This window comes from Papaver somniferum, chromosome 9 (assembly GCF_003573695.1).
Source record: "Papaver somniferum cultivar HN1 chromosome 9, ASM357369v1, whole genome shotgun sequence".
In the NCBI taxonomy this organism is placed as follows: domain Eukaryota; kingdom Viridiplantae; phylum Streptophyta; class Magnoliopsida; order Ranunculales; family Papaveraceae; genus Papaver; species Papaver somniferum.
This window is the reverse complement of record NC_039366.1, coordinates 179,978,855-180,050,943: the sequence shown is the minus strand read 5'-3', so window position 1 is coordinate 180,050,943 and position 72,089 is coordinate 179,978,855. Positions and strand designations below refer to the sequence as shown.

General features: G+C 38.7%; 4 protein-coding genes across 7 annotated transcripts; all 4 read left to right on the top strand.

The window, feature by feature from the left end:
• The first annotated feature begins 41,440 nt into the window (after positions 1–41,440).
• On the top strand, positions 41,441–45,034 carry LOC113311075 (pentatricopeptide repeat-containing protein At2g15630, mitochondrial-like). Of its 3 annotated transcripts, none has more exons than XM_026559923.1 (2): positions 41,441–43,679; positions 44,676–45,034. In XM_026559923.1, exon 1 carries the CDS (start codon positions 41,522–41,524, stop codon positions 43,433–43,435), a length of 1,914 nt encoding a protein of 637 aa, XP_026415708.1. In that variant the 5' UTR covers positions 41,441–41,521; the 3' UTR covers positions 43,436–43,679; positions 44,676–45,034. The 3 variants fall into 3 exon arrangements, with proteins under 3 accessions (XP_026415708.1, XP_026415709.1, XP_026415707.1); XM_026559924.1 differs by lacking the exon at positions 44,676–45,034 and adding an exon at positions 43,977–44,600; XM_026559922.1 differs by lacking the exon at positions 44,676–45,034 and adding an exon at positions 43,974–44,596.
• Positions 45,035–45,253: 219 nt separating this feature from the next.
• On the top strand, positions 45,254–46,659 carry LOC113311076 (transmembrane protein 45B-like). Its single transcript, XM_026559925.1, has one exon. It carries the CDS (start codon positions 45,381–45,383, stop codon positions 46,320–46,322), a length of 942 nt encoding a protein of 313 aa, XP_026415710.1. The 5' UTR covers positions 45,254–45,380; the 3' UTR covers positions 46,323–46,659.
• Positions 46,660–48,174: 1,515 nt separating this feature from the next.
• On the top strand, positions 48,175–55,506 carry LOC113310359 (E3 ubiquitin-protein ligase BRE1-like 2). The gene is made up of 19 exons (XM_026559008.1): positions 48,175–48,551; positions 49,160–49,321; positions 49,410–49,497; positions 49,604–49,834; positions 49,999–50,166; positions 50,780–50,973; positions 51,218–51,301; positions 51,429–51,548; positions 51,635–51,821; positions 51,952–52,112; positions 52,485–52,556; positions 52,707–52,783; positions 52,949–53,143; positions 53,467–53,539; positions 53,648–53,734; positions 53,828–53,965; positions 54,042–54,244; positions 54,738–54,900; positions 55,115–55,506. The coding sequence occupies exons 1-19, from the start codon at positions 48,447–48,449 to the stop codon at positions 55,244–55,246; spliced, it is 2,640 nt and encodes an 879-aa protein (XP_026414793.1). The 5' UTR covers positions 48,175–48,446; the 3' UTR covers positions 55,247–55,506.
• A 322-nt stretch (positions 55,507–55,828) lies between these two features.
• LOC113313903 lies at positions 55,829–57,841 on the top strand. 2 transcript variants are annotated; one of them, XM_026562673.1, is made up of 4 exons: positions 55,829–56,290; positions 56,381–56,446; positions 56,838–57,016; positions 57,372–57,841. In XM_026562673.1, the coding sequence occupies exons 1-4, from the start codon at positions 55,984–55,986 to the stop codon at positions 57,564–57,566; spliced, it is 747 nt and encodes a 248-aa protein (XP_026418458.1). In that variant the 5' UTR covers positions 55,829–55,983; the 3' UTR covers positions 57,567–57,841. The 2 variants fall into 2 exon arrangements, with proteins under 2 accessions (XP_026418458.1, XP_026418459.1); XM_026562674.1 differs by having other exon boundaries at positions 55,830–56,290; positions 56,841–57,016.
• Positions 57,842–72,089: the final 14,248 nt, after the last annotated feature.

The window sequence follows — 72,089 nt, the reverse complement described above, 5'->3', positions numbered from 1 at the left end:
GCTTCAATGCAACTTTCAAGTGATCAAATGATCAATACGAAACATTCCGAGTCTACACCAAATGACTGTCTCACACAAATCATATAAGATGTTACCAGACAATTTTCACATGATCATCTTTTGACTTTCGTCAAGAATATAAGATGAACTTGGTTAAAGCGAAAGCTTACCAATACATATTTCAAGAAATATGTAAGCGAGTTAAACTCAGCTCGAAATATCAAATGTGTATAATCGAAGTCTATATAGATATACGACTTTTGTCTCAAATAGGAGATAGAGTAGAAATAGACTTTTGAGTGATAGATGAGTTCAAGTCTCCACATACGTTTTTTTGATGAAGTTCCACAAGCTCCCCTTAGTAGTTCTTCGCCTTCAATCGATGGACGACGTGAAGTTTAAAGCTCAACTATACATTCTATCCTAATCCGAGACTTAGCTATAAGTAGACTAGAAATCAAGACTTATAGTTTTGACAACTAAACTTGACAAACAAGCTTGATATAGCAACGCTTGCGAGTTCGACCGAGCAGTGGTCTAACAATCTCCCCATTTGTCAATTTTAGTGACATAACTATTAATACATATGGATTACAAAATAAATAAACTTTGTATCTTCTCATCCAAATGCTTGATTTCCTTGGTTCTTCAACATTACTCGAAATCTTCGTCACTTCCAAGTACTCCAGTGATTCTGAACGTGTTCAATTCAGCATCATAGTTGTTGAAGATCCGTCGCTATAACAATATATAAATGTTGATGGTGGTTTTTAGCTTAGGGTTAAAATCGTAAAATCTTGGTGTAACGTGACGTCACCCTGTAAGGAAACTGATCTGTAAACACCAATATCTCCACTAGCGCATTTATTGAGCCTTCCAATACGTATGTGAGAAATTTACCAGGGTACCTTTTTTTTTATATGTATACTAGGTTCCACGGCAGAACCCTTAGTATCGACTGGCATTGTCTCCACACATGTCAGCCGCGCATGCTAGCCAAGTGTGCCAACGGCATGCCAGCCACACCCCTGCGCCAAAGGCATGCCAACCATGCCAGCCGCTCCACCGTGCCAACTCCATGCCAACCATGCCAGTCACACCTCCGCACCAAAGGCATGCCAACCATGCCATCCGAACCACCGTGCCAACAACATGCCAACCATGCCAGCCACACCCCTGCGCCAAAGGCATGCCAACCATGCCAGCCGCACCATCGTGCCAATGGAATGCCATGCCAGCCACATCTCCGCGCCAAAGGCATGCCAACCATGCCAGCTCCACCACCGTACCAATGGCATGCCATTCCAGCCACATCTCCGTTCCAATGGCATGCCATGCCAGCCACATCTCCGCGCCAAAGGCATGCCAACCATGCCAACCGCACCATCGTGCCAATGACATGCCATGCCAGCCACATCTCCGCGCCAAAGGCATGCAAACCCTGCCAGCCATGCCGGCCAAACCCTAATATTGGTCGTGCCTAAAACATTGCCAAAGCCAAGTCGTCCATGTCTCCATGCCGCTGGCTGCCAAACGAAGGGTTGCAACAATCAACGACCACCCTTCCTTCTGAGATGCAAATCTTAGCCGTACAAGTTCGCCACCAAACGCGTGGAAACTTCTGGCCCAATGCCAAAAAAACCCTAATTTTGGTTGCGCCTAAAACATGCCAAAACCATGCCGGCCACGCCTCCATGTCGTTGGCTGCCAAACGAAGGGTTGCAACAATCAACGGCTACCCTTCCTTCTGAGATGAAAATCTCAGCCGTCCAAGCTCGCCACCAAACCAAACGACTTGTGGCAACCTGTTGGCTACAATTCCAATTCTTTGATCACGGTTCCAAACCCTAATTTGGCCACGCCAAAGCCATGCCGGCCATGCCACCATGTCGCTGGCTGCCGACATCCCTCCTAAATTCTTCCTGAGTTTTACTTTCGGGCTGTTTTCACCTCCCGAACGAGTTCAAAACCTAAATATTCCCGCGTAAGGGGATAGAAAATTCTTTTTTCGTGCAGAATGGAGGGGCGGAACATCAAAATCCGAGCCCTTATGAGAATTCTAATGCGATTCTAGTAAAGGGCGCTAATTAGGGTTTTAGCATACCAAACCCTAATTTAGACAGAGCCGCAAGCGCTTCCCTTCCCAGCCACAAGCGCTTCCCTTCCAAGCCGCAAGCGCTTCCCTTCCAAGCAGCAAGAGCTTCCCGCTTCCCTTACAAGCCGCAAGCACTTCCCTTCCAAGCCGCAAGCGCTTCCTTTCCAAGCTGCACACTGCCAGCGGCTCCACTTCACGCCAAATCCATGTCGGCCATGCAACCATGCCACTGGCTGCCAAACGGAAGGTAGCCATGATCAACGGCTACCCTTCTTCCTGAGATGCAGATCTCAGCCGTACAAACTTGCCACCAAACGACTTGTGGCAATCTCTTGGATACGGTGCCAACTCTTGGCCACGGTGCCAAAACCCTAATTTGGCCACGCCAAAGCCATGCCGGCCATGCCTCCATGCCGCTGGATGCCAAACGGAGGGTTGCAACAATCAACGGCTACCCTTCCTTCTGAGATGCAAATCTCAGCCGTACAAGTTCGTCACCGAACCGGCAAGCCTCTCAATTTTAACTTGCCAAACAATAGCAACATGCTACACGTTTTCCACGAAAATACTCGAGACATCAAAACATGTCACAAACTGGGGGATGCTCATCAGGGTATTGGTCTGGCGGTTTACAGCGTGCGGCGTGCAATACGCCCGTTACAGGAAAGTGTCATAAGAGTGAGGCGGTTAGTAAATACAAGAAGTAATGGTGAAACGTTTTCTTCATTATGGAAACATCAATTCCAGGCGTTACCCGTTACCGCTTTCTTCCATTACTCAACCGTTTCCACTTCTTACGAGGCCAGGGTACGTTTTGTTGCGACTTGTATAAATAGGTCTCACCTATTTCCACCAAAGACAAGTTTTGGTCAGGAGCATACCACACTCAGAAATCACTTGTTAGCTTCCCAATCTGCTAGCGTTTCACTTTCTGATACAAGTCGTCAAACAACTACTCTTCCAGAATCAACTATTCTGGTCTCAACACTCTCTTCGCTTCCCTCCCTAAGACCAACCCTTATCCTTCACTTTGTAACCGAAGCAAGTCTGGAACGGCCATTTCTTGGTTTAGGCCGGATTTGTACAGATTGATCTCTCGAATCAAAGTACTCCCTTGCAGTACATTGTTTAGGGTTTAGACTCGTTTATCACCCACACCCGAAATTACCAAAATCAGCAGAAACTGTTTTCACCCTCAAACAATAAAAACAAGATGTTTTCGTATTGTTATACAATGTCATAGTATTATTACACAGTATCAAAGTCCAATTGCATCACGACTTTGACAACAATACTATGGTGATATGTATCACTCCCCCTTAGTCAATACTTCATCTCACAATGAAAACAACTCCCCCTTACATAATGATCCGTAAAACATATTTATTTATAGTGTGAACTACGCAATAATTCTCCCCTTTTTGTCAATATAAATTGGCAAAGGTACGAAAACTAGCGGGATCATAGTGTAATTCTCATAGAGATACTTCATGACTAAAAGAGAACATATCAACTTTGTTTCGATGATTTTACATAGTCGAAACTTAGTGTATTCATCAAGGAGTTTATAAAGATACAAGATAACTCCTACAATATTCCACAGCCGCATCCCCACAAAGATTTGACAATTAAGCACAAGTTCAATTAATAACTCTCCCCCATAAAATATCATTCCCGAAAGCACAACAAGAGCGACCTAACTTTCACAAGGAAAGAAGGATTTCTTTGGACATTAACAAATTACATGAAACATGAATTTGTATCCAGAAAACTCAATTAAGTTAACCACAAGAGAATCCATGATTAATTTAATCGGAAATGCTCAAAATAAGAAAACTTACGGAGCCTTACAGTACTTTCCCATAGAAGTGGATCAGGGAAAGATCAATACTGCGGAATATACAAAGATTCATTCTATTTTCATCAATATTTGCATAATGATACTATAGACTTAATCTTTGTCATCAAAAGTTTATTCTATTTTCCATCAATATTTTCATAATGACATATAATAGACTTAACTTTTGACATATATGGGACAATCATAGTTCACATACGTAAACACACATATCCCATAAAATTATTTTTGCAATATATAAAACCAATAAAGATTAATACTGCAAAATCATCTTCCAAATAAACTTTAGAATTTAAATAAATAAATCTAAAAAACATTGCAAGATGAAAATCGTTGGCAATAGCTATGTTTACTCACAATAATTGTTATACCAAACCCTAGTTATCCTTCTTAAAACACAAGAATAAATTCTCATAAGAAGTTTCCTAGACATCAAGACAAACTAGTAATGCACAAACAAGATGATTTGTTCTTAGAGGGTAGAATCAATCTTTTTCGCACATATTCACACCAAGAATAGCTACCAAAGGTGTATAAAAATATTTTCTTAACAAAGAAGAACATACAAAGTCATTAACGACCATGCACCATAGTTCACAAAAGATGATTGTGAACATTCAAGAATCCCATAATAATGCGTACTACAGCCCATTCTTGAACTTCCTTCTTTGTGATTGACCAACATCATTCTTGTAAAAGCTACCAATGAGCTTTGAAGAGGACTACTCCAAGAATCCAAGTGTCCAAGAGAAGTGGACCAAGTGCGACGAAACGAAGCAAAACACTGAAAAACAAGAGACGGGACAAAGAACAATCTTAACTCATACAAATTCAAAAATTCTCATCTCCAATTTGAAGAGAATTCAAAGAGGAAGAGAATGCAAAAAGAATGAGGTCATTCCGAGTTTAGACGAAGAAGTTACAGCCAAAAACAAGTTTACCGAATATCGTCGTCTACAGACCAGTATGTATACCGGTTTGCAAACGAATTTTCGTGACCTGGAGCAGTATGCAAACGGGTTTGCGAACTAAAATCCCTGGATTTTGATTTTAAATAATGGTATGCATACCTGGTATGTGTACCATGAAGTCCAAACATCCGGAATTACTATTTTCAAATCTAAACATTTAAGAACCTTAAACACAAATTAAGTTAGGTAGAAATGAACGATAAGCAAGGTACATGGATCATTATAAGTACTCTAAGAAAATTATAAAAACATAAATCTTTCTTAAGTTTATAGACATACCTTTTAGAAGGACCCTATCGTGAATCCTGCGACTTTACCAAATATTCAATATCATACCTAACACAATATGTGTGCCCCAATTCTCGTGCTTCCCTCACCGTATGCTTAACAAGGCATTCCTTGGAGAGGATGCACTTACAACACAATCAAGTTGTGTTGAGGTGAACAATGTCTTTCTCACCACAAGTGACTGAAACAAACTTTTCCGTAACTATGTATTTTTCACCATCTATAGTTTTTGGCTTATTCTGTTTCACTTTTGCATTATCATGAAAGAGATCACTTTTAGAACCTTTCACATCCAAATCCATTTTTCCAAATAATCATTTAAGTTCCAACATCATGGATCGATACTGCCTTCTCCATAATCATGGAATTTTCTGGGGGATCATTCCTTTTTTACACTCAAAGCATCATTGGCTTTCTTTGGTACCCACTTCTGAGTGCGTTTAGGAACAATATGAACCTTCTTCCCATTACTCTCTTATAGATTTCTCGGAAGAGAATTGGATTGACTATTCTTTTGCAAGTTAGTCTTTCTCCAATTGGGAGCATCGGATCTTGTCTTCGTCTTTACGAAGTTATCCTTTTGATAACCATTACGATTGGAAAGAGGATTCGTATGATGTTTATAGGCAAATATAGGTTTATCATGGCATTGATTCCTTTGCCTAAAGGTTGGACAGTTACAACCTGTAACGTTAAGGGGATTAGTCTTAACATATGATCTTGGTTTCATAATTTCTTGTGATGTCCAAACAAGAACATCATGAAGTTTACCATTCCTTATACGGAAACGACATCTCCTTTCCAGGTGACCTTTATTTCCGTAATAGTGGCAAACATAAGGAATGTTCTTACCTCGATCTGTGTGTGCTTAATTTGGAGGTTGATATACTTTGCTCTTTCGAACCTTAACTGCCGGTGAAGGTATTTCACTTTTGTAATCAGTGGAAACCTTTTGTTGAGAAGAATCACTAGCCTTGAAAAATATTACCTCTTTGCTAATACTTGGAGCATTTATTCCCTTATAGCCCAATCCTCGTGTATCACGATGATTTTTTACTTGCTCCTAGCATAATGGTTAATTTGCTTGAACTAATGTTGAACTTTTTCAAGTCATTTTCCAACATCCTGATTTTATCAAGAGTAGCTGCTAAATTAGCCTCAAGGAGTTTTTCTCGAGCGAGATAAGAGCTTTTTCTGTCATCAAAACTTGCTTGCTGAGAGTTAATCCTTGCATCAATTTCTGCCAGTTTCTTTTCCAACAAGAAGTATTTTTGATAAACATTATCACATTCAAGTGACTTTCTACTCAGATTTTCCTCAGAGTCTTTGAGGATCGATTTGCAAGAGCGATTCCAAACATAAAGACCTCTGTAAATCCTTTTCAATTTCTTGTTTTCTCGACATAGAAGAATCAGAAGAGGTGTGACATGAGAATTTCTCATCTTCTTCTTTTCCAACGAATTAAATAGCTTAACATGCCCTGAGACTTTCTCATCAACATCTCTATCAATATTTGAATCACCTTCATCAGAAAGTTCATCCAACTGTTCTTCTAGGCGTGTTTCCCAATCAACAGTTTCTACATCAAGAAAATGTTTAGATATTGACTTAGATGTGACAGTTCTCTCAGGAGAATCCAAGCTTTCAGAATAATCTGGTAATTTATGAACTGGTACGTTACTAGAGATAGACTCGTCCATAATAATCAGATTTCTACAAACACATACTTATAAGATCTTAGCGTGTTTGCCTGCTCTAATACCAATTGAAAAGGCGGGGGTCTAACAACTACACCCAATATTTCGTTTAAGAAATCTGTATGGACAAACTCCAATATCATTCCAAGATAATCAACTAGACAGTCAGACTCAATCAATGAAAATATATCCAAGAGTTGTATCTTTGTTTCTTAATGTAATCAGCAAATCAAACAGATAGAATCCGTAAGCCTGATTATTATGAGAAACAACTTGAACGTTATCAAAGACCAATGTTCAAGTGTCAATCAATTTATATCAACTACTAAAGGTTGGATTATCTAATTGATTGAACTATGCACAACCTGTGATATTTAAATTATATAAACAAATATAACGCGGAAAAGAAATAACACAGACACCAGAAATTTTGTTAACGAGGAAACCGCAAATGCAGAAAAATCTAGGACCTAGTCCATATTTGAACACCATACTGTATTAAGCCGCTACAGACACTAGCCTACTGCAAGTTAACTTCGGACTTGAGTGTAGTTGAGCCCTAACCAATCTCACACTAATCAAGGTACAATCTCTTTCCTTACGCCTCTGAATCCCATCAGGACTCTACGCACTTGATTCCCTTATCTGATCTCACCCACAACTAAGAGCTTCTACGACCCAAAGTCGAAGACTTGATAAACAAATCTGTCTCACACAGAAAAATCAATTGAATAGATAAATCTGTCTCCCACAGAAATAACTACGTATTTTGTTCCGTCTTTTGATAAATCAAAGTGAACAGGAACCAATTGATACGCCAGATTTATATTCCCGAAGAACAGCCTAGTAATATAAATCACCTCACAATAATCTTAATCGTATGATAGTGAAACAATATATTGCGGAATCACAAACGATGAGACGAAGATGTTTGTGACTACTTTTGTAGCACTCCGTGACTTCTCGGGTTTAACCAAATTTATTAACCCAAATTTTAGATTGTGAATGCCTAAAACTCTACCCAAAAAAATCTTTTGAATTTCTTTTTAGGTTTCCTTAAGAATAAATGTCAATACCTAATAGTACGAGTCTTCCCAAAACCAAAATGTGTTCTTGGAAGGCAACTGGTAGCTTTGATCATAAGCTTGGGTGCCACAATAGTGACCCATGCAGGTGGGCACCTGTCACGTTTCTGTCCACATGTAAAGGAGAAACCGGAGAAAACGAGGTGACCTATTTTTAGATTTGGTGGAAGTTCCACCAAATATAAAAATAGGTCACCTCGTTTTCTCGGTTCCGGTTTGTCTCGGTTCCGAGCGAGACACTGGTACAACGTTGTCTCGGGAAAATTCCGTTTCCAAATCTCGGTATAATCTCGGTTCCAACTTTTATATATATAATTTCTACATATGTTTTTATTTACAAGTATAGATAATGAATATATAATAAATTGTAATATGACTGATGCACCGGAAATAAGTTCTTACCAATATTCTCTTCTACGCGAAGAACAAAGTACCTGGAAAAGCAATGAAAATAAAATCAGCTGCTATGCAAGTATAAATTATGGTAACCATTTTCAGACCAATGACAAAGAGTCTCAAGTTCCAACTTCAAACACAAAATTGAAACACATAGGACAGCTATATGACGTAGTTCATATGCAGAGTGATCCCTATAATACTTAAGATTACACATTATTCAATGAATTACAATGGAGACTAATTTGACAAACCTGCTGTTGTCAATTACATCCTCCACTGGATGTGGCTCTTCGCTTCTCAGAAATGCCCGAGCATAAAGCTCTCCTGGTTTGAATTCAGATGACCATTATGAAATAAAGGATATGCTACATAATTAGTAGTTAACACGAAGAGAAGTTAACACGAAGTAATGTTAACACGAAGTGAAAAATGGTTCAATCAAACAAAGTTAATATGGTTCAACTTGTCTCGGCCGGAATTCCGGTTCATTTCCGCCTCATCTCGGCCGGAATTCCGGTTCTTTTCCGGGTACTTTCCGTCTCGGGAAAAGTTGTGTTTCGTTTTATGTTGGTCCGAAAACAGAAATTCCGCCGGAATTCCGACCGAGATGTCCGAAATTGACTACATTGGGTGGAACTCATTCTTGTGGGGCTCGTTCTGCTTCTTCTTTTCTCTTTTCTCCTCCATCATCTCTCTCTGCGGTAGAAATAAAATTTAGAACTTAACTGAAATTTTGCTAGGATAAACTGATGAGTTTGATGCATGGATTTGCTGCTGATTCTAGTATTGATTGGTCTTAAGACCAGAGTAAGGGAATTTGTTCGTCTGTTCTCAATTTGAGGTAATCATTTTCACACTCAACTGAAGTGATTTTTATCATTTGGAGGGTCTGCGTATCACACTGGATATATATGTGTGTTTGATAAAATCTTTCTTGTAGATTTCTCCTTTGAATTTAAGTTGTAAACGGAATAAAATTAGGGTTCATATTAATTTGGGCCTTTTCCCCAAGATCTGTTAATAATGACTAAATCTTGTTAAACACTTAAGCGGGTTTGTGTGGATTTATTAAAATTTTAGTTATGTAGTAGTATTGAGATAAATATCTCATTGGTTTGAAGATATAGCTTGGCTAAACTTGATTTTGGCATATGTATGTGTATCTTATGGAAAAGGTAGAATCCACACAGTATATAATGTTTTGCAATATGATTGAATTGGCAAAGTTTATCTGTTTTGAAGCTATAAGAACTGATCTAGTTGAGGTGTTTAATGAAATGCCTTGGTAAGATTTTGGGTTTGGTTAATGATTGTGCAGATGTATGTTGTGTGAGTACTGGCGTTGCTTCTATAAATTCGACACTTTGTTTAGTGTACAACATTATAATACCTGAAGGTTCCCGAAAGTGGAAAGATTGTTAATATGTTTGTATGGCCACCGTTAGTAAGTTTGTGGCCTCTGTTCATTTCATTGGGTTAGCATAGCTAGATTTTTGTGAGTCTATCTTGTTGTAAATAATGATGAAAGTTTGATCACTGTTTCACTTAGTATCACTATCATCTGTTAAGTCCTCTTATTTAGACACATAGTTTTCTTCTGTTTTATATAGCTCAAGTTCAGTACAGTAGCGTACTTTATTTCTTGCTGGCATGTTTTAGCCAAAGCTACTCATACGGTGCCTTTGTTGTTGTTCCTTGATCAACAACTTGGCTAAGTAGCTCTGCGTGTTGGTACCGTGTAATTTAGTATCACCATTTTGAATCGTGTTTACACTAGACTGTTTGGTGTTGTTACTATCCCTTCTTTTACTTCATTGGAAATGAAAAGAAGTATGTTTCTTAATGGATTTTAGTTGTGCAAATTTATGTATCATGCTAGTGCCGATACAGAGAATACATACCCTTGCTTTATGCCTTAAATTGGAAGTAGTGAATGTTGTCGAATGGAGCTTGATCGAATGGTCAGAAAGTTAGTTATTTTACTTTATAAATTAAACTTTAGCTTACATGAATAAAAGAGTCACCAGTTCATGAACTTTCCACGTACCTAGAAATGAAAGATTAATGACACTAATTGCAAGTAAGGAATGAGACTAAGGAATGGTCAGTTCATTGTCACTTCTTGGCTACTTTGAAAAGAAAAATGTTGTCTTAGCTTCTGTTACGGTGCGACTATTTGGTCGACCACCTGAAAGAAATGTGATAGTCTCGTTTCTAGGCTAGGATCTGTATTATGAAGATTTAGTAATTTAACTAATTCACTGACCTTAAATCAAATGGGGTTAGTTAGATGTTTGTCAGCTAGCCATAGCGTCACTAAGATTGCCTTATATCTATGGCTCATTAGAGATTCCAATAAATATTTATTTCCTCTGTACATGACTACTATACATTCTAAACGATTTTAGCCTTGGTAAAGCTGAAAAGGAAGATCTCTGACTTAACCCAAACTAGTTCAGAACTAAGGGTATGTTAAGTTCGGTAAAGTGTACTCAAATTTATATGCTTTGCTACTGTACATAGTTGAAGTTGTTACCGCTATGAGTACATTTATGCTAAAGAATATACTTGTAAGCACTTGGGTCAGGTGCAGTATTTTATTTGATCACTTGGTTCTTGAAAATCATCAGTATGCTAAATAAATGTATTGTTTTGTACCATACAGTTTGTGCAGCAAGTTTCACTTCCATTATGCTCAAATATTGAAGTTTGTTTCTTAGATGCCTAATAATATTCGTGTGGATTTTCATGGCTCTAGGGCTAGTAGCTACATCAACTAATAGTGTGCGGTAAACTCTAAGTTTATTATTGCAGAAAATTAATGCATCCGTGACTGTGAATTCTGTTTCGTTTTGTTGGTTTCATCGGCTAGACCAGTTCTAGTTTAGATATATTTGCACGTCGTGACTAATGGTGCTAACAGAATTTATTATAAACTAAGATTATGTTGTTTCAAAAAACTAAGCTTATGTTGTGGTTATGGCCATCTTGTGGTAAACTAAGATAGATTTATGCATGAGCCAATGGTTATTTAATTAGTAATCTTGAATGAAGTGCTGGGAGTCATTTGGTCTATTCTGTATAGTATGGGAAGGTTAAACTTCTTAATGGTTCATTTATATAGAATATTGGATCCAACTGATAATGGCTTGAGAATATTCAATCTGTTGGAATACAAGAGTCATGGTACGAAGGGAAATTTAGAAGCAGTATACTACTACGGGATTTCAAAAATGTTTTGGAAATCGACTTATATATACTGGATGAATTTTATTAGATTGACATGTGCAATGGCTGGGTTGTTTGGAAAACATAATTAGTTATTTGTTGATGTTTTTCTTGGAATTATATATATTGCCGTGTTATCCTGTAGTGGACCCTCCATCGCTACTGGTCCTTCGTACTGGTTGTGCACCTGCTCTAATTGTATGGAATTTAACTTCTTATTCAGGTACCGTGGGTTCCATCCATTTATTGTGTAGATGATTTTTATGTGTTCCATGGCAGATGTGTTGGAAGGTTAAAATTTCAGAAACTAAATATCGTTGAGCCATCGATCTTTGTTGGTCTCCTGGAGATCCTTGGTAGAATGATAGCTAAATTAGATGATGACTATTTAAGTATTAAAATGAATCTCTAAGCTAGTGTAGTCTTTCTTAATCTTTTCTTATACTGCCAACAGCCAGTTGATTTGTTTAAGGAAGTTAAATACTAATGAACGTACAGCTCCTTCCATTTTGAATGCATGAAGTCTTTTAGATAGTCTTTAGTCTTGAATATGCTGTCAGCACTCTAATTTCGGGATTCATGGATGAAGTTTAGCCGTGAGACTTTTCTTAATGCATAGATACACTTAAACTTGCTAGAATATATGTTCATGTGTCTAATTAAATGTGTAAAAATACAATCTTTGTGACCATGTAAATGCAGTACTTCATGTGTTGGTTCTATTCAGTGTTGGTAATTATCTCCTGCTAGTAGTACTTATTATCATACCATTGGTGATGCGGGAAGTTAGGGATAGTTGTTGCTATGCAATTCATACTATCCATTATGAGAGGTAGTTGCTACCATTGAAAGTAGTTCATACTATCTAAACATATAAGACGAACTACGGTCGTGCTTGATCCCTTCGAGCAACGGAGAGGGTACGTAGGCAGCCGCTATGCGGTTCAGCACAATTCTACATGGTTGTTCATATCATCTGAAAGTGTTGGTTGTTGTTTTGGCAGTCCATACCATCAGATGGTTGCAACCTTGACATCGGCAACTGGCCGTATAAATTATTGGAGTTGGCAACCGGCCTTCTTCCATTTTCGTCAGCTGGCCGTATAAATTATTGGAGTTGGCAACTGGCCTTCTTCCATTTTTGGCGACTGGCCGTATAAATTATTGGAGTTGGTAACTGGCCTTTTCCCATTTTCGGCGACTGACGATTGTTAGAATCTGCAAACTGGCCGCGTATAAATTATATATATAAATTATATATTGGGGTTGGCAACTGACCATCTCCCATTTTTGATAAATGGTCATTGTTAGAATCGGCAACTGGCCGCGTATAAATTATATATTGGGGTTGGCAATTGGTCATCTCCCATTTTTGGCAACTGGCCATTGTTAGAATCGGCAACTGGCCGCGTATAAATTATTGGGGTTGGCAACTGGCCATCTCCCATTTTTGGCAACTGGTCATTGTTAGAAACGACAACTGGCTGTATTGTAGTTGGCAACTGGCCACATTAATTGTTAAAAATGGCAACTGACCATATTAATTGTTAGAATTGGCAAATGGCCATATACGTCTATTATTTTTGGCAACTGGCTGTCTCTCATTTTGATAATTGGTCGTCTCTCATAATTGCAGAATCAATGCTAAGTGTGCTTGCTTGTAATGCAGGGTGAACAATTTGAATTCGCGTTGCTCAGAAGAATTTGAAAGTCTGGTTACTTGAGTGGCGCATCGGAGAGTCGGAGTTTGCTATGGGCTGAAATCCGGTTCGTTGGGAGTCCAGATTCTCTGATCCGCCACAATTTTTATCTTACCTATCAGAGATTAAATCTCGAACAAATCTTAGAGAAGATAGTACCCAATACGATAGAACAAAGTAAGATCATAACACGCAATTACAGAGAAAATAGTTGGGCCTGGCTTCAGAATCCCAAGAATCCCAATGAAGTCTTTAAGTCGTTAACCTGTAATGGTTTTAGGAAAAACCTAGGTTAAAGGAGAATCGACTCTAGTCGCAACTAGTATCACACGGGGGTGTGGGAATTAGGTTTCCCAGTTGCTAAAGTTCTCCCTTATATAGTCTTCAAATCAGGGTTTGCAATCAATGTTATCTCGGTAACAAAGCATTCAATATTCACCATTAGATGAAAACCTGATTAGACTCAAGCTAATGGCCTTGTTTGGTAAAATTTATGATTATAAATAATCATAAATTGATAAATGATTTTGATATAATCATTTTAAACATAAATTTTTCCAAACATTTTTTTCAGATAATTGATTATCTTAGAATGATGATCTTAAAAAGGGGAGGAAAGAACAATGATCTAGGGCATTTTTTTAGTCCTATGTTGTTTTTTTGTCTCTCTCTTGATAGTTTAGAGAAAATAAGAAGAAAAAATTCAATTTGAGTTCCTTAAAAAATATAATTGATTATAATAAATTTTCAAAACAACTTTTTCTTGTTTATGGAAATAATAGATTTCTTCAATTCTGATTAAAACAAGCAATTATTATAATGGTTATCAAACGCATATAAAACCCACTATAATCTGCATAATGGATTATAAGCTGATAATCCATTAAAATAATGGTTACCAAATAGCCCCCATATCTTTTAACTGTTAGATCGAACTTAGCTTGTTATACACAAATGAAAAGTGACTTCATTTAGATATGGGTAACCGTACCTAAACGTGTACACCTTGTTTGCTCAACAATAGTTAACCGAAGTTAGCCATATGAACACTTTCATATCAACCTTGTTCATCTTAACACAACTAGTTCAAATGACTCAAATGAAACTAGTAATAGAGTTGTTTAATTGTTTATATTCTCATAAAAGTATACAAGAAACAATTGAAGCAAAATCGATTTTGATTCACTCGAATCAATTCATGAACATTATAGCCACATTTGCAAAAGATTGCATTCATCATTATATAAATGTATTTGTTCATGAACAAACCGATTTCAGAACATAACCCACTCAAGTATGCAAAAGGGTACGCATACCTAAGTAACTGGGCTTGGTCTGGGTTCGCCAGTATGCGAACGGGTACACATATTGTCGTACACCACCAAACTCAGTTGAATTCCCGGATTTGAACTTACGTCAGTACGCATACGGGTATGCATACTATGGTTCCCGGACTTGGAATAACTTGCAACAGTTAGCATACAAGTACGCATACTGTGTTATATCCAGTCAATGGTTAATTGTTCTAAACTCCTATTTCAATCATAGAAACATTCTTAGAAGACGACAATAGCTGTCTCACACAAACTATTAGCTTCAAAGCAATTTTCAAGTGATCAAATGATCAATACGAAACATTTCGAGCCTACACCAAATGACTGTCTCACTAAAATCATATAAGATGTTACCAGGCGATTTTCACATGATCATCTTTTGACTTTCATCAAGAATATAAGATAAACTTGGTTAAAGCGAAAGCTTACTGGAACATATTTCGAGAATATGTAAGCGAGTTAACCTCAGCTCGAAATATCAAATGCGTATAATCGAAGTCTATATAGGTATACGACTTTTTTCTCAAATAAGAGATAGAGTAAAAATATATTTTTGAGTGATAGATGAGTTCAAGTATCCACATACCTTTTTTTGATGAAGTTCCACAAGCTCCCTTAGTAGTTCTTCGTCTTAGATCGATGAACAATGTGAAGTCTAAAGCTCAACTGCACATTCCATCCTAATCCGAGACTTAGCTATAAGTAGAGTAGAAATCAAGACTTATAGTTTTGGCAACTAAACTTGACAAACAAGCTTGAGATAGCAACACTTGTGAGTTCGACCGAGCAGTGTTATAATAGAATCGACCAATGTGAGCATTTAGCCGATTCTGGATAAATTCATAAATCTTGGATAAATTGAATTTATGAATGCGTCCATAGAAAAGTACCTGAAAATGTGAAATTTGATAGATTTGATTTAAGTTTTTATGATTTAATAATGAGGCTTAGTACTCTCATCCTTTCTGGACATTCCTTATCCCTCTCATCTAGGCGGGTGAAGAAAATGGTAAGCCTCAAATTATCTAGGATTTTATGATTAACTAGTAGAGGACATAATTTTATAAGTAAAATTCATAATTTCTCTCTCGCTATCATCTTCAACCTCTAGAAAAATTAAGATAAAAAATTATGATTAAATCAGAAATTCATATTAAAGATTCAAAGAGATTCAATTATGACACCACATGATGAAGAATTAGTAATTGAAACTTTAGAACCATCTTCATTGACCAACAAGCGAATCAGATACTCCCTCTTAGTTAGTTTTGTGCAATCTCTTAGGCCGGTTTCTATGCATAGGGTATATAACATAGTTTCCCACTTTTGTATCCACTATGGACATGGCACAATGGCAAACATATCTGGCTAAGTGATGTCTATGTCGCTCGTTAGTCATTACAACGCCAACAAGTCTCTATATCCTTGATACTATGGTCATCGCTTAATGGTTCATTATCTAACCGTCATAAATCCACCATATATAAATACTCAACTTCAAATTCATTTCAACTCACACTAGAATTTTTAAATCTCTCTAGAATTCTTAATCTCTCACTATTCTTCTAATCTAAAACACGATAAACTAGTTACACCATGTCTACAATTCATAATTTCTGAATTTCCGTAATATGGCTTCTTAATATCAACCTCAATCTCAAGGAAAAAATACCAACGTTTGGGCTTCAATTATTGAAGATGAATGTATCTATCGTAACTATGTGTATTTTATCCAAGATTGTATCAATGGTGTACAACAACAAGGTAACTTCATGTGGGAAAATAAATTTTAGAAATATCATGAACAAACCGTGGACATCAATGATCATGATTCAACTGGGTTATCAGGTCGTTTCGTTACAATTAATAAGGAAGTCGCCTTATATGTTGTTGTGATAATGCAAGACAATAGAGGCATGAAGAGTTGCATTATTGATGTTGATATGGAAAGAAAGTGTCGTGCAAATTGGCAACGTCAATATGAAAAAAAATCGCATTTGAAATTTGTTACCATATCTTAAAAGTGTTTCCCAAATATAATTGTTTTTGGGGTAAGATGGTGCTAGTGAGAGAAAAACATTTAAACTCTTTAAAAAAATGTATTGTATAAGTACCTTGATAGTTCGTGTATCCTGATCTTGTTCTTTCTATTTGTCAAGGTTCTTGTCAATCTCCTTTATGAACGAAACATATAAAAATCACAAAGTTCTCTTTGTATCAGACTATGTGATCATCGAAATAGATATCTAAAACTCTTCTTTATTGATTGTTTAAGATTGTCACTGAGAGATGGTTAATAATCCAGGCTTCTCAGATAACTGAGTGTGTTCCGGATTTATGAGGTTTGCTAGCTTCATCTATTGCAAACATATTTCCAAGCCTTGATTTATTCGACCTAAAGGGAAATCAAATAGGATTTGTTAAAATCTTCATTGAGGTTGAAGCAACTCTTAGGTCGTAAGGGACGTCACGTAAGGGAATTAATTGCATAAAGCATTGCGAGGTTCAAAAACCGTAAGGAGCGCACGACTGCAGCTAAATTGCTTGGAGGCTGAATTAGGCTAGTATCTGTAGCGGCTTAATACAGTTTAGTGTTCAAATCTGGACGAGGTCCCATATTTTTTTTGCCGGCGCAGTTTTCCTCGTTAACAAAACTTCTAGTGTCTTGTATTTTTACTTTTCTGCATTATATTGTTTTATCTTTATAATAAGAATAATACAAGTAGTACGTAGTCAATCTTAGTAAATAAGTCCATATGAATTCTGATCAATTACGAGACTCGTTCTTTTAGAATTCGTATCTTGAAAGATAGATAACAAGTTTCATACTTGGCAGAATTCGGATCCTCTTTATTTGGATACGAATAGATTGATCTTGAAAATTGATTTGTGAGATCATCTAAGTACTCTTCTACACAATCAGTTTCACGGACCGTTTCAGAAAAAGAAATATATACATATTGTTCAAGGGTCTTTAGTTAGATCTACATGCGATTATATTAAGTTTTGTCCATACAAGTGTTGATGGTGGATTTTAGTTTAGGGCTAAAATTGTAAAACCAAATTTATGCGGTGACATCCTGCAAAGGATTAAGCCACTGATAAGTGATAAATACTTCTTCGCTTTACTAGTTCACCTAGAATGGAGCATGTGACAACAATCCCAGTATTCTGTGAATTAAATACACAAAATTCATCCAGGTTGGAGCATGTAGCAACAATCCCATATACCCTGTGAATTTATAGCAGTATTAATTAATGCACGATTATCCTTGTATTTCCTGTGTTGTTCCCACAGAACTCTCATTATTGGTACGGCATGACGACTGAGTGGTGATCTTAGCAGAGTAACACGAATCTCCAAGTGTCAATAATGAGGCATGCACGAAATACCCGTACAGGCTACATCTCTCGATGTGTTATACTAACCCGATTGAGCATACATCTCTCGGTGTGTTATATTAGCCCGATTGAGCATATTCGAATTTGGACTGTCCATATCAGTCTCAGAAACAATCACGAACACGCAAATTGGTCGCATGATTTAACCAGCCTAGACGATCCTCAGCAGGAGCAGGCTATCACCAAAATGACCACCCGTGGGCCCGTTTATGCTCTGGTCGGTCGAACACATGCCATACTCCCAAAATCCACCAAATACCAGCCTGGAAAAGGGTGGTCGAATTGAAATGAAGCAGATTGGAAGAAGCTCATACGAGAAAGACCACCGACGGCAGTCTCAAAACCAGCCACGGTCGTCCAACTTCGCCAGCATGATTGGACGGCGTGGATTATCCCATGACCGGTCAGACAAGCTTATCCTGCACACCGGCGGGCCCCCTCTCTACCTGCCTGGTCGACCATCTCCTGACCTATCCATAGAGAAACGTGCGTTTGCTCGAAGTATGGCCGGCGTGATGCTCAAAGGTCGCGGGAAATTCCACTAAGGTCTTAAATCGATCACGACCATCCAAGTTCACCGGTATGTTTGGATGGCTTAGATCAGGCGTATATCCGTCGAACAGGTATTATCATGTTCACCACCGGCCCAACATGGGCCCCACACAATCGTCCTCCCCAAAGGAGGAGCATTGCATGCAAAACCGATTGGTTGAATTTGCACGGGTGTGAACTGTGTAAAAACCTAATTAGGGTTTGCGGCATGTTACATGTGTCGCAAATTGATCACGAGCGTCCATCTTCGCAAGCTTGGACGAAGGGTGTAGATGTAGATTTAAAAGGGCCCTAACATGTCAACATGATCACCGTGGGATCGTCTACATGCATGACCGATCGTCCAAGACCGTCCATGGCTGGACACCTCGGTTTGTGCACCCAAAGTGAGCATGACGCGCGGATTCCCATTCATTTGCGACATGGGATTTTTGTTGCAAATAAATATCAGCCGCTCCTCTTTGCCTGTCAAATTGAGTGGCTTAGATCACATCTTCATGGGACAGTGAGGTACAGACATGTACACCGGCAAGCCGTCTACACGCATGCCAGTCGGTCCTACCAAAAACGTTTCCCATGCTGGGATTCGACCAAGCTGAAGAGTGATGCTTGCACACCTCTTCAAAACCCTAAAACTTCATCAACGGTCGCAGATGAGCGTCATATATCATCTCGTCCGTCCAACTCTACCAGCTTGGTTAGGCAGCCCAGGCTAGGAGTTAGTTGGACAATAAGGTGTCGTGGTGATCACCATCCGTCACTCTACCACATCATGTGATCTTCCAAGGGAGGGCTTGCCTACGCAGCCTCCAAACGATCACTTGAAGGTAGCTATGCGTGCAGCTGTTTTGAGACGCGTAATCCGCGCCTTACTCCGATAAGCTTTAAAACAGCGAGGCTTCATGGATATTGAATATATTCGATGCATTACATGCATAGAATACACACGATATTTCATAAATATCGATTTCCCAAATAACTTAGTTATTTAACCTAGCACCCAATGCTACTTTCTGTGGGTCCCACGATCCACACAATCGAGACATCAAGCATGTCACAAACTGGGGGATACATACTGGGGTATTGGTCTGGAGGTTTACAGCGTGCAACGTGCAACGCGCCATCACAAGAATGTGTCAGGAAGACATGGACGGTTAGTGATGATGGGAGAAGTGGGAAAAGACTGATCGTGTGACACTAACATGACTCCACTACTCCATCACTCCACTTCCTCCACTTCCCACGAGAGACGAGGGTTGTGCTTTATGACTTGTATAAATAGGTTCTCCTCCCTATTTCCACACATACAAGACAGAAACCAATTGTTGATACAACGTATTCAAACACACAGGGCTTTGCTTACATTATTGCAAGCCAGTTCGGTATTCTGATACAAGTCAAAAACAACCAAAACCTTCACGATCTCAACACCTTCTTCGCTTCCCTCCCTAAGATCAACCCCATCTCCTTCACTTTGTGACCGAAGCAAGTCTGGAATAGCCATTTCTTGGTATAGGCCAGAATTGTACAGATTGATCTCTCGAATCAGAAAGCACTCCTGTGCAGTGCATTTGTTTAGGGTTTAGATTCATTTCTCATCCACACACCCCAAATTACCAAAACCAGCAGAAATAGTTTTCACCCATAAACAATTGGTGACCACATTGGGAGATTAATCTCTCGGTTGTGAAGTCATTTTCTTAAATACCCAATCCCATTCGATTGATTTCAAGATGGTTGGTCTTAGGACTGCCTCAACAGCCTCAAATCTTGTTGATTCCTCCAACGGAGATACCCCTCCTCCCAACGACGTATCTAACGGTATAATTATGAGACTTCCAACATTACGTGAGCTAGCACGGGTGCAGGAGATTCACACAAATAACATGGAGCTAATCAAAGAAGCGATAAACGGCATACTCGATCTCCTTGTCAAAATAACATCGGAGATGAGCGGTCTGGAGACTTCTACGTCGGGGACTGGTCCCTCTCAAATCAACAGCTTCACTACGAACCGGAGGCCAGTGGATCAGGAAGCGGCTTCTCTAGTAGAAAGTTTGTGTGAACTTTTACACCTCTGAAAGAATCAGCGGGCGGAGACGTTTGCTGCAATTAACCAGATACCCTAGACGTGCACCTGGCTCCTTCACGTCCAGAAGTATTGAACGCATCAGAACCATCTGTGAATAATGTTACATTCACAGAGGACGACATGATGGCGGAAGAAGGTCACAACCGGGCCCTATATGTTACTGCACGCATCAAGGATTCAGAGTTCAGGAGGGCCCTCATCGACATGGGGCGTCTTCGAATGTGATTACTCTCAAGACTCTCAGGACATCCAAGGTTCGCACATGCAAGATCGTACGGCAGCTTACCACAATGACAGACTTCGAAGGAAACCAGACCAGCACATACGGGTATGTCAATATGAATTTATCAATAGGGCCCGTTCAGTCAAAAGTGAAATTTGAGGTCATAGAGAAGGATCCGGACTATCATATGATACTAGGGAGGCCATGGCTTCATGACAATAAGGTCGTCCCTTCAACGTATCACCAGTGCCTTAAGACTATGCTGAATGAAGAAGTCGTTCGTATTCCTGCATCATTGTCTTCTTACGCACCAATATGCGGAGTGGAACTGTTCGAACCAAGAGAAGCTCCACGGGAAGGATCAGATAAATTCCATTGTATCCCACTCCCCACGTGGGCGTCAATCCAGGAGGAGGACCGACTTGCATCATTGAGGACTAAGCCCCATGACGCACCTCTGCTGAAAAGGCATTCTTCTTAATCCGGTGAAGCCACAACCCATGTTCACAGCAAGAGGGAACGAGCTTTTGTGGCAAGCCGTGACCAGAAAGGGAAGACGATATACCGACGCCGCTGTTAGCAATTACCAGGAAAGACTAGTACCCAGTCTCTCCGCCCAGTTGAATGCTGCAAAAGCGACGAGCCACAAGAAGAGGTATTGGACGCTCCGCGACAGCTACAAGATGGCACCAACTCCACGACCGACGAGCTCGAGATCGTTAATATTGGGAATGAAGAATCTCCCAGGCCTGTCTCTATCAGTTCGGATTTGTCCACGGATGAACGCGCGAAGCTTGTCCAACTTCTAAAGGAGTATCAGGATGTATTCGCCTGAACATATGAGGAAATGCCTGGTTTAGATGAAAAATTGGTCACCCATCATCTACATGTCGCACCCGGATCCAAGCCGATCAAACAGTCTCCGAGGCAATTCAGACACGAAGTGGAAGAGCAAATCAAAACTGAAATTCAGAAATTGCTAATTGTCGGCTTCATCAAACCTATTCATCATCCAACCTGGATAGCTAACGTGGTTCCAGTAAAGAAGAAAAACGGACAGATACGGTGCTGCGTGGACTTCAGAGACCTGAACAAGTGCTGCCCCAAGGACGATTTTCCTCTGCCTAACATCGACATGTTAGTGGACGCTACCAGTGGACACGGCATGTTCTCCTTCATGGATGGTTATAGCGGCTACAATCAGATAAGGATGTATGAGCACGATGCAAGTAAGACATCCTTCCGAACCCCTCTTGGCAATTTTTACTATACTGTTATGCCATTCGGTTTAAAGAATTCCGGTGCAACGTATCAACGCGCTATGACGGAAATCTTCCACGACATGATGCATAAACAAGTAGAAGACTACGTGGATAATATTGTGGTCAAGTCAAGAGCTCGAGCGGACCACACAGGAGTCTTACGACAAGTTTTCAAGAGGTGTCGTGAATACAAATTGAAGATGAATCCTTTGAAATGCGCTTTCGGTGTCTCTTCAGGCAAATTTTTGGGATTCCAAGTGACTGCTAAAGGGATCAAAGTAGTCCCGTCCAAGACTCAAGCCATCCTCACGATGCCGCCACCACGAACTGTGAAGGAAATCCAAAGCTTCATGGGCAAGGTGAATTACATTCGACGTTTTATACCTGGACTGGCCCAGCTTGTTGCCTCATTCACCCCCTTACTGAAGAAGGGATCAAGCTTCATCTGGACCGCAACCCAACAGGAAGCATTTCGAAAAATTCAACGAATATTGTCATCTCCAGCCATCATGAAGTCTCCCGTCCAAGGAAAGCCGCTATGTCTCTACACCGCTTTCAGTGATACCGCCGTCGGGGCTTTACTCGCTCAAAAAGAGGATGAGGGAATCGAACGTCCCATATACTACTTCAGTCGAATATTGAGAGATGCTGAACTCAGATATCCCAAGACGGAGAAAGCATGTTTAGCTCTAATCTATTCCATTCAAAAGTTCAGACATTACCTGTTATCCAACAAGGTGGTACTCATATCTAAATCCGACCCTGCGAAGTTTTTGCTTTCAAAACCGGTCCTGATGGGAAGGACGGCCAAGTGGCTTCTCCAAATGTCAGAGTTAGACATAACGTGTGCATCACCTAGAGCTATCAAGGGGAAAGAAGTCGCAGACTTACTAGCAGCATTCCCTGGGGAAGGCACTATGGGGCTACACGAGGATCTTCCTGGAGAATTTCCAGACATCTCTGTTGTCGAAGAGGAAGTGTGGTTGTTGTATTTTGACGGCTCTGCCAGCCCTAGCAGTAACACTGGAGGAGCAGGCGTAGTCTTAGTATCTACGACTGGGGAAGTATTCTCGCACTCCTTCAAGATAGACTTCCAATGTACCAACTCAGCAGAATATGAAGCCTTCCTCATAGGGTTGTTAATAGCCAAGCAAGCAGGAATCACACGCCTGGAGATAAGAGGTGACTCTAAGTTACTGGTGAATCAGATGAATGGAGTATACGCATTGAAGGAAGTGACGCTAGCTCCATACAGATCAGAAGCACAAAGGTTACTAAACTACTTTACTGATGCAACCATAACCCATGTTGGTCGCAGCAACAAAAAACACGCCGATTGTCTAGCAACGCTGGCGTCTAAATTGAAGTTCGAAAGTTTAGAAGAAACCCTGACAGTGAAGAGGAGAACCGTAGAATCAACATGGCTTTCACAATACAAAGACACCGAGATTTGCGATTGGCGAACTCCGATCATTCAAGAACTCAGCAGCTCACTTTCTCAAGGAAAGGTCAGCCTCAAAACCCTGCAAAACTTCTTCATGCTTCATGGTGTGCTATATCATCGAAACCCGGACGGTTCCCTATCAAGATGTCTTGGGGATGATGAAGCACAGTTACAGCTTAACCGCGTTCACGATGAAATTTGTGGACAATCACTGGTGGTAACGCTTTATCGGCGACTTCAACGCCTGGGCTATTACTGGCCAGAGATGGAGACTCAATCCCGACTACTTCAGAAGTCCTGCTCAAATTGTCAAGCGCCACCACACCAATTGGAGGTTTTTAGTGTGAGCCACACTGGGGACTGGAGAGAGTCGTACATTAGCTATATCCGCGACGGGGCAACTCCTTCTATCCAAAAGGATGTCGTCAAGATGAAGCAAAAGGCCAAGCGGTTCGTGTTTCATGAAGGGATCCTATATCGCAAGAGCTTCAGAGGCGATCTGTTGCGGTGCCTGGCTGGGATAGAAATCCCGGTTATGCTGGAAGAAATGCATGAAGGGGAACACCAAGGGAAGAGGAAACTGTTTCTCCAGATACACGAGAAATATTATTGGCCGACCATGGAGGACAATGCAGACGCATTTGTTCAAAGCTGCCACAAATGTCAAATCCATGGGAACCTTGTTCACGCGCCTTCCACCCCTTTACACTCTATAAGAAGACCATAGCCATTTTACAGTTGGGGACTGGACATTATTGGGAAAATCAATCTGCCGTCATCAAAGCATCACGAGTATATCATAATCGCGACAGAGTACTTCACTAAATGGGTGGAGGCCATTCCTCTGCGAGGAACTACAGGAGCAACAATTGCGGCTTTCATTAAAGAGTATATCATTTGTCATTTTGGTGTGTCTAAGCATATTATCACTAATTAAGGCACTCCCTTCGCCAACAAACAGGTGCGAGAGTTACTTGAAGAATATGGAATTAAACAAGTCTTATCCACTATCTACTATCCTCAAGGAAACGAGCAAGCTGAGAGTACCAACAAGACGTTGATCCGGATTCTCAGTCGAGCAGTACATGACAATCCTAGAGAATGGCATGTCCAGTTACCGATGGCGCTATGGGCATATCGGACGTCACCTAGGAGTTCCATTATAGTTTCTCCATACTCACTTATTTACGGTGCGGACGCAATCCTCCCAGCAGAGATCAAAATCCCATCAGCCAGGATCGCAGCGGCAAGCGGGGTCCACTGGAACGAGGATGAAGCATCTAACTCCAGAGTAGCTGAGTTGGACACTTTGGATTTCAGAAGAAGCAAAGCAGAGGAACGCACTCAGGTGTACAGAAATAGAATCTCCAAGGCATATAAAAAAACTGTGAAGCCACGTGTTTTCAAAGTGGGAGATTTGGTCTTGAAGACGGCCAAGCACATCCAGCAAGACATGTCTGCACCAAAATTCTCATCGAAATGGGAGGGTCCTTATACAATTACTAAGGCTTACAGTACCGGATACTACAAGATCATTAAGGTGGACGGGGGAAAGTTAGAAGCAGTCATCAAAGGAAAATGGCTCAAGGAATATCATGCTTGATCATTGTTCACTTCTGTCTCATGACACGACAATACAGGCATTTATTTTCATTACACATTTGAATTATCAATTTATTCAGAGATGTATCAATGAAAAAACCCCTTTCACCAATCAAAAACCAATGCAATTTATTCCGCAAAGATGTTCAAAAAAAAATAACGTGAACGTCATTGACAATAAGAGAATACAGCTGAATGCGGCTTAGAAGAGACCATCCAGCAGATTATAGTTCCTTGAGAGCATCATCTTCAATCTAGCTTGATATCTCTCTGTCATGTTCTTCAAGTTCTGTACTGCCTACTCCACCTTCTCCGATTCAGCGTCCAGAGCCTTTTCTTCTTCCAAGATAGCCTTCGCAGCAGGAACTATGTTCGCAAGGATGCCAGCTCGATCAACCTTGATGATGTCAAGACGCTGTCGCAGCCAACCCACATTGAATCCCGTCGATTCACAGGTAGACACCATGTTCTCCCACTCCTCAAATTTCGATTCAACAACGTTACGGATGGAGATATCTTCCATCTCGGCAATCATAGGGAGAAGGCAGTTTACTGTGGTAACCGAAGCAGATGCACAGTGCTGAACTACATTCCTGGTTGCAATATGGTCGTACCTCCTCCATACTTTTGTGTATAAAGGAACAAACTTCTTCCGCACCAAGAATCCGCCGAAGGTTCGATAACTGGAAGATAGGCATTTCATGTGAATATCGAATGAAAGACCTGAACTGGGATATTCGTAAGAAGAGATGCCCAGATCAGCATCTTCAAGGTCCGCAGGAGTAGGTGTGTTTGAATTAGAAGGAGGAGGGTTAGTTAAATCATCATCATCGATCACTGTCACACATGGGCGTCTCTGCAAAAAGAGAAAACTTTATTCGTCTGATCATGAAGAACAAGCAATGGTTTAGAAAAAGGAAAGGGAATGAACCAGTACGGTCTTCTTAACTCGGAAAATACGAGCAGGAGAGTCATCGCGAAGCTGTTCATCCTGAACCTCAGATGATCGTGCGCGTTTAGCAGAAGAGCCTGGGTGGTACGAAGAAGATGATCTGCTGCTGTTTGACATGATGAAGTGATGGAGTTTCTGCAAGAAAATCTTATCAACAAAGGGCGGTTTTAAAACGCCTGCGCATGTGTCGAGAAAACCCTAGATAAAGGTTGAATCGGCTGCAACAGAGCTTATCCGATGAATAAGGCCTCTACGTCGACCAAGTCGTACTTTTCTCCCAAACCCTAATCAGGTTTGACCAGCTCCAGGACAGCACCTGGCGATGTCTATCTATGCGGTAAATATGTATTTACTTTAGCTCAGTCATTTCAATATGCAAATTTGTCACCATCTCATGCCTACCCCACAATGATGCAACCATTATGTGCTAGGCAGGGGACTTAATGTTGATGGTGGATTTTAGTTTAGGGCTAAAATTGTAAAACCAAATTTATGCGGTGACATCCTGCAAAGGATAAAGCCACTGATAAGTGATGAATACTTCTTCGCTTTACTAGTTCACCTAGAATGGAGCATGTGACAACAATCCCAGTATTCTGTGAATTAAATACACAAAATTCATCCAGGTTGGAGCATGTAGCAACAATCCTATATACCCTGTGAATTTATAGCATTATTAATTAATGCGCGATTAGCCTTGTATTTCCTGTGTTGTTCCCACAGAACTCTCATCATTGGTACGGCATGACGATTGAGTGGTGCTCTTAGCAGAGTAACACGAATCTCCAAGTGTCAATAATGAGGCATGCACGAAATATCCGTACAGGCTACACCTCTCGGTGTGTTATACTAGCCCGATTGAGCATAATCTCTCGGTGTGTTATATTAGCCCGATTGAGCATATTCGAATCTGGACTGTCCATATCAGTCTCAGAAACAATCACGACCACGCAAATTGGCCGCATGATTTAACCAGCCTAGACGATCCTCAGCAGGAGCAGGCTATCACCACAATGACCACCTGTGGGCCCGTTTATGCCCTGGTCGGTCGAACACATGCCATACTCCCAAAAGCCACCAAATACCATCCTGGAAAAGGGTGGTCGAATTGGAATGAAGCAGCTTGGAAGAAGCTCATACGAGCAATACCACCCTCGACAGTCTCAAAACCAGCCACGGCCGTCTAACTTTTCCAGCATGATTGGACGGCGTGGATTATCCCATGACCGGTCAGACAAGCTTGTCCTGCACACCGACGGGCCCCCTCTCTACCTTCCTGGTCGACCATCTCCTTACCTAGCCATAGAGCAACGTGTGTTTGCCCGAAGTATGGCCGGCGTGATGCTCAAAGGTCGCGGGAAATTCCACTAAGGTCTTAAATCGATCACGACCATCCAAGTTCACCGGCATGTTTGGATAACTTAGATCAGGCCTATATCCGTCGAACATGTATCATCATGTTCACCACCGGCCCAACATGGGCCCCACACGATCGGCCTCCCCAAAGGAGGAGCATTGCATGCAAAACCGATTGGTTGAAGTTGCACGGGTGTGAACTGTGTAAAACCCTAATTAGGGTTTGCGGCATGTTACATGTGTCGCAAATTGATCACGAGCGTTCATCTTCGCAAGCTTGGACGAAGGGTGTAGATGTAGATTTAAAAGGGCCCTAGCATGTCAACATGATCACCGTGGGCCCGTCTACATGCATGACCGATCAGCCAAGACCGGCTATGGATGGACACCTAGGTTTTTGCGCCCAAAGTGAGCATGATGTGCGGATTCCCATTCCTTTGCGGCATGGGATTTCTATTGCAAATAAATCTCAACCGCTCCTCTTTGCATGTCAAATTGAGTGGCTTAGATCACATCTTCATGGGACAGTGAGGTACAGACGTGTACACCGGCAAGCCGTTTACACGCATGTCTGGTCGGTCCTGCTAAAAACGTCTACCATGATTGGATTTGACCAAGCTGAAGAGTGATGCTTGCGCACCTCTTCAAAACCCTAAAACTTCATCAACGGTCGCAGATGAGCGTCATATATCATCTCATCCGTCCAACTCTACCAGGTTGGTCAGGCAGCCCAGGCTAGGAGTTAGTTGGCCAATAAGGTGTCGTGGTGATCACCATCCGTCACTCTACCACATCATGTGATCGGCCAAGGGAGGGCTTGCCTACGCAGCCTCCAAACGATCACTTGAAGGTATCTATGCGTGCAGCTGTTTTGAGACGCTTAATCCGTGGCTTACTCCGATAAGCTTTAAAACAGAGAGGCTTCATGCATATTGAATATATTCGATGCATTACATGCATAGAATACACACGATATTTCGTAAATATCGATTTCCCAAATAACATAGTTATTTAACCTAGCACCGTATGCTACTTTCTGTGGGTCCCACGATCCACACAATCGAGACATCAAGCATGTCACAAACTGGGGGATACATACTGGGGTATTGGTCTGGCGGTTTACAGCGTGCAACTTGCCATCATAAGAACGTGTCAGCAAGACATGGACGGTTAGTGATTATGGGAGAAGTGGGCAAAGACTGATCGTGTGACACTAACATGACTCCACTACTCCATCACTCCATTTCCTCCACTTCCCACGAGAGACGAGGGTTGTGCTTTATGACTTGTATAAATAGGTTCTCCTCCCTATTTCCACACAGACAAGACAGAAACCAAGTGTTGATACAACGTATTCAAACACACATAGCTTTGCTTACATTATTGCAAGCCAGTTCCGTATTCTGATACAAGTCAAAAACAGTCAACAGCTTCACGATATCAACACCTTTTTTGCTTACCTCCCTAAGATCAACCCCATCTCCTTCACTTTGTGACCGAAACAAGTCTGGAAAGGCCATTTCTTGGTTTAGGCCAGAATTGTACAGATTGATCTCTCGAATCAGAAAGTACTCCCGTGCAGTGCATTTGTTTAGGGTTTAGATTCATTTCTCATCCACACACCCCAAATTACCAAAACCAGCAGAAATAGTTTTCACCCATAAACAACAGGTTACCGAACAAAAAGGTTTGTATTGCACTTGTACCCCTCCTTTCAGTTTTTCTTACCATTTAAATCATTTACTACAACTTGAGCTTCCTGAAATAAAGAGAAATATTGAATGTCAATGCTAGGACACGAAACTAAAGGCTAGAGCACATAAGTCATAACTATTGACAAAAAAAAGGAAAAAAGAAAGCACTCTACTGACCTGTTGATTCCTAAAAGGAACAAACCCATTATATTTTGAACGTCCAGTATTTGGATACAACATAACCCTTGCATTTTTGTAACCATGGAATTTGTAAATGACTCATACAGTTTTAGGGGTATTTAGTTAACGTTGTTGTTATGAAACTGAAATAGTAATAATTGAAGCGTCAAACAAAATTAGTGTATTCTTGACACGCGAAAAACTCAACTCAACCTTTTTCAGAGGTTTAATTGAATTAATATGACGTTGTATGTGAACCAAAAACTAAAACCTACAAATTAACTATTAACCATTAGGGGTATCTCTGTGAAGGATCCTAAAAAATGAAAGTATATTTTTCTTAATCTATTTTCATAGAAACTGAACATATGAAAAACAAATGGATATGTTTAACAACGATATAAGTTTTCATTTTAACATGTATCTTGACATAATTATGGATTATGGTGTATACGACACTATTTAGGAGAAACAAGGAGACCACATAAGCAAGAATGACATCAAAATATGAAAACAAAACTCTCAAAAATAAAAATACCTCAAGGAAATATGTATCTGGAAGACATCGGAACTTTGCTGGAAACATATCATCGGTCCTATAGGGTGAACCACTTAACACCTGTTAACGATCATAAGTGAAATGATCTATAAAATGGATGTGATTGGTAAAAGGGGAAATGTTGTAACGACCAAACCCTTTATCGACAATGCGCCTATTTAACCATTGCGATCATCTAACAATGTGGGATTTTCTATTGATGCGGTCATCCAGGAATAACTTTATGAGAAATCACCCATCCCTAGATTACTCATGCTAAAGCACACTTGACTTTAGAGCTTTTTGCCAATGATTAAGTCAATTGTGCAAAGACCTCAATGTTAAAAAAGGACAAACCATTATCTATATTCCATTCTGTATACCCTACCCTATTAGTCAAAGGGAAAAAAATACCACCATCTTAAATTAAATTCCTCGACTTCGGAAACGTACAAGCCCAGATCTCTGGTGTTTCCTGCCACTCATGAGACTAGTCTAACCCAATACATCCATCATACTTTAACCTTCAACTCCTTGTCGGCTCCAATTGGTCACTCAACAATAGCTTCCCAAGGGGTCATCCATCCCAGGATTACTTCCGTGGAAGCATGCTCAAATCCAGAGCATTTTGCCAACTTTGAAGACAATTGTGCTGAAAATGTCTCGGCACCTGTATTTCATCTGACGAACCGTATCTTCCGAATAGGGGTATTGCAGAAGCAACCCCTCAAAAGCGGATGATATTTGTGAAATAGTAGATAAAATCCGCTGAAACTTACCACAATGGTAAACTTAGACGAGTTGACAAATGGAGTTGATGATCAGAATGAGGCGACAAAGTGACTAGCTAGAAAAAAGACACATCTAAGTGAACAAGTGTTGCAGGCTTACAGTGAGACCAAAATAACAGCCTGTTAATATTAATTTAAAACATTTTCGATTAGTTTTTTATTTATTTATTACTTTAACGCTTTCTAATTTTTTTACTGGGTTAATTTGTAGTATATATCTTTTATTTTTTCTGAAAAACTACTTTACTATGTGGAGTTAGCTACTAAAGAAAATAATATATTTTCCCAATTCTATCATATGTAGTTGGTATCAGCTCAATTTTACGATGGTGAAATGGAACAGCAAGTTTTATAACACACTTTCTTCGTAAGTTCATTTTCCATAAAGCTTTAAGCGACTTTCTAAAAAGGAGAAGGTACCAAGTACATCGCCAAATTTTTCGTTCGGCAACCTGTATGGACAAACTCTAATACAATTGCAAGTAAACCAACTTAGTGATTGTTAACAATATGTATATATAGTTTATATTTGTATCTCTTCTCAATCAGAAATTATAGACAGTGGGTTCCGTAAACTTAATTATTAAAAAGAGTACTTGTGTGACGCACCGGAAAATTACGCCTAGCGCGCCTGGGCGCGCAGGCCATAACTTTCCCGATGTGTCATGATGATGCTACGATCCAGGCCTTAAAGATAGACAAATGCACTCCCATTTTCCTTAGCAAGCATGCTCGTGGAGCATGATGCAGCTAACTTAGCTTCTACGCCGTTCCAACTTACCCCTATTCCGCGAAGGGTTTAAATCCTTGAAGGCTACGGTCGTTGCACCTCGCATGCATCACTGACTTCCGAGTCTTGTACAGGGATAAGGCATGCTTGGACTTGCACATAGGCCATTGACGACCTAATTTTACCTTAGGCTTATGCAAGCTCCGCTAACTTGCATATCAATCTAGCTTACTTTCTGGGCCATGCCCAATGCGCCATTGGTACATGCCTAAGTCAAACGGCTTGATAGGAAGTATGAGCATCCAAGGAATGGAATGCAACTTGCCTCATCAAGTTTGGCCACAATCATCTATTGCATCGAGCTGCCGAGCCAGATGATATGAGAGACCAAAATATCGCAATCATCTCACATTTAGATGATATGAGCGACAAACTGTTGGATCGGTAATGATGCAACTCATTGCGGCTGCCTACGTACCCTTCCCTACTCTAAAGGGATCAAGCACAGACCGTAGTTCATCCATCGAAGGGACAAGCAACTTAAGTCAAACTCGTTTGCAAGGCCGTGGCCAAGAAATAATGATAATGGCCTGGTCCGTATAGGCCGTTCTGTCAAGATGCACAATGATTATGCATCATTGGGTCCGCGACATGGCATACTGATGCCTTCGCATCATATGCCCCATTGGCAACGCTACACAACTATAAATGAGGCCTACGCATCATTTATATTCTTCCGGCTAAGCTATGAAGCTTACTTGGTGCGTGGTCCCGCATATGCACCTTCAACCAAGTACCCCTCCCCATATATGTTAACTTGCAATGTCTACAAGTATGGAAAGGGGACCATATTGACATGCCTGCTTCACTATTCATGTACTCATTGCGCACAATGATTGTGTACAATGATTACGTACAATGATCGCGCATAGTACTTGCGCAACATTCGTTCGACCAGCCCTCTCTGGCCTGATGCACAATGATTGTGCGATATTGGCTCTAAGCCAACATCCTTCATAATGCGCAATGATTACGCTACAAGCTCAAGTCCACCTACCCTAATGCATCATAATGATGCAACATTGGCTCTGGGCCAATATTCCTCTTAACGCGACAGAAACTTGAGATGAAGCTTCATCTCATGCCATGGCGCATCTTTCAGCATGCTGCCATGCTAAAAACACAGGGTGTTACAATATTCACCCCTTTAAAGAATTTCTTCCCCGAAATTAAAAACAAAAGCTATTGTGGACAATCTCTTCGGTTTGGATCCCTGAACAAAAGTCTCATACCAGATGCTCAGAAATCACAAGTTTTCTTCAGTTTGTCATGGAACATCTACTGGGACCTTATGAGCAAAAGTACGTACCGCATACTTAGGAATCCAAAAAGGGTCCACAACATTATCAAGAATCTCATTTGGCCAGTGCCAAAAGGATATCTCAACAAGGTATCCTAAATGTGCATCCCCTATTACACACTCAGGGGTCCCTAAAGTTCACAAAGTTGATGCCAACAAACTGTAGTACTGTGTGGAACAGGATCCAGTTGCCCATCGTCCCTGACGGTCATCCAGGTTGCCACTCGTAAGTGGGATGCTAGTCGGGCCTGACAACGCAAACCATTGGCTAGTTGCAAACGTGTGGGGATGATCAGTCTCATTGTCTACCCACTGTCCCACACGGTCTTCCGGATATCCACTCGTAAGTGGGGTGGCACTTAGGTTAGGAAAACTCACAACACTCAAACATGCTCAACTCGATTAGCATTGTAACAGGCATAGCAGTTACAAAATCCTTTCCGCGCAAAAGTTGGCATACTCTCCAACTTTATTTCCTTTTTGAAGGAAAATTACTCGTTGACGAGTCCACTCCACACAGTCCTTAGAGTTATCTCGGAACTTTCTCTGATACCAACTGTGACGGACCGGAAAATTACGCCTAGCGCGCCTGGGCGCGCATGCCATAACTTCCCCGATGCGCCACGATGATGCTACGATCCGGCCTTAAAGCTAAACAAATGCACGTCCATTTTCCCTTGCAAGCATGCTCATGGAGCATGATGCAGCTAACTTAGATTCCACACCGTTCCAACTTACCCATGTTCTGCGAAGGGTTTAAAGCCTTGAAGGCTACGGTCGATGCACCTCGCATGCATCACTGGCTTTCGAGTTTTGTCCATGCATAAGGCATGCTTGGACTTGCACATATGCCATTGACATCCTAATTCTATCTCCCTTAGGCTTATGCAAGCTCCGCTAACTTGTATATCGATCTAGCTTACTTTTTGGGCCATGCCCAATGTGCCATTGGTACATGCCTAAGTCAAACGGCTTGATAGGAAGTATGAGCATCTAAGGAATAGAATGCAACTTGCCTCATCAAGTTTGTCCATAATCATCTCTTGCATCGAGCTACCGAGCCAGATGATATGAGAGACCAAAATGTCATAATCATCTCACATTTAGATGATATGAGCGACAAAGTGTTGGACTGGCAATGCTGCAACTCATTGCGGCTTCCTAGGTACCCTTCCCTACTCTAAAGGGATCAAGCACATACCGTAGTTCATCCATCGAAGGGACAAGCAACTTAAGCCAAACTCGTTTGCAAGGCCGTGACCAAACAATAATGGTAATGGCCTGGTCCGTATAGGTTGTTCCGTCAAGATGCACAATCATTATGCATCATTGGGACCGTGACATGGCATACTGATGCCTTCGCATCATATTCCCCATTGGCAACGCTACGCAATTATAAATGAGGCTTACACATCATTTATACTCTTCCGACTAAGCTATGAAGCTTACTTGGTGCATGGTCGCATATGCACCTTCAACCAAGTACCCCTCCCTATATATGCTAACATGCAATTTCTACAAGTATGGAAAGGGGACCATATTGACATGCCTGCTTCACTATTCATGTACAATGATTGCGTACTATGATTACGCAAAATGGTTACGTACAATGATCGCGCATAATAATTGCGCAACATTCGTTCGGCCAGCCCTCTCTAGCCTGATGCAGAATGATTGTGCGATATTGGCTCTAGGCCAATAGCCTTCATAATGCGCAATGATTACGCTACAAGCTCAAGACCACCTACCCAACTGGCCTAATGCATCATGATGATGCAACATTGTCTCTGGGACAATATTCCTCTTAACGCGACAGAAACTTGAGACGAAGCTTCATCTCATGCCATGGCGCATCTTTTAGCATGCACCATGCTAAGAACACTGGGTGTTACAACTTGGATGATCCCAAAAGTTAATATCCAAGATTAATCTAGTCGTATCCAAATAATCCAATCGGATTTCTTCCATGTATTAAACTTGTTATCAATCTTTTAAGATAAGAATTATACAAGAACGAGTCTCGTAATCGATCACAATTAATGTGGACGTATCTACTAAGATTGAATACGTACTACTTTTGTAAATCTTATTATAAATATAAACAATATAAAGTGGAAACAGAAAAACACAAGAAACAAGAATTTATGTTAACGAGAAAACCGCAATAGCAGAAAAACCCCGGGACCTCGTCCAGATTTGAACACCAAACTCTACTAAGCCGCTGAAATACTAGCCTGCTATAAGCCTTCAGAATGGAATGCAGTTGATACCGAATCCATCCTCCAAGCGATTCAATTACAGTCGCGCTCTTTACATCTCTTGAACCTCACAAGATTGTACACAATTGTTTTCCTTAGCGGACGTCCTTTACATCCTATTTGATCTCCCTTTAGATTAACAAGGCTTGCAAATCTATTTACAATAGACAAAGCTAGCTAGCAAACCTCACAATCCGGAACACTTACACTCAGTTAGCTGAGAAGCTTGGATTTTTAACTACATCTCAAGAATCATATTAAACAAATCAATTAAGATAAGTTTTCAGATATCTATCTTGAGCAATCACAAAACCTAAGACGAATAGAACTTTGCAATTTCTATCTATCTTGCCTGAAGAGATTTTTAAAACCTCGATAACAGAACAACAATATCATGATACATGAACTATCAATATAAAAAATGGATATTTTGAATTTGGGTCCATAAAATGGTATACCTTTGCATTTGGAGCCTAACTTTGTCCAGCTTTGAGTTGGGTCCCGATGGGTCCCAGTCAAACAGTTGACGTGACGATTGACCAGTTGACTGTCTATAATTCAATTTTTATTTTCAATTAATATATTAATTAATTAACGTCGTTAACGGTCGTCAGAAACGTGGCCACGCGACCTGCACGTGACTTTGAAAAAAATCCTAAGAACACTAAACAAGATCTGTCGGTTAAATGCATTCAAATCTGAGTAGGAATCCTCAAAGAGTTAATGAAAAGCAATGCAGTCTCACTAGAGTCATCAAAACTTAATAAAATGTATCCAACTTCACTTAATAATCGAAGAACTGTTAAAAGAAAACCTAATGGCCTGTGATTTCTGCAGTTATACTTTTGCAAAGTTTACACACACGATCCATCGTCATTCATCATTTTCCCACTGCTCAGGTGTGCCTAGCCAATCCATCATTTTATGCATGTTTCCCCTTCCACTCGATGAAAATACATCACCACCTCTCATGAAAGATCTACCTCTCTGAGCACTAACACCTCTCTGAGCACCAACACCTCCTCTCTGAACACCACCAGCACCTCTTCCAGTTGGATTTAGTACTTACAAGAAGATACAAAAGCTGGAGCAGTTAAAATACATGATCTCAAACATACCGAGTTTATATGTAAGTGTTTGCAGTTAAAGAATATTACTCTTACCTGAGATTGTGCACTTCTAGTTGGCTCTCTAACTAGTCTAGGCTGCTCAGGCATCATGATACCAATTCCCACAACCTGACCTCCACGTCTATGCACTGTTTCTCCCCTTGCATATCCCCTTTCATCTCTTCCCCTTAAAGGCCTTCCTCTGCTGCTTGTAGGCACCTCAGTGGAGGTTGTTCTACCAAAAACAACACTTGTAGTGGCAGTAGAGGTAGTGACAGATGCAGTTGCTTCATTTTGATTTTCAGCTGTAGCTGCAGTTGTAGTTGTTCTTCCACCTTTACTTCCCCTTCCTCCTCTGCTACCTCTTTCTCCCCTACTTCCTCTTCCACCTCTAGTTGTTGTAGTTACAGAAACTGAAGCTTGCTCATGTGTAGTTGCAGTTGTAGCAACTGCACCACCTCTTTTCCTTTTAGTACCTGGCCTTGTTGCTGGATTTGGTCTCACATGAGGACCTATGAAGGTAGCTGGAGCTGCACACACACATGGACACATTAGTTTAAGCCTTTTCCAACTAATGTGAAGTCAAGTATAAAATCTACAAGTTAACACTTTTTACCTTGATCCACATTCGCAGCGGTTGCACCAGTGCAAGTTTTTCTGTTGTGACCATATATATAACACTTCCCACACATGTACTGTCTAGAATTCCTGCCACGTATCTCATCATTGTCCCTTCTTCTTTGACTTCTAGGCCTCCCTGTGGGTCTAGTAACTTTAGGAGGCTTCACATCATCCAACAGATTCTGCATACATACACAATGATTTAGAATATTACAAGTCAAAAAGTTATAGTGATAAGCATATTACCTGTGCCCATAAAGCTTTATCCCTTAGTGGCTTAAGTGATGGAGCATACAAGTCTCTATAGTTAGCCACCTGCATGTATGGATGGACATACCTACCAAGTAAATGAAACAAGTTTTCAGTAATAGAAAAAGATAACAAAACAAAATGTAAGGAAAATAAGTACCAAAAGATTTCAAATGAAAAAGAAGACTTACTGATCAAAGTTTCTAGTCCTGAAATGCAAGCTTGCATAAATTGCATGTACACATGGAATACCACTAACTTGCCATGCATTGCACTTACACTTATGCTCTTTCAGATAAAAATTCCAGCTGATATCTTTCTTTGTGTCTAATATAGTCCACACAGATTCAGAAGATTGTTGTTTTGTGAACTCATGGGTGAAGTACAGATGCTTGTTAATAATTGTCGTCACTCTAGGGACCACACCACCATCATTCATTTTCTTTCCCACTAATTCTCTATCATGGAAGATTCTCATCATGAGAAGATGATATTTCTGCACCAACTTTGCAATGGGCATGAACCTCAATTTCAGAATCCAAGCATTGAAGGCTTCACGTAAGTTTGATGTGATATGATCACACTTTGAAGACTTATCAAAATAAGCCCTTGCCCACTGCTCAACTGGTTTGTCATCAAACCATTCTGCTGCAGATGCCTTAGCTTCTCTCAGTCTTTCCATCCAAATCTTGTGTCCCACCTCACTATAAGACCTTGCTGCCCTCCATGCCATGAATTTTATGTTCTTTCCAGAGTGCTTAGCCTTTAAATTCTTATATATATGTCTAAAACAGAACCTATGAAAGTGATTCACATTTTCAAAATTTCTAGCAACACCTTCTACCAATCCCTTTTGTCTGTCACTTGTGAATGTTAGTGCCATTTCATGTTTATTTAACTCTGGTGCCAATATACTAAGAAAATTTATCCAAGCTTCTTTGCATTCTGACTGACAAATGTAAATCGCAATAGGGAATAAACCATTGTTGGCATCAAGTCCCACAACTGCCAACAAGGTACCACCATATTTTCCCTTTAAATGAGTTCCATCTAAACCTAGAATAGGTCTACAGAACAGTCTAAAGCCATCAAGTGATATTCTATATGCAATGCAAAGTGACTTGGACCTCCCATTTTCATTTGTCTTATGGCAAGCAATAATCGTAGGATTATCATCTAAAATCTCTTTACATGGTGCATGAATCTTCTTATATCCATCCTCATAACTACCCATTATTTTTTCTAAGGTAAAATGATACCCATGCCAAGCAGAATAATAAGAAATGTCAATTTTATGGCTTCTTTTTACCTCAGTTATGAAATCCCTAGAATTGTAGTTAGGATGAGCTTTAAAAGGCTCCAACATAACCTTTGCTACCCATTTTGCATTTGCCAGAGGATGCTTCAACTCATGAAAATGATTCACAAGTATGAATGAAATGACCAGATTTGCATTGCATAATTTGGCGATCAGGGAGCACAGCGCAATAAATTTTCCATGGACAATCATCAAAAATGCATTTGTATTGTTGCTTCTTCCTGATGTTCTTCACTTGAGTCATTCCATAATTCATGTCTATGGCCAAGTTCTTCAAATAATCCCTGCATTCTTCGTAATTTGACCATTCTTGGCCAACAAATAACTTTTCAACCGCAACAACATTTTCAGCCATCTTATACTCATCATTTATACTCTCAGTCTCTGCAACAAATTTTTTGAACTCAACTGTTGATGCAAGTGTTGATTGGATTTGACCAGACATCCTAATTTATTCATCACAATCAATAAATGGTTCTGACAGGTCTTCATCATCACTGTTACAGTTAACCTCATCCAAGTCTATTGATTCATCACCTTGGTACCTATCTGCAAACAAAACTTCATCATCTATGATAACCACATTACCAACACCAACTTCATTACTACGCACATGGTCATCAACACTGGATAACTGACTTGACTTCCCTTGACTGCTTTGTGAACTAGCTTTCTTAGGGTTCAAAAGGCGGAGAAAGTCAAGGTATTCTTCGGGGTTATAGTCTGGCAGGGTCTCTATATTAGGATGCTCAGCCCTGTTACTCTTACCAACCACATAACCACCTTTAGTAGGAAAGTATCTCAATAAATCATCCTCCATAATACCTGCATTTCAATACACCCAACAATAAGAAATTAGTATAATACAATATTCAAATTACATGATTATTGACCACTAACAGTAAACAACTCTTGATTACAACTACAAGATATGCATAAAAAGCACCACTGTATACACTAAACACACTAATTGAACCCAACAGCATGACCACTAGATTAACAATTCATTCATAAACTTTAAGATTTGCAACTACAATTAACTACTCATGGAAAGACAAACACGACAAATTCAGAGATAAAAACAAAAACTGGATAAAACAAAATCAAAAATTACAAAAAAAAAAAAAAAATAAATCAACCCATTAAACTATCAATCACTACTAGACCCATGGGTTTAAGAATATCCCTAATTTTATTAACAAATGAAAAATTCCCTTTCCATACATTTTGGTTGACCTAAAATCGACAGCAACAATAAATCCACCTCCGATATTAACTCTCAATCTTCATTGTCACAACTACAAGTACAGAAATCCCTAGTACGATCGAATTCAATCAACGATGTACCTTAAAGAGCCCTAATTACTTTTCTTTACTTTCACAGATCGATGATAAATTGTGTCTGAAGTTTTAGGGTTACAATTACATACCCAGATAAGTCTAGAACTTATCCATAACTTGCGATCAATATTTGCCCACGTGTCTAACTTGGTAGAGTTAGTAAATAAATAAAAAGTTTTATTTTCATTAGTCATTTCACATATTTAACCGACCGTTGGATGGTCAAGACAGTAAAAATAGTCAATCTTTGACCGGGACCCAAACTCAAAGCTGGACAAAGTTAGGCTCCAAATGCAAAGGTATACCATTTTATGGGACACAAAATCAATATATCCCTAAAAAAAAAGTTGGACATGACTTCACAAATCCCCAAGCGAATTCTTATAGTCGTAGACCTAATTATGTTTCTCAGAAGAAACCTAGGTCAATAAAAAAATGACTTCAGTTATCAACTATGACACAAAGTGTCAGGGATTAATTTTCTCAGTTGAAAGGGCATATCTATTTATAGATGTTCAAGACTTATGGTTGATTTCAAGCTAAGATAACTTGAGATTCTAGTAAAACACTTTCTCTGTTTAGATGAAACTCTAATTAGGGTTTCAAGTAAGCATGTGAGAATTAGTCTTGAAATCACGTAGAAGAATATACACAGTGGTCGGGGTAAGTGACCGTGTATAATGATAGTTCTTTGGAAAATATGCCTTATGAACTACTAAGGAATTTCATGTTATTTAAATACTTAAGAATTTAATCATGATGCATATGCATAACTGTTTTAGTGATCAATGACGTCTTAGAAGCTTTTATGAGAGTCATAGCAATGCTAAACATATTTGAAAAACTAAGTCTTTAAATATCTTCTAAAGTTTTATTGGGACCGTTGGTGAAAGGTTCATGAACCGTAAGGCATAGTTCACGATTCGGGGTGCAACGGATCGTGAACTGGCTTCGTCAACCGTATTCGGATCGAGAACTCAGATTGACACGTTTCGTTAACCGGGTTCGCCAATTGTTAGTACTTTTCACGAATACTGAAAATTCAGATCATCACAGTTCGTGAACTATCCCCTCGTAAACTTTCGCAAACCTTCCTGTATTCCAGAAACTCAGATATCCAGGGTTTGCGAGATGGTTCGCCAACCTACCCTGAGTCGAAATAACAAAGGTTCTAAATTTCTCTCTTTTGGTGTTTGAAACATTCCCAAACGATAAAATCATTGCTAGGGCAATTTTCAAATGATCCAATAAATTAATTCTTGAACAATAAATTGTTTTAAACTAATATTGTTAAGGACCTTTGAACATCCAATCATATTTCAAGATGTTTAATAAGACAAGCTTGACTCGAAATTTAGTAGAAGCCATACGACATAGCCTCATAAAGATAAGATGGTAGGATAGTGAGTAAATACATAATGGTTAAGTCTGCAAATACCTTGTTGACGATGTTCTCCAAATGTGTTCATCGATCTTCAGTCTTTGAGGGTGATGTCTGATACTCAACCACCAAATTTTAAACCTAATTTGAGACTTGACTTAGTAGACTATAAATTAAGATATACTTTTGTTCAACTAACATTGACAACAAGCTTGAGACAGCAAAACTTGTGGATTCAACCGAGGAATGCTCTGCCACTTTCCGCTTCTTTAAATAAACACAAGGCTGCAAACTTAAATTGTTGGATAAATAGCGATATGTAAACTCTTCAGTCCCCCCCTTCGTTAGAAATTGAAACCTCGCCTAAACCCTTCTCTTCTCTCCCTCTCTAGACTGGATGTTCTTCGTAACATGAGAATCAACAGAATGCTTGTCTCCCAGACATCAAAGAAACGAATCAATCTAACGAAGTTCTTCTTCTCTACAAATCAAGGTCAGTTGTATGCATCCTTTTCCTCAACATCTCACCCTAACATCCATGAAAACAACAAATTCAACTCTGGGCATCTCCTGAAAAGATCCATATTAGCTTCTGAATGGAGCTCAATTAAGGAATTGTCTCCAAATTTATCTCCTACATTAATTCACAATACCTTACTTGATCTTCGTGAATCACCTAAAAGTGTTTTAGGGTTTATACAAAACTTAGGTTTTTGTCATTTTGATATCAAATGTTTCAGCTTATCTTTAGTTATAATATCTCAGCACCGATCACATCAAAGTACTGCCATTGATCTATTGAAAAGAGCAATCCAAGGTGGATTTGTAAAGAACAAACCAATTTTTGATGAATTGTTGTTATCTTGTAATCTGTTGAACTCATCAAATTCAATAGTTATGGATTATTTGATTAGTGCTTATTGTAAATTGGGAAGACCTGAAGAAGCATTACAAGTTTATATATTTATGAAGGATCAAAAGATTCGTCCTCATATCGATACATGTAATTTGCTATTGAGTTCGTTTGTAAACAAAAATCTAATTGAAGCAGCTTGGCTTTATTATGCTGACATGTTTAGGTCAAGCATAAATTCATCTGTTGTTACGTACAATATAATGATAAATGTGCTGTGTAAAGAAGGGAAATTGAAAAGGGCAAAAGGTTTTATCAGGGATATGGAGGCTCTTGGTGAGAAACCTAGTGTTGTAACTTATAACACTTTAATTCAAGGTTATTGTTCACATGGAAAACTTGAATCAGCTATTGAGATCTTCAAGTCTATGGACGGGCAAGGAATTAATCCAAATTCTTACACATATGGTTCACTTATAAATGGGTTCTGCAAAGAAGGAAAGCTTGACGAAGCTGTAAATCTGTTCAAGAAAATGGAGGGAAATAAATTGGTTCCTACTGCAGTAACTTACAATACATTGATCAGTGGATACTGTGACAAGGGGAGTCTGGAAACGGCCTTTAGGTTTAGGGATGAGATGGTTAAGAAAGGAGTGCAACCCACTATCTTAACTTACAATAAGTTGATACACGCTTTGTCTATGGAAGAAAATATGACTGAAGTCGAAAATTTGGTGAAGGAAATGCGGGAAAGAGGAATGGCTCCTGACGATGTCACATATAACAGCTTGATTAATGGGTATTGCAAGGAATTGAATGCAACGAAAGCAATTGAACTTTATGAAGAGATGTTGAGTAAAAGGATTCATCCTACAGTTCAGACTTACAGTTCACTTATCTATGTTCTTGGCAAACGAAAAAGAATGAATGAGGCAGATCATTTGTTTAAACAGATGACTGATAAAGGAGTATCGCCTGATTTAATATTGTATAATACCATGATTGATGCACAGTGTTCTAATGGCTACATGAATCATGCATTTATGCTTCTGAAGGAAATGGATGCGAAGAAGATTAGTCCTGATGAAGCTACATATAATGCACTAATGAATGGGCTCTGTAAAGTAGGGAAAGTTGACGAGGCTCGTGAGCTTCTCAACGATATGAAGAAAAGAGGGATCCGACCTGATCATATCAGTTATAACACTTTAATAAGTGGTTATAGTAGGAAAGGTGATATCATGGATGCTTATAAAGTTCGTGATGAAATGTTCAGTAAAGGTTTCAATCCCACTATTTTCACATACAAACCTCTAATTCAAGGTTTATGTAAAAACAAGGAGCAGGGTCCTGCTGAGGAGCTCCTTAAAGAAATGGTAAGCAAAGGAATAAATCCCGACCACAGCACCTACATATCTTTAGCTGAGGGGAAGAGGAAAGATGAGAACTTGGTGCAAATTACATCCACGTGATTCAGGAATTTCTAGCACAGCTTTGGTAGTTACTTAGGAAGGAGCATGAAGTAGTAGGTTAGCGGAGAGTTCCTGAAATGCTCCATAGTTCTCTCTCTGTTTACCTGAAGAGGCCGTGGATATAATTATGCGCAACTGTCGTTAGTTGTTCTTTTTATCAGCTTTGGTGGAGCAAGTTGCAGTTTCATCTACAGTACTGAAGGTGAGGAGAAGCCTTCACACAGAGGCTTACAAGTTACCACCTGTAAGTTCAATTTTCTTATAAAATTTTTTGTTAATCTTTTAACATGTTTTTAGAAACTTGTTTATACACACCTTGTCATTTGTTGTTAAAAGTGATTTTCAAAATTAGACTAGGCTGCTAGAATATCTAACTGTAAATGGGGTATTTCCTGCAATACACCGCTCTCTCACTCTTTATCTGTAGATCTACTTAATAAAATCAATATTTATAACTGGATATCTCGCTTTGCCAGTGACCCTATCGGAAAGGGATAGCATTTTAAGGGCTAATCCACTTGTATTTATATGTCGACAGAAGTAAGTTGCCTCATGGGTTGAAACAAGGTTGGAGTCTGTGTTCAGGCAGATTAGCAATACTAGAAATTTAAGGTTCGTGAATTTACTTTATGACATCACGGCGGGGTCTTATATCTGCTGCTACATGACACATCATCTCATGAAGCCTCTAGATCCTGGAGGATATTCAGAACACAAAGGAAAGGCAACCAATCTGACTGAGATTCTAATTATTTTGGTAGAGCAGTAGACCACAGATAGAATTATTGGTGTCACTACAGTTATATCTATGATTCATCTATTGATTTGTATTTTTAGTTTTACTATCACTTGCAACATCTAATGCATGAAGTCGTGTCTTATACTACCTCTGTTTCAGGAAAAGTGGTACTGTCACTTTTTCATTTTTGTCTAAAACAGGCCAAATTTCCATTTTTTCTGAAACAGAGGGAGTATTAAACTTTCTTTGTAAACATCAAAACATACATATGATACAAATTTGTTAAAATGAAAAGGATATTTTCTAGCCTACCCCAACTTGATTGGGATTTGGGACTAAAAGGATTGGTTGTTGTTGTATGAGATATTAATTTCAGTTCAATCTATAAGTGTTATTTTTATATAAAAAGAAGAATAGAGACACCTTGAAAGTGTGGGATTTTTCAGTCTCTAGTTTCAACCCAGATTCTGACCATAATCATCTCTTAAATTTGAGTGTCAGGTCTGTATACAGCGGCTGGAAAACTCAGTTGGCCAGTTAAAAGTTATAAACCACCACGCTGTGGATGGAATATACCTGGGATTGAACTTTCTTGATCTGATCCATGTTTCTTGATTGGTAATTTTGGTTTAAGTACATTAAGATTTTTATTTGTAGTGGAGAGAACGTCTTTGCCACATATAGAATGGTGGAGGCATCCTATAATCCAATATGTTAAAATGGGTGTTAGGTATGTGGTGTTCAAGTCTTATCTGTCCTCTACTTTATAATTTTTAGATTTGTAATCTTGCAGTATATCTTAGTGGATAGTTTTGCTTTATATGCGAGTAATTTAACTTGTAGTAATAACATTGGCATTTGATCTGGGTGAACCACTTAATTTTGTGCAATGTATGCTTTCTTCTTTCTTTTCTGCAATCGTCTAAAGGTCTATTGTGCACCTATTCCTTTTTTTGATCTGTATGTACACATGTATTATATTGCAATATCTATCATGGAAGCTTATGCAGAATGCACTATGGTTTTCACTATAGCAGAGATATGTGCATCTTGCTGATTATCTATATATGAGTCACTCTTGAAGACAAACCATGATCAGTCTACCTTTACGTTTCTACAAACATTTTGCCATTTCAGGGATATAAGGCGAAGTTGAGTTTAGAACTACACATGCAATAACTTGAGTTTTTGAGATTGAAATAACTCATGGGCACATTTGCAGGACATGTTATTCCTGGCTTATGTCTAGTTCTTCTTGGTGTATGGCACATGTACAATACCATTATAGAGTATTCTTTCAAAGGAAAAACTAGTTTTACTTCAAAATTTTGGTATCCATTCAACTGCCCATTTTTCAAGTTACTCAAATATTCAGAACTCATCCTCATCTTTACCTTTTCGGTCTTTGCCGCCATTATCCAAATCCTCGATTACCCTCACTTTCAGTTCTCTTTCGAGTTCATTAACTTGGAACATATGACTATTTTTCTCCACCTAGCTTTGTATTCGGGGTTCACACTTGCAAGTGAATTAACAAATTCACCTGAAATGTTATCCGGGGTTGTAGGGATACTGGCATCCTCAGTCTTTGGCCAGGAACTGTTTTTACTTCACTATCATTCAGCTGACCATATTGGATTAGAAGGTCACTACCACTGGCTATTACAGGTTTTAGTGTTTTTCACCTTCATTTCAGCAGTGGGAATGACCAGTTACCTTGGAAGTTTCAAGCTTAGCCTTCTTCTTTGGGTTTTGGTGGTGTTACAAGGTTGTTGGTTTATAAACATGGGATTCATGTTATGGGCTCCTAGTTTTGTTCCAACAGGATGTAACGTGAACTGGATCAAACATGGTAACGGCATTCATGGAGTTGTAACTTGTATGACGGATGCGGCTAGAGATAGAGCAGCCGCAGTAGCTAATTTACAGTTCAGTTGGATACTTGGTGGAATCTTGATCTTCACTGCATTTTCTTGCTTGAAGATAGTGAGGGAAAGTAGATTAAGAAGTCAATCAACAGCATACGAGCAACTTCGGATCAGAGGAGTGGACGTGAATCAGATTTTGGTGGATGGTGTTGATGTTTGTAAAACGGTTGATTCCAAAGACACTGTTGTAAGTTTCAGCGTAAACTTGAGTCAGATTTGAGTGCAACACCGGAGTCATCAATATTCAGTCTGGTCACTGGTTGAAATATGTAGGTCTAACCTGTTTGACAATAAAAGGCCTTCTTCTTGTGCCTACAACAGCTCGTTAAATATTTCTAAAATACAGTAGCTTGTAAAGATGTAAGCAAATTAATGCAGGTGTAGTGCAGAATCCCATTCTTGAGTTGCCCAGAAATATTGAATAGGACGATGCAAAGGAATTGCCTTTTTTTTTCTTCTTAATTGGATCAGGCAAGCTCAGGCTGAATTGTATGACACTTCTGTCAGTGTGGCACTATGGTTGATATAATAGACTTGTCCTCCACTTTTTTTTTTTTTTTTTGAAGCATGCAAATAACATAAAAGCCAACTAAATTGTTATTACACGTGGGAATGTGATTCCCATAGAATCACTCAAAAGACTTTGATTAAGAAACGCCGAATATGTCTGGTCCCACATTGATGAGAGTTTTCCCGCTTGGCTGTTGTCGACCGCAAAGTTTGCTAGTCCATCTGCTGCTTGGTTTCCTTTTCTAGTTTCCTTCTCTATAATTATGTTGAATGGCACAACATGGGATTTGACGCATTCGATGAACGATTTCTTCAATCATTTCAGAGATATACCATGGAGCTTTCTTTGGAGTTTTAATGAAGTGCATGAGATTTTCGAGTCCGTCTACGACTTTAGTCCAATATCTTTCATTTGATGTTCTGGTTGCTATCATAGTGATCCATGTTTCCGCCGTCAGCCCTGTGGTTATATCTAGAGGTTGTGCAAGAGCCAGCACCATGTGCGCGTTCGAGTTCCTGCATATGAATCCTGCTCCCGCTATACCTGGGATGTCTATAGCTGCACCAACGGTATTTATTTTAAACCAGTCTGGTGCTGGGATGCTCCAACCTACTTGAATGGTTGTAGAATTTTGGTTATGGTTGTTGCCAATCTGTGAGGAAGCTCCCAGGGGAGAACTTGAGGGGAGGTCGTTGTTGCCCATTCAAATTCATGTTTTTGTGCAAAAGATCTTGCCAAGATGTCTTCATGGGTGGATTACGTCTGTTTGAATACGAGCTCATTTCTGGTTGTCCACAAAGACCACAATAGGAAGCAACATGATGTGATAGAAGAGGTATGACCTCGAGTTTGCAATATTTGAGAGATTGTTGTTTGGTAGTTAATGGTAATTGGTTGGTGGTTACCTCAGGGGTGGTTTGTTGATATGCGGTTAGAGAGGGTGGTCCAATTGGACAAAGCTACCGGACAATGAATCAACATGTGATTGACTGTTTCAGGCTCAGAGTTGCATCGTGAGCAGAGGTTGGAGGTGGAGAGCTTGATGTGATGGAGCGGAGATAAGGTTGGTAAACCTTTATTTATAACTTTCCACAAGAAAAGCTGAATTTTTGGAGGACACGATGAGGTCCATAAGAATTCTGTGTTTGGGAGAGGTTGTGAAATAGGGTGTGGGCAGTTGTGCAAATGCGAAATTATCTCGCATTGCGCGATCTATAATGAAAGCTGTGTTGCAATTTGGTGAAGTAAAACCAAGTGTTGAAAGCTGCGCGCCGAAACTGCAACTGTGGTGCTAATTTTATGCAACTCCCAATATCATTTGTCTTTTCAGACGCTCTGAGGCCTGGTGCAAGCCTTTAGAACAAAACTATCCTGATATCATGAAAAATGATACTTTCACTTTTTTATTTTTACCTTGATATAGGCCGAAAAGAAAGAAAAAAATGTGAAAGTATTTTTATTTATCTTTCACAGAGGAGTAAAATAATGAAAAGGGTAGCGCAGGGTAAAGATTAATCGTAGTAGCATATGACTCCGAAACATAACTGTTACAGTGGAGGAACTGATTTTCTTTTTTAATGTTCTCTCTCCTTTTTGTTCTCATTTTATTTTCTTTCTCTTCTCTTCCAAAAGGGAATTTGAAATTGTTGTTCTGAAAAGTGCTCTTCTCTCTCCGTCTCTGTGCGAGTCTACTCCACAGAGATATTAGGGTTTTACAGTTGCTCCCGTAGGAATAATAACTTCTCAATCAGACGAATTTAGGGTTATAATTAAAAATATTAGGGTTGGTTTTACTTGATTTTTAATGGTGCCAACAGTGGCAAGGGTTTATTAATGGAGAACTCTGACGCTGAAGAGCCTGATAAGAAAAGGCGTCATATTGACTCTGTTGCATCCGCCATGGCTTGGAGCTCACCTACTTCACCTGATGAAAGAACCGTAAGCTTTTTAAGAAAAATAATTCAAATTCTTATTGTTTCATCTTAATTGGTGTATGATGTTCAATGAATCACGTTTGTATAATTTTTTTTTTTTTTGTATGAACAAATATTTACAAATTATGCTATTCAACAACCAGAACCCTGAAATTTGCTGTTAAATATTAAGGTTTTGTTGCTTCTAATCAATTTCTATTGAAAATACCCTCGATGATAGATATGTTAGAATTTGGTGCTTAGTTTCTCAGTATTGGATATCTGAAAGTTCAAAATTATTGTAATTTTTCTAGACAATAATCATATATCAGGGTTGTGGTACTGTTATATTATGAAAGATATGGCGTCTTGTCTTTTTGAAAACAGGCATGATTCATCAATTGAGGTAATCAGTGACAAATTACTGATTGTCAATTACCTTAAAATTGATCACTTTTATGATGAGAAGGTGGTTGGTATACATTAAATTGCGTCCTTATGGTGTGCGATATTTCTCTAAGCTTCAAATTAGCCTTTCTTACTCTAGTCTATCTGTTTTTTTATGATATTTGTGTAGCAATTTTGTCCTCTATAATAACCTTAAATGTCGATATTGTGTTCTTATCTTCACAGATTGATGCAGCCGCTCTTCAATGTGAGAATCAGAAGCTCATACAGCAGTTAGATTCCCACAAACACGAGTTGCATGCTCTAGAAGGGAAATTCAAAAATTTAAAAGAGAAGCAAACATCTTATGATGATAAATTGATTATAGTTAACAGACATTGGAATCAGGTGAGTTTTCTGATTCTGTTTGTTCTGGTGTACTTCCTCTTCTTGCTTCTCCTCTAAATTTCTTATTTTATTTCCTTGGCAATTCTAGTTAGTTGACAATTTAGTTTTGCTTGGAGTTCGAGCTTGTCGTATTCATGATGGTTTAAAAGCTTTAGATCACGCAGAACAAACGAAAGGTTGATTCACAATTCTTCCCGTATTTCCGCTTGTATGGCTATTTTAAGAGAAGAAAATATCTTTCGCCCATATTTGTAACAATAATTTACATTTGATGATTTCTAGGTTCAGCTGCATCATGTCCTTCAGAGGATAAATTTCTTTATATACTTCTAGAATCAGGCCCAACTGAACATAGTGGAGGTATTGGAATTACAAAATATGTCCAAGAAGCACTTTTGGTACGGCGTTCATCTACTATGAGTTTGATGAAGTACCTAGAAGATACTATTAATTATCAGAGAGCTCAAACAGAGGCTTTAGAATTATCCCTATCTGGAAGCCTTTCTGAAGAAGGTCAGTAGGAACCTTGTTATAACTACTACTATTCTGTTCAGATCAGTTGTCTTGGTCTTTTTAGTAAAGGGGCAAAAACTCTTTCTGCATTTCATCCTTTGTGATGTTACTAGGGATATTCTCTACTAGATGTGTTGTAACATTGATTAGTTGGTGTCTTTTAGATGCTATTGTCCAGCAGCATAAGCTTGATGATTTAATGAGAGAAGAGATCAAAACACTGAGTGAGGCAATTGACTTTCTCAACTTGAAGCATAAAGAGTATGCTGATGAGATACAAACATATATTACAAGTCATTCGACGGATCAGTTGGAAATAAAACGCATTGCAGGTATTGAAACATAGTATTGTGGCTAAATTGATCCTTATGTCTATATCCATTGTATTATGTTCTTATTTGAATATAAATATGTGTAGTTATCCTTTTATATTTAGTCGGTAGCTCAGCTTTTCGTGTTTGAGATGGATGTTTTCCATGTTGAACTTGTGCTTAACTTTTACACCTTCATGTATTCTTTACCCCTTGAATCTATCATGGGTACAATTGAACACATGAACCTGCCTCGTTATCCAGATTGTTTGGGAATTTATTGCTTGTGATGATGGCTTGAAGAAAATCTTTTACGCTAACATGACACAATCCAAAAAATATATACATAGTTTATTAGGAGACATTATAGTTTGGACTCTGGGCAATTGGTTGCTTAGATTTTTCATACATTCAGTAAGTATAGCTCTTGTAGATAGTAACCTGTGGATCCAAAATCTGTGTTTTGAGTCTTTTGACCTATTTGCACCACAAGGCACTCATCCATCCTGTCCAGTAATTTAATATAACTATACTAGCTCTCATGTGTCAAAGTATATCCCCTGTAGAGTAATTAACTTTCTTGTACCTGTCTGTTTAATGTAGTTTTCGTTTCATGTTTTTTTCCCCCCCAAAGGCGAGCTGGATGAAAGCTTGGCAGAAGTTGAGGAGAGTAGAAGGAAGTTAATCAATATGAAAATTCAAACTAGTGGTTCATCTGGATTGCATGTTCCGGTCATGCTAACTGGAAATGGAAGTGCGTCACCTGAACAGTCTTCAGATAAGACTCTAGGGCTCAAAGAATTGAAATCGAGAATTGAGGAAGTTAAGGTATTTATATGTACATGGTGGTTTTCTTTTGATACGGGTTTCATTTCTTGCCTAACCCAACTTGTTTGGGACTAAAGGCTTGGTTGTTGTTGTTTTTGGTGGTGGTGGTTTTATTTTGCACTCTTTATATCATCTCTTTTTGGACATGGTTCTTTGTTTATACGTTTTTAATTCTAGACTCAGTAGTATGGTTTGGATGTTTATGAGCTGTTCATAAAAATGATCAAGATTTTCGTACATATAGGAGCTTGCAGCTACCCGTCTTTCAGAGCTCCAGGAGGCACAGGAAGATAATTTAACACTGTCCAAACAATTGCAAGATCTTGAGGTTGATATTAATTTTTATCTCAGTGTTGATTGTAGTCATTTCTTAGAGACTATGCAAAGTTTGCTAGTTTTAGTGTATGGTATATTTACTGATATTTCTTAACTTTCGTTAAACCACAATTTCACAGAATGAACTGAAGGATGACAAATTCGTACTTTTATCTAGACCGTACCATTTATTGAATGATTGGCTCGTACATTGTAATGCTGAAGTGGATCGCTACAAAGGATTAATAGATTCATTCCAGGTAAAGTTGGTTGTATATGTTTGTGGTGCTCGTGTTTCAGTTTTGGTACCTTGATTCAGACTCCGTTAAACAGTTCAATGTTTCAGTCTGACAGGAATTATATGTCGCGGAGAGAGAAAGAATTAAGTGCAAAAGCAGAGTCGGCTGACGCTACAAGAACTGCAGTTAGCAAATCTGAGACCAAGATTGAAGAGTTACAGATTCAGCTGCAGAAGTGTATTATAGAAAGAAATGATATTGAAATAAAGTTGGAAGAAGCAGAACAGGATTCAGGTAGCAATGATAGTTCTTTTAGCTTATTTTATCACTGTATGTAGATGATTCTGACATTAAAAAAAGCAAAACAAAAGAGGGACTAAATATTTATGATTACAAATTTGTCCTGCGGTGTTGATTATTTCAGGTAAAAAGGACATAAAAGACGAGTTTCGGGTAATGGCATCAGCTTTGTCCAAAGAAATGGATATGATGGAAGCCCAGTTGAACAGGTGGAAGGACACAGCTCATGAAGCTCTATCTCTCCGTGAAGAAGCATATTCACTGAAAGCTTTACTGAGTGCAAAGGTGCTTGTTTATCCAATACTCCTTTCATTTCTGTAATTTAAATTTCCTTGATAATGCTATGTCGCAAATATGCATCTCTAACTTATGATTTAAGTTTCAATTGAAAGATATAAATAGGATTTCTATGATATTAGAGTATGTTATGTTTTAGAATCTGGCAAGTTCTGAATTATAACCATATCTATCTTATTGCGATGCCCAATTATAGCTTTTGGGATTCCAATAGATAAATGTTACCAGCACTTGTTGTTAGAGTTATTTGTTCAATTGCTTTTAAGTAATTTAGTTCCTGATCACTACATCTATGATATCCTTGTTGTCTTTACTGCCCCCCATTTCTTCTGAAAGTACAAACCCTTTTATTGCTTGTAGACGGCTGAACACGAGAGCTTATCAGAAAGCTGTGCCGAACAAATGGCAGAGATCAAGTCCCTTAAAGCATTGGTACGTTTCATTCTCTCCAAAGATTAATTTACCATGGTTTGTGGGTGTTATTTTTTATTTGTTTTTGAAGAGCGAGCGTAATGATCTTTGGTTAATCCCAGATACCCTTATATGATGAACTGTTTATGAAATTTAGAAAATTTGTTACAGATTGAGAATTTGCAGAAGGAGAAACAGGAATTGCAGATCTTCTTGGATATGCATGGACAGGAATGTTTTGACAAAAGGTATATTATATTATTTATGCAATTCATACAATGATACAGGCTGTCATGTCTACTGGAAATGTCATCTGGTTATTGACTGTACTGTCTTTTATGTAGTTCTACTCCATGTCCAAAGATTTCTTTTGATTGATGATATATCACGTGTAACCTTTGGATTTATAACAGAGACCTGCTGGAAATAAAAGAAACAGAACGTCGAGCTCGTGCGCAAGCTGAAGTCTTGAAGAATGCTCTAGATGAACATAGTCTAGAACTACGGGTGAAAGCTGCAAATGAAGCCGAGTCTGCTTGCCAGCAAAGGTTGTCTGTTGCCGAATCTGAGATTTTAGATTTAAGAGCTAAACTGGATGTTTCCCAAAGGTCAGATCTCTTTTCCTTAATTGATTAAAGTTAGGCTTCACTAAAGGTTAAGATTCTTCTGAAGCATTAAATTTGACAACAAGAGATTGCTATGCAACATTTATACGTGTAGGGCATCGTCGTATGTGTCTTACATGAACTTGTAAAGTGATTTTAATGTAGAAACTCATCAACATGACCATTTTGGTTTACTGGCGTTTCTTACATGAAGATGGATTGTTTGTAACCATTTGAACAGTTTCACCCATATTAAAATTTGATACTAAGATGCCTATTGTGATTCCTTCTTAACTTAATTGCTTGCTATCATTTGCCAATTGCAGAGAGGTTTTGGAACTTACAGAGGCCATAAAAATTAAGGACAGTGAAGCAGAAGCTTATATTGCTGAAATTGAGGTGTATATGGTTCCTTAAATTTTGTTTTCATGCATCAGTTATATGTCACTCATAAATCATTGACCCTAAACTGCGATCTTTTGTGATTTTCTTCTGTTGCTTCTGTAGACCATTGGTCAAGCATATGAAGATATGCAAACACAGCACCAACATTTGGTGCAGCAGGTCGCTGAAAAAGATGATTACAATATCAAGGCACGTTTCTTATTTATCTCAACCTGTTTATACCCTAAATATCTGGTTTGCTTTATGGTTATCCTGAGGAGTCCTATCTTGAATGCGATCCAGCTTGTTTCTGAGAGTGTGAAGCTGAAGCAAGCGCAAAGTTTTCTTCTTTATGAGAAGCAAGCATTAGCAAAGAAACTCCAGCAGGTTCATGCATCAATAGAATCATCCAAACAGAAGATATCCCGTAGTGAAGATCAGGTGTGGTTACATTTAATCTTGAAACCTACTATTTTAATTTGTTTTCTTTGTTACCAATAATTTTGAATTTCTGCAGATGAAATCCTATCTGACTGAAGCTGGAAAAGCTTGTTCAGAGCACAGACACCTTATCACTACCGTAGATACTTCAAAATGGGAATTGGCAGATGCTGAAAAAGAATTAAAGTGGCTGAGGGGTGCCATTTCCTCATCAGAAAAGGAATTTGAGCAAAACCAACGGAAGGTGACAGAGCTCCAGAGAGATTTAGACAGAGAAAGGTAGGACTCCTTCTTACTTGATCATTTGCTAATTGGAGCCAACTTTTGATACACAAAGCTTACTGTATTCAGTAGTATATAGAATTTCCCTTAAGGCAACAGAAACAAGCTTTAAAAATTTTGGAAGGTGTCAAGTTCAAAGCTGGTCCCGCATTGTTCTTGGGCATTGTTTATAGTAGTATATAGGATTTCCCTTTAAAGAATGACCCTTTCACTATCTGCACAGTTTTAGGGAAATGGAGAGAATTCTAGAAATAAAAAAATAATTGGAAAGTCTCAGAAAAATATTCTTTATTTTTGCCGAGGATCTCTTTTTGGGGAACAAAAGATAGAAGTGTATCACTCTTTGAAGGACTGCTGGTTTGAGGTGATTATATGACGGGTTATCAGTTGAGGTTCCAAAACCATGGGCATGTTATGCATATTGCTGTTGGAACATGTTTGTGCCTCCCTAAAAAACCATGGCATTTTTTTCCTTTTCTGATTCTAACAGGATTCAGAGGAAGAAACTTGATGAAGACCTGCGTGAGGTCAATAATAAGGTTTCGGAGATGAGCTTGGAGAGAAGAGAGGCTGCAATACAGATACTCCAAGATGAGATCAAGGATTGCAAGGCGATTCTCAAGTGTGGTGTATGTTCTGATCGGCCAAAGGAGGTTTGATTTCTATTCCATGGGATTATAACTACTGTTTTACCTTCCAGTGGAACATCTTTTTTTTTACCAAAGTTGAAAAGTAACTTTCAAGATTAAGTATAATTTGACAGCATCAAATAACATAATTGGGTCAAGCTTCTATTTGTCACTCGGATAACTGTTACCCGTACTTTTGAATGTTTTCTCATTTCTACTCACTTATCATTTTTGGCAGGTTGTAATCACGAAATGCTACCACCTTTTCTGTAATACGTGTATCCAGAAAAACCTAGAGATTCGCCACCGGAAATGTCCTGCATGTGGAACTGCATTTGGCCAAAGTGACGCTCGATTTGTACATATTTAAATCACTGTGTAGCGGTCATATTTAAATCACTGTGTAGCGGTAGTTATTATATGTTAGACCGACTGTTCAGTATCGTGTCTCCAATTTTGAAGCCCTAGTTGTGCTTCTTCTCATGGAAATCTTACATTCCCTCGATAATGTTTCTCTCTGCAATGGTTATCGTTATTTTGATCTCTGGTTTCCTCATTGTTAACATGTTATTTGGGCAGTGCAGCTTTTGATAGTTGAAATTCTTCTTCGTTTTTCAAGCTTTCGATTTTTCATTTTTGGCTATGTTGGTGAAGTGTCAATCTTTTTTATCATTTAGTTCAGTTTCATAGCTGTTAAGTGACTTCAGTCTCCAAGTTTCGGTGTCTATGGCAATTTGGTGAGAAGTTGAAAGGAGTCCATCTTTTCCACAAGGTGAAATAGTGGTCGAAGGAAATCACTTCTGAGTCATCCCCTAACCAAAATTCGGTGATAAGTTCCTCCATCCGGCCCATTGGTTTCTGCTTTACCAGGTTAAGTTCCTCCGTGGGACCCACCATTTGTCAGCTCTTATCCACATCCACAACACAATAACAATGGAGTTTATCGGGAAACTGATACTGACAGCCGTGATTGAAAACAAAATCACTAGATGAAACTCTTCTTGGATGTAGAAAATCCCTGCTAGTCTCACTCTCACACACTCTCAAGTCTTCAGCTTGAAATACTAAAACTTTGCCCTGCCTCTTCTTCTACATAAGAAATAGAAGATGCTAATTTCATTAAATCATTCCAACTTTGGATCACCTTATTATCGATCTAGTTGTACCCAATCTAAGGGTAGAAATAATAACCCATGTTATCTTCTTCCGAATCAACTCTTACATTGCTTTGATAGAGTATTGAAGAGATCATCTTGCATTTCCATTACAACTGCTACTACTAATAGAAGAAAAAATGGAAAACTAAGTGCTTCTTTGCTAGAGGCTCCTGTTATATGGGCTGGTAGAGTATGCATCTTTTATGTTCTACTCAAAGCTGGTTATGCTGGATCACCAGATAGTCCTTTTCTTTCAGGTTATTTCTAATTTCTAGTTGTTTTTTTTCTTAATTTTGAGGGTTTATAAAGTTTTTTTTATTTAATGATTTGGGTTTTTTGTTTATTAGATGTGAAAACAGGAAATAATGATTTGGGTTTCTCTGAGTGGTTAGGAAGCTTTCAAGGAAGATCAGGTTTGTGGGTTTCTCGCAAACTTTGTTTAAACATACAATCTAATTTCCACGGATAAGAAAAACAAATATGATTTTTGATTCCTCCAAAAACAAAATCTCTTTTTTGTGGATTAGGTTACATTGCATTTCAGGTTTGTTAAACCAAACCAGGCAGTACATTACCATTTTGATGTTATCATTTTCAAGAGAGATGATGATATGATTCTGGTATAAGATTGGAGATTTACTAAACTCTCTCAACTTTATCTTAGGAAGTTTTTTGCCTTGATAAACCTTTTGTTTTGTAAAAGCATCTGTAATTAGAAACTTTTTTCCTTAAGGTGGATCTTAGGAACTTTTTGATGAGTAACTAGAAACTTATTGAAAATTTTGGTTTTGTGATTCGTTTAAGAAGAGGAAAAAGAAGCAAATGACAAAAGGAAATTGGTGAGCAAATGGCACCCAACCACAAAGGGTACTCTCAAAAGGAGTTATAGAGTACCTTCCAAAACTGTCGGAAAAAAGTTGCTCAAGGCCATTGCGTCTTTACTATCAGATGATGATCACTTCTTAGATGCTTCGTCCCATAAGGTAATCCGACTCTTGCCCAATTTCTTGATGGTGTTTAATATAGAACTCGCTTTTAACATTCATTTCCATATTACTGGATTGCAGTTAGTAAAAAGATTTCATTATAGTTAGTTAGTCTTGCGCAATCGTAAGATTCTAATTTCTGATAAGACAAACCTTAACCCCTTTTCTGCTTTACTACTTATCTCTTGTATTTCTTATTGGTAAGCCTCTACTCCTTCCAGTTCAGGTCTTTAGTTCCAGTTTTATCTAAGAAACACTGTCTGTAAATTGTGGAGAAACCTGACTTGGCTAATATGAAGAAGTTGTTGAATCTCTTTCTCTAATATGGAAGTTCTTCTATTATTTTCTTTAGGGTTGTCAGATCAGAAGGGAGAGTGCTCATGGGGAGAGTGTGTGCTGTAACAATGTGAGAGCTTTATTTGATGAACTTCCAACTCCACATTTGATTGTCGAGATAACACCTTTTCCTGCCGGACCTCTTACTGAGAAAGATTATATCAAGGCTGAGAAGCTTGAGAAAGTGTTGAGATCCGCTGCTTCGATTTGAATCAGCTATGCACCTTTTGTTGTATCTAAACCAATCCTTCATCTGTGCATGCATTCCACGATCTGAAGCAGGCTCTTCTATTTCATCAACTGATTCGCATCCTTGTAGTTTTACTTCTAATATCTGACGTTTTTTTTCTTCTGTTTTTGTTTACCACACTCTGGGACTGCAGTGGTATTTCGGTGTCAACATGTTCTTTTGAAAACCATCCTTGTTTCTGAAAAAGATATTCATGGAATCGAGTTTTCTATATATTGATTGTGTGTTTATTACAATGGAGCACTGCTCCTCTTATACAATTGACGATGAATTAGAAAGGTAACTAGTAGTATATACAGAATATGCAGTATACATGGAAACTAAGATATGCAAGGATATGTTACCCCCAAGATGGTCCGGAACACATTGAGTTTGGATATTCAAAATATTTCTAAAGACGAGCAGAGGGATGCGATTTCATGAATAAATCGTCCAATAGTTTGTTGTTTGTAATGATGTTGTACAAAGTGACGATCAATCTCAATGTGTTTCTTACGTGCATGAAAAACATCAATTTGGGTAATGTGAATAGCAATCTTGTTATCACAGAATAACAGAGTGGGTTCTGAGAGATGGACTCCCATATCACCAAGAAGCCAACACAGACAGTTAATTTTAGATGTAGTATGAGCAAGAGGTCGCTTTTCTGCTTCCGCACTAGAACGAGAAACAATTGTTTATTTTCTTACTACGCCAGGAAATTAGAGAATTACCAAGAAACATACAATATCCGGTAGTTGAACAACGATCACTGACATCACCAACCCAGTCAGAATCGGAGTATGCCTTGAGATTAAGATCAGATGTAGAAGAAAAGTGTAATCCTTGATATAACGTACCTTTGATATAACGCAAGATTCTGAGAACATCAGCATAATGTGTTGAGCATGGAGCTGACATAAACTGACTCACAATATAAACTGCATGACTAATGTATGGTCGAGCGATAGTTAAATAATTGAGACTACCCACAAGTTGACGATATAGTGTAGGATTGGATAGAGCTTCTCCATCTACATGATTATATTTCACATTTAATTCAAGTGGAGTATCAACTATTTTGTTATCGGTTAAGCCTGCACGATTGAGTATCTCAGAAGCGTACTTTACTTGAGAGACAAAGTATCCTTAAGATGATTGATCAACTTCAATGTCGAGAAAGTACCGTAGAGAGCTAAGGTTTTTCAATTCAAAAGATGAACTTAATTGTGACTTTAGGGCGTGAATATCCTTTAAGTCACTACCTGTGATAACCATGTCATCAACATAAAGAAGAAAAAGCACAATCCCTTTTTCTGACTGTCGGAAGAACATAGCAGAGTCATAAGCACTCTGAGTGAATCCATATTCAAGAATTGCAGTGCTAAAATTTTCAAACCAAGCACGAGGTGCTTGTTTAAGGCCATATAACGCTCGACGAAGCTTACAAAACCTAGAGGTGGTTGCATATATACCTCTTCTTGAAGATCTCTGTAAGGAAACGCATCAGTAACATCCATTTGATGAAGTTACCATTTACTTGCAGAAGCAACACCAAAAAGAGCACGTATTGTGGTCATACAAGCTACAAGAGCAAATGTTTCTTTATAAATCGATTTAATATATTTGAGTGCATCCCTTAGCAACAAGACGAGATTTATAACGCTCAACCGGACCATCATATTTTGTTTTTATCTTGTATCCCATTTGCACCCAACAACTGACTTTTCAGGAGCAAGTCTACCATGTCCCATGTTCCAGCTCTATCAGTTATCTCCTTTTTTATTGAATATTTCCAAACTGGTGTGGATGATGCTTTCCTATAAGACTTAGGTTCATATAAAGACAAAATAGTTGATAGATAACAATGGTAATCAGATAGCTTAGTTGGTGGACTCCTTTCACGAGGAGCCATGGTAGTTACTTCAGATGTAGGATCATGTTCTAGAGAAGAAACATCAGGATGAAGCATAAAGTGGTTTGGAGGAGATTGAGACACATCCAAGGTATAAGTTATCTCAAGAGTAGGTGGTTGAGGAGTTTCTAATGGTGTATTGATCTCAGGAGTGGGAGTAGAGGTGACAGAGATAGGTTCTGATGAAGGAGATACGATATCAAAAAGATCAAGATATATGAAACTCTCTGAAGACTTTTCTGCTTGGAAGGGACCATAATGGTACTCCCAAAAGGTTACATGACGAGATATGCAAAGCTTTTGGGTTGTTGGATCATAACAACCCCCTTTTTGTTCTACTACATATCCTAAAAATACACATATTGCATTCTTTTTACTTGGTTTAATTTGTTCACGCTCGAGATGAAGAATGAAACATGTTGAACCAGAAGCACGAAGCTCAGAGTAATTGGGTATTTTTACATGGAGACACTCATATGGAGACATTCCACATATATTAATTATTGGAATACGATTGATTGTATAGACAACAGTAAGAACAGATTTTCCCCAAAAGTTAGAGAAAACCGATGCAGAGAATAATTGAGTCCCGGCTGTTTCAACAATATGACGGTGTTTGTGTTCTGCAACACCATTTTTTCCAGGAGTTTCAGTGCAAGATAGTTAGAGAAGAGTACCTTCTGATTTGAGAATTTTTTTGAATGGATTCGATGTATTGATCAGCACGAAAGATTTTAATAGTTGTCGCAAATTCGGTTTTGATCATGTTAGAAAAATCATTATATATTTTGAAAAAATATGATCTAGAACTGAAGAGGTATAACAAAGTATATCGGGTGTTGTTAGAGCACTGCTCGGTCGAACTCGCAACCGTTGTTATCTCAAGCTTTTTTGTCAAGCTTAGTTGATCAAAACTATATACTTGATTTCTAGCCTACCTATAGCTATGTCTCGGATTAGGATAAAATGTATAGTTGATCATTAGACTTCACGGCGAAGACGAAGATCTACTGAGGATCTTGGAGGAACTTCATCAACAAAAGGTATGTGGAGACTAAAACTTATCTATCACTCAGAAGTCTATTTTATTTTATATTTTAATGAGACTAAGTCGTATAGTTATATAGACTTTTGCATTATACACATTTGATATTCGAGCCGAGTTTATCTCGCTTATCTTTTTCTCGAAATATGTGTTGGAAGCTTTTTGCTTTAGCTATGTTCATCATATTCTTGACGAGTTTAGTTGGAAACAATTTATTGTTGGAAACTAAATATAAGTCAAAAGATGATCATGTGAAAATTACCTTGAACATCTTATATGATTTGTGTGAGACAGTTATTTGATGTTAACTTGAGAAGTTTCGTAGTGATCATTCGATCACTTGAAAATTACTTGAAGCTAATGGTTTGTGTGATACAACCATTTTCGTCTTCCAAGGATGTTTCAATGATTGAAATAATATTTTGGAACGTTTACCCATGTCTGGATACAACACGATACACATACCTAGTATGTGAACTGTTTTGTAATGATTCAGGTCTGGGAACCTTGTTTGCGTACCTAGTATGCGAATGGTTTTACCTTAGAAGGTCCGGGAACCTTGTTTGCGTACCTAGTATGCGGACGGTTTTACCTGAGTTGGGTCCGGTACAGTTGTTCACGAACCGGGTTTGCGAACGGCTTGACTAGGCCAAGGTCCGGAGCTGATGTTCGCGTACCTGGTTGGCGAACACAGTGTGGAGTTCTAGAATCGGTCATGTATGATTTTTATACTCATGAACTAATACATTTATGATTTAAGGAATGCAATCTTTACAAACCATGGCTTAATGTTCATGAATTGATTCTTGTATAAGTATTTTTTACGATTACGAATCAAACCGATTTCGATTCAATAGGTTCATATATATTTCTATGAGATAGTGAAAATTGAACAACTCTATTTGAAACACAATTAAATTCATTTGATTATATTTCATGATTGATTGACCTTCATATTTGATCTAGAAGTGTTAGATGAATACGGCTAAGACAAAAGTGTTCATATGGCTAACTTCGATTAATTAATATTGAGCCAACTCAATATACACGTTTAAGTACGGTAACTCATATCTAAATGAAGGTATATCTCATTTGTGTGTAACAAGCTAAGACCATCTAACGGTAGAGTTTGATTGCTTTATTTTTAAGCAGACTCATCTTGAATCTTAAATCAGGTTTTCTTCTAACGGTGAATATTGAATGCTTTGTTACTAAGCTATCTTAGCTTTGATTGAAAGCAGCCCTGATTTGAAAGAATATATAAGGGAGAACTCTAGCAATGGGAAAACCTAATCCCCACACTTTTGTGTGTTCTTAGTTGCGTACTAGAGTCGATTCTCCTTTAACCTAGGTTTTTCCTAAAACCAGTATAGGTTAACGACTTGAAGACTTCATTGGGATTCGTGAAGCCAGATCCAACTATTTTCTTCGTAGTTGCGTATTCTGATCTTACTTGTTCTATCTTATTGAGTTTTATCTTCTCTAAGATTTACTCGAGATTTATCTCCGATAGGTAAGATATAAAAAGTAATCACAACAGTTCTTCGTCTCAGATTCTTGTGATTCTGCAATAACTTTTCATGTTAATCAGTTGGGTTATTGCGAGGTGATTGATATTTCTAGGATGCTCTTCGGGAGTATAAGACCGGATTATTAATTGGTTCATGTTCACCTTGATTTTATCAAAAGACGGAACAAAAACCGAATAAAGAATAGACATATATGTGGGAGACAGATTTGTTTATAAGTCTTCGACTTTGAGTCGTAGCAACTTTTAGTTGTGGTTGAGATCATCTAAGGGAATCAAGTGCGCAGAATCTGGCATGGTTCTAGAGGCGTAAGGAATGTGATTGTACCTTAATCAGTGTGAGACTTGGTTAGGCCTAAACTACATTCCAGTCCGAAGTTAACTTGTAGTAGGCTAGAGTCTGTAGCGGCTTAATACAGTGTGGTGTTCAATATGGACTAGGTCTCGGGGTTTTTCTGCATTTGTGGTTTCCTCGTTAACAAAACTTCTGGTGTCTGTGTTATCTCTTTTCCGCATTATATTTTTATATAATTTAAATACCAAGGTTGTGCGCAGTTCAATCAGTTGATAAATCCGACCTTATTTGTTGGATAAAACTTGATTGACACTTGGGCATTGGTCTTCGGTACCGTCCAAGTTAATTCTCATATCAATCAGGCTCATAGATTTCTATTTGTTTGATTTGTTGATTGTATTGAGAAAGAGATATAAACTCTTTGATTTAATTCTTGATGTAGTCTCGCTTTTAAGTTGGTGCTCTCCGAATTAAGTTGGAGTTTAGTCCATACAGATTGCCGAATGAATTATTTGGTGCGGTTGTTATACCCCCGCTTTTTCAGGTGTAATCCTCAATAAAAATAACATAATATAAAGCACCCCCTTTACAAACAATAGGTGCCTTTCCCCAATTGTCGGAATGAATGAGATCAGATGGTGTATTTGAGAAAGTGGTAGTGTCATTAAATAAAAGTACTGGTTATTTAGCCATCTTACAAGTAATACATGACGATTATTTATCTAGCTGAGTTGATCCTTACAAACCCTTATTGATCATGTATGTAATACGAGAAAATGAAACATGGCCTAATCTATAATGGCAAGACATGAATGGGGAAATAGTAGAAGGTAACACGGATATGGAGGCAGCAACAACTTGACTCTTCGACTGTGTAGGGATAATGAGAGTTTATAGGAGATATAATTGACCCACTCTACAGCATATCCCAACAAGCTTTCCCGTCCTTGGATCCTGTAGAAATTTTTATGGTGGATTTTTGACGAAGGTCATATTCATAAAATCACATCGGATGCATCTGTGATTAGTATCAGAATCATAAGAAATTTGTGTCCTCACCTTCCCCAAGAGAAGTGAATTGCAATTCTGTAAACTTCATGAAAGTAATAATATATGTCAGTGACATGAGGGTTTCTGAGAAAAAAGCTTTCAATGTTCCATATATTTCATGATTAAGCTGAAAGACTCAGCGTCTCATTTGAATTCAGAACTCATCTCTGGTGTTTGACCCAGAAAGTAAATATGATGTTGATCGCATCATATCTGCTCCTAGACATATTGCATGCTAGTATAAAGCCACTAATTAATTCTAGTCACAATATTCATAATTTGAATTCCTGGAAATACATTAATATTCACTTACTCAGGATCCATGGCTTTTCTCAGCTGAATTCCATAGAACAGTAATGAATATTTACCTTTCGGACATAAAGGACACCCTCGAGTAAGCCCTGAGTAAAAGGCGCGGATGTCTATAATAATAATGCTCAAAAGAGCATACAAAAACATGGAAGAACAAGGATATGGATGTTTGACCAAAGAAGGAAAAAGAAGAGAGGGAAAATATTAATAAAATAATAAAAATAAGAGAAACTGTGGGATGGTGCCCACACGGTAGGTCGGCTAGCAGTGTGTCGATTTTGGCCGATCCCCACTCTTTTCTCTTATTATATTATTTTAATATTATTTTATTATTATAAGGGTTTTCTCTTTCAAGGACTTCCTCTTTCTATCAAAACTCCATATTTCCGTATATTTTCAATCTTGCTCCATGGACCATATGTTTAGAAAAACAAGTGGTCTCTCCATGTCTTTCTACCATGAGAAATATTAAAATAATAATATTTTAATGGTCGGTCTTTCAACTAAAATTAAGAGTTTCAGTTAAACTCAGATTCTTCATAAAAGGACCAAATAATGCTCGATGGACCAACAGAAAATACCAAAATTCTCAGGGTTGGTCCGCGGACAGTATGCGACACGGGCATGCCACCATGACATGGTCGGCCCTTAGGCTTGCAAAAGCTGGCCCCACCTCCTTTGATGATTTTTGACCTAATCAATCATCCAAAGTCCATATTTGGTTCAAACTCTTTCCTGCAACTGAGAAGATCATCCACTCACCATCAGATGGTGCCACGGCCACTAAGGGTCGGCTCCACACCCCTTGGTCGGTTCCTCCTCTCTCCATAATTTGGTTTTATTATTTAATTCTCAATCAAGCATTATTTTAATAATGACTAAAACAACAATTGATCATCATTTCACCAACTGCTCTGTAAAGGACTTTGGTGAATGCTCATTCGAGCATATGGACACTACATAGTCGGTCCATCACCTCATGTAGCCCGTCCCTCTCCCCATTGGTTGATTCTCAGCTAATCTCATTGATCAAAATTAGGGTTTTGAACCAAATGCTCTGTCTAGCATAATTCTGAACAGGTTCAAACACCAATAATTTTATGTTGATCCAGCAATCAACATTTTAATTAATAATTTAATATTCGATCAGCTACCAATATTTTTTTAATATTTTATTGATTCAACTATCAATTGCTCTGCAAAGCAATATTTCTCATGTTGATTCAACTATCAACATTTGAGAATTTCATACTGATCCAGCTATCAGTATTTTGTTGGTTCATCAACCAACATTTGGTCGTCAGTCGACCATTATTTCGATATTATATTCTCTCCTTGTCATTCGACTAACTCATGACACACGGATCGAAATGAACCTTATGTGATCAGTCAGTAATGATTATTTTCATACAACTTCCCTGTCAAGTGCTGAGTTTGTTAACATAATGGTTTATGATCGATCCAGCAATCTTATTAACCAAAATATCATTACTGCTTCAGCTGGTGTTGGTATGTCAAGTTTGGTTGTCATATTTTAGTGAATCAAAACTCATTTTAAGAGTCGCTTGATTATGTACTAGAGTCAACTTCGTATAGGTTAGCTTGAAAGTATTAGGATATGAGACATTACAAGTATTGCGAAGACTTGAAGAAGTAAGAAGCTACAACGACAACATCATCCTTTTACTTGAGGTTAGTGATATTTGTCTTGAACTGTTTCATTCCCTAACGTATCTTTCAAGTCGTGCATATTGAAAACGAAACTGTGAAGCATGAACACTCTAGATAGACATAGTATTAAGGAATACAATATGAAGTTTATTGCTTAACCATTAAACTTTGTAGATAAGACATCGACATAATCGTTTAAATGCTATTGTGATTATGTATGGGTATGAGGTGAGGATTTCATCCTAGAAAACAATGTTTTACATGTGTTTTAAGGAAGTAAGTTTATAAACTTGTTTATGAATCGAAAAGGAAATCGTCAGGCGTTATTGGGATTGTTATTCATTGCATATCTTGTGAACATCCAATATGTGTGATTTAGTATAACCGCGACGACTTGTTTGTGTTCTTGGTAAAACTATTCACAAAGGCATGACTTATGTATTGGTATGACTTTTATTAGTGAAACCGATCTTAAGTAATCACCCGAGATGCTATGATCGAGTTTGTGTTTTGTTGAACTGAATCTGGGTAAAGGGGAACCAATCCTATGAAGAGGTGCAACACATCAGAAAGGGGAATCGATCCTTGTATGAGGTGAAGCAAGTTTGTAGCACAAAGAGGGGCGGATCCTATGGACATGTGCAACACGTTTTTAGGCAAAGAGGAACCGATCCTATGGACATGTGCAACACATATGATTTAGATACCATATATATGTGGGGAACCGATCCTAGTACCTAGTCAACCGAATTTTGGAAAGCTAGTGTGACTATGCACAATACTCACATGGAGGTAGAACCAAAACTTGTTTTGGTAAACCCATGATTTGTGATTGAGTGTTTCTTAATCAATCACATAGTTCTTGAAAGTCGGATGAACCAATTCTAAACTTGTTTGGAAGTGTGGCAAATCGGTTTCAAGGTTGTAAGTATGAAAAAAAACTTACAAAGTAAGGATGTCGGCATACTTTGAACACGTACAGTAATGTTTATCTTTTATTGTTCAAAGTTATTCCTTAATAGCTACAGGAAGAAAATCTCAGGATCGAAATATAAATAAGTTAAGAGTCTTTTAATTAAGGTTGTTAATTTTATTTTAGGGAAATGAGAATTAGTAATGTACATTTACTAGTTGAGATTTTCCAAAGAGATTTTCGGTCATTATTTTGGACAGAGCATTTCCAGGAATTATGAAAACCGAATTTGGAATATATTGAATATCTTTGAGAATATTTTCGGTTTTGGAAATTCCTTGGTGTCCAAACTTCCTTGTCTATAAATACTTGAAGTTTGCATTTCTAGCAAACTAATCCTTGGTGACAACAAACTTCCTCGGTTGTGTTGTTACTGGTGTAGCCGCCTATTCGGAGAGGAGAGTAACCTAATTAGGCGAAACCTCTTACGGCCGCTCAGTTTAAAGTCTTCTTTGGGATTGAGAAGCTCTACGAGTACCGTTGGTGGGAAACTAGATAATTGCGGTTTATCTTGTGTTTTCGATTGATTTGATTGACTAAGGTTGAACTTTGATTGCACCTAGTTTGTTTATGCTTGAGAATCTTCTCTTCTGATATAAGATTCATTCAAACTAGATCGAAGTTTTGACAGGGATCTTTAGACTGTTGTTAGTGCTAAAGACGATCTTGTGATAATCCATTGTCAACAGACTTCGTTCTGTGTGTGATTGATCACAAGAGATTCAAGTTGTTGTGTGCAGGTGTTTATTGAAGATCTAAGAAGATTTGAAGACAAAGAAGATATTGAAGATTTCTGATTTGGGGTTCATGATCTTTGGTGTGCACAATACTTATTTCGGTATAAGAGGATCCAACTATAATCGGTTTATCCTTGTGGTAGATTGGATTAATTAGTTACGTAGATCTGCATCAATACAATTCTTTGTGATTAAAAGTATTGATTGCAAAATCTTAACAATTACCTTTGGTGATTGAACATAAGATAGATCTAAGAACCTGACGAAGGAGTTTATGTTAAGATAAACAGAAGAGCCTTTGTCCGACTCACATCACTTGGTTGAATAGAGTTGATACCAAACAGATTTGTTGTTCCTTTACTGTTTGGAATACGAACCAAAGGAATTGTTCCAAGTACGTGACTTACTCATAAGTTGAAGGCGTGGGAATACAGACGGAACTAGGTGAACTATAGGTTTAGTTACTTGGTCTCAACTATACGAAGTTAGGTTTAATTTTGTGTAGCGGCTTAATCCTTAGAGTATTCAATTCTGGACAAGGTCCCGGGGTTTTCTGCATTTGCGGTTTCCTCGTTAACAAAATTTTGCTGTGTCATTTACTTTATATTTCCGCATTATAATTGTTTTACTATAATTAAATTAAATTACACAAACGATAATTCTTATTTACTTGGAAGTTACGAAGATTTCGAGTAATGTTGAAGATTAGGCATGTGGATTAGGAGCTACAAAAGTTAATTCATTTATTTTTGTATTTCATATGTGTTAATAGTTTTGTCACTAAAATTGACAAAGGGCGAGATTGTTAGAGCATTGCTCGGTCGAACTCGCGTGCGTTGCTATCTCAAGCATGTTTTTCAATGTTAGTGATCAAAACTATAAGTCTTGATTTATAATCTACTATAGCTAAGTTATGGACTAGGATAGAAAGTGTAGTTGAACTCCATGGCGATCATCATACAAGACGAAGGACTACTCAAGGAACTGGTGGATCTTCATCGATTAAAAGGTATCCGGAGACTTGAACTTATCTATCACTCAAAAGACTATCTACTCTATCTCTTATTTCGAGACAAAAATCGTTTTGCTATATAGATTTTGATTATACACATTTGTTATTGCGAGCCGAGTTTATCTCGCCTATCTATTTCTCGAAATATGTGTTGGTAAGCTTTTGCTTTGGCCAAGTTCGTCTTTACCTAGTGACGAAAGTCATGACACGTTTCAATCACCTTGAAAATTGCTTACTTTGACGAAATGTCCTCTAAGAATGCTTCAATGGTTGAAATGAGAGTATAGATTAAATAACCAATGATGGATATAAGCATTGTGTGGCAACACATATATGTATAAGTACTTTTTCCTTGAACCGAAGTTTGCGAACTTTGTTGATCAAGAGAACCGGAACAAGAGCCGTGAACTCAGTCCGCGAAGTCCGAACCTTTTTTATCAAGTAAACATACTTCGTTGTTGTATTGTCTCGATCTCGTATCCATAGACGATCACACGAAGTGTGAACCGATTAGTTGCATTGTCTCGACTTAGTCCATAGACAATCACTTTCGGAGAAAGGACTTATAGGTAGGAAAAGTTTTAGCTTGAGGTATATTTGGGTACCCTCGCCTTTTCAATGTTCATGGTCTAAAGCGCATGTTGCTGTTCCGGCAAGCACTTCATGCTTCATCTATCATGACCTTGAACCATGAACCATTCAGTTCATCGATTAAGACTCGTAGTCTTAGGTCAAAGATTGACCGCACGTCCGCAAAACTGACTTTCACATGAGACATCAGTTCATGTCACATGGGGGGATATCACTAAGGTTTCGGTCTGGCGGTCTAAAACACGTGTGATATGAGGCATATCCACGATGAGAAATGTGAGTAAGTCGTACTGATAGTTAAGTAGTAAATGGAATAGTGGATGGTCAATCAACCAAGTCTTCCACGCAAAGTGGAAGTGGTTTTTGCACGTTCTCCCACTTCCTCATTTTTCCACTTCCAACTGTCACCACTTACAGGAGATCGCAATAAATAAATTTCTCAACCTATAGTTTGATAACACAAATTAATAACGACATTCGAGTAAGACTCACCACTGTCAATTATCAAACATTTACAGAGAATTCCTCTTCAAAGCAGTTCAACATATCACATCATCAATCCATCACCATTGATCTCCACACATTTTCAATTTCCCTCCTTACAAAACGACCCTTTTCCTCCTATTGTGGCTGAATTGAACCTGGAACGACCATTGTATTGGTTTAGGCCAAGGTCCTACAGATTAGTCTCTCGAACTCAAGGTACTCCGTGCAGTACATTTGTTTAAAGGTTCAGACGATTTGCTTCATCGAGCACTTGCCTCCTCCACCACTTTTTACCAGAAAACCAACAGGTCGTTTTTTCCCGCATACAAACAGTTCAGATAGCTTGTGTTTAATTCTCTAGACAATTATTGCTACTTGTGTTTAATTCTCTAGACAATTACGGGTCGAAGAAAATCTAAACTAGCAATAAGATTGTGACATAACTAATTAATTTCGAACTTAAACAATTAAAGAACAATCCATAAGCATTATTAGCACGGTAGAAATCAAACAATAACTAAACTTGCGAGAAAATGAGCTATTGCATATCAATCATGAGTTCATATTTCGGGCTTTGAAATCACCCTTAATCAAAAATAGTTTTAGTTACTCATAATAATTGAGTTCATCATCAAATAATAATTGAAATAAAGGTGATGAAAATAAATACGAAAGCAAACCCTAGTTGCGTCTCTCTCTCCAAAACTCCAAGTAAAAACGTGATGATTCAAGTTGTAAAAATCCTCCCTTTTATGTCTCTTCTTAGGTCAAGTCTTCAAAAGTCCAATAGATAAGAGTCCACCAAGCCCACATAATTCATTTGTGAAAGTAGCCCAATAGAAAACTCTCACCCCAAAAATAGCCGCTGGGAAATGGCACCGGAAGTGGTCTCAGGTGACTGGAAAGCCATGCCGTTCACCAGTCAAACGGGCCAGCTGATCGAGTCAAACAAGTCAGGTCTGAATTTTCAGGCCAAAGCCATTTTGCACCCCCCAAGCTGTGTTGCACCATCACTGCGCATCATAGATTAATCCCCAGCCTCGACGGCTGTTCATTCTTCACAGCTGCAGCTTCATCTCTTCCATATAAGTCACACACATCTTGGGTCATTCACAACACCACAACCACTGCCATATCCTGAGCCTCAACTGCATCACCAACAAGTCCACTTCTGCAGCTGCAATGCCTGCTAAATCATTCCCTGCTACTCCATTGCACCTTGTAACTGTGAATTAGAGACAAGCCCAACATTATGACACAGCCCGCAAAATCGTTCCATTTCCTCCATCTGAACTGCAACGGCATCACGCTTAGCTCTACCCATGGGCGGAGTCAGAAAGTTGGCTAAGGGGGAGCATAATCTTTCTAGGGGGTGCAAGAAGGCTAAAATGGGTTTGAAAGCCCAAAAACTTGAGAAGGCTGGGGAGCCGCTGGGTGTGCAACTGTACACCCTTGCTTCAAACTGGCTTCGCCACTGGCTCTACCTGTCATCAATTCAAACAGCTCCAGTTCTCGACTTAGCAAACATCATTCTTTTCTGTTTCTCGGCTCCTACAGAATCAAACCTTCTCCCAAAACACCAACCATCAGTACCCATTCCTTAAATCCGCCAGACACTCTCAGTACCACCAACACTATCAACTTCTGAAGCTTCACAATATTCTGTTGTTCTTGACCTGCAACTCAACACTTCCCCATTAGCAGCAGCATCAAATCATCACTTCCTTGTTTCAGCCAACAAAATACTAGCACATTCCCTGTTTCAGTTCAACTGCATCTCAGGCCAATACTTAGTATCATCAGCAACTTCACATTGAGCCCAAACCTGTCCTAAACATACATCTAAGATTTCATTTCAGCTCTGCCACATTCTCTGACTGTTGTCATTGCAGCTATATTCTCCATTTCCATCTTTGAATCACAATTAGCCAACCGCACCTGTAATTTCATACATTCTCAGCATTCGAGTACGAGCAACAACAGCTTGCGAGTGCAACAGCAACACCACCAACTCAGTAACTCCACTAGCAACATTTTAGCTTAACCTGCAATTCAGTAAGCCCATGACAGTTCATAACTGCAACATTAACACCAACAATTCCACCTGCAATTCCTGCATCATCTCCATTCCATTGCAGCTTGCACCTGCAATTCCAAGTCAGCTTCATCACGACTGCGATCATTTCTTTGAGTTGTTCTTCCCAGCAACACCTACTTCTTCTAGCAGTCACAGCCATTGCCGCCAACATCACTTCTTCCCTGTAAAATTCAAGTCCAGCATCAACCCATCTGCACTGCAATCAAGACAATCATCCCCTGTATCCTAGGCATACATCTACCAGATTCAGTTCACATTTTCTGTAATTTCAACTCACACAGAACCAACCCAAAATTCTCATATCAACAGAAAACACCAAATTCTTTAGTCACAGAGACCCTAATTTCTGTAACAACCCCAAATCAACAGCAAACCCAGCTTCGAATTTTTCTCAGTTCAAGAACTATCTTCATATCTATAAGGTTCATCTGTAACAAACCCTAACAAATCCATCCTCCTGATTCGAATTCAACCCCATGTTCTTCTCTGCTTCTCCATCTCAGATTCATCAAATCTTCAATTACAGAGTTTCAGTTTCTCAATCCATACAATTCATCACCAGATCCCCTTTTCTCTTCTTGAACAGCAATCACTTCTTTTCTTGAACAAACCCAAGCTCTTGAATCTTCTCAGGCGTCAGAAATTCATCAAACCCTCATCTTCTTTCTCGATATTTATTCCCTCCAGCAGCAGCCGCAGTTACATCTCTGAGTTAGAGATAAATGATTGATGGAAATCATTTCTTCTGAAATTTAGGGTTGTGTAGGAAGTGAACCGGATACATCCACCCTG

Excerpts from the sequence above, each read along its gene's own strand:
- LOC113311075 (XM_026559923.1), top strand. The coding sequence starts at position 41,522 with ATGAGAATCAACAGAATGCTTGTCTCCCAGACATCAAAGAAACGAATC.
- LOC113310359 (XM_026559008.1), top strand. The coding sequence starts at position 48,447 with ATGGAGAACTCTGACGCTGAAGAGCCTGATAAGAAAAGGCGTCATATT. Across the intron at positions 48,552-49,159 it reads CTTCACCTGATGAAAGAACC|ATTGATGCAGCCGCTCTTCA; the intron begins GTAAGCTTTTTA and ends TTATCTTCACAG. Across the intron at positions 49,498-49,603 it reads TCACGCAGAACAAACGAAAG|GTTCAGCTGCATCATGTCCT; the intron begins GTTGATTCACAA and ends GATGATTTCTAG.
- LOC113311076 (XM_026559925.1), top strand. The coding sequence starts at position 45,381 with ATGGGCACATTTGCAGGACATGTTATTCCTGGCTTATGTCTAGTTCTT.
- LOC113313903 (XM_026562673.1), top strand. The coding sequence starts at position 55,984 with ATGCTAATTTCATTAAATCATTCCAACTTTGGATCACCTTATTATCGA. Across the intron at positions 56,447-56,837 it reads AAGCTTTCAAGGAAGATCAG|AAGAGGAAAAAGAAGCAAAT; the intron begins GTTTGTGGGTTT and ends GATTCGTTTAAG. Across the intron at positions 57,017-57,371 it reads TAGATGCTTCGTCCCATAAG|GGTTGTCAGATCAGAAGGGA; the intron begins GTAATCCGACTC and ends TATTTTCTTTAG.